This window comes from Populus euphratica, unplaced genomic scaffold (assembly GCF_000495115.2).
Source record: "Populus euphratica unplaced genomic scaffold, PopEup_1.0 scaffold1.1, whole genome shotgun sequence".
In the NCBI taxonomy this organism is placed as follows: Eukaryota; Viridiplantae; Streptophyta; class Magnoliopsida; order Malpighiales; family Salicaceae; genus Populus; species Populus euphratica.
This window is the reverse complement of record NW_011499845.1, coordinates 1928940-1992688: the sequence shown is the minus strand read 5'-3', so window position 1 is coordinate 1992688 and position 63749 is coordinate 1928940. Positions and strand designations below refer to the sequence as shown.

The window sequence follows — 63749 nt, the reverse complement described above, 5'->3', positions numbered from 1 at the left end:
GTGTTCCTGTTGTGGTAATTTCAGTTCTGTTAGGATTTCAAACTTTGGTCGGTGAGCCTATTTTGACGAGATTAGGGCTCTCCTTCGCAAGCATTGACGGGTTGTTGCTGGGCATACTTTGCCTTAAGGAAATCTGCTAGCAAATTTTGCATGATCATCTGCTGGGACACATGCACATGGTCTTGCTCCTTCGTTATATGCAGATGTAGATCAGCTAGGTTGGTTTACCCTGCATGAAACACCTCTCTTTGGGGAATTTAGCCTTGTTTCTTGTAAAAAAACGAAAGCATATATCATTTATATCTGCACACAACGTTTTCATTTACAGACGCAATTAAACAACAATTAACATAACATCCACAACTTCATATCATCTAATCTAAAGGTATTTTTCTTCACAAAAAAAAAAATGAAATAATTAGCTTTGGAGATCACCAAAATGGGCTCTCAATGGAGCAGCTCCCCTCGAACATTACGAACCCACACAAGGTCAGACGACAAAGGAACAAGAAAAAGTCGCCCAGCGCATCATTCATCAGAGCATCGAGTCAGACACTTTCTTCTCTCTCACCCTCTTGACGGGCCTCTTTACACTTTAATACCTTCGCCTCTGTGAGTTACGAGGCATTCGCTAGCCAGTGGCCACCACATGCTACGCATATCTTCTTCCAACAGTTCTAGTGTAGAGGTTAACCCCCTCTTACCCGCCAACGCCTCGTCTTTACATGCAAAATTAACCATAAACTCTCTCACCTTGCTTTGCCATGGAGTTATGTTGAATCTGTATTAAATATTTCGTGACAATATTTTAGTACGTTGTTGTGAGGACCAGGTAAAGTAGTCTTCTGAAACCAAAAACAGAGTCTTTCCTTTGCTAATTAGCTGTTTAGTCGATGGCTCTTAACCCATTAATTAAAATTAATCACACCACCTTGTCATTTTGTAGCATAAACCATCATAATATTGTGGGTTTAAGTTTGTCATATGCTAGAATATGCCGTGACAACATATCGTCCTGGATCTGTAACTGAAGCCTGTGATTGTTGGAATCGCCTGTGATCTTGCTGGAATTGTGGGCTGTGTAGTTATGATATTGGAGCTAGGATTCCTTGAATTATTGCTTGTAATCTGATTGTAAATGTCGAAACTTAGTTGTAACTGCAGGCTGTGATATGGGGCTGTTAAGTAATTTTCTTTTTTTTTGGATAAGCATGTGAATACAGGCAAAACACCTAGGCGGAGCACAGGAGAAGCAAAAGAACTTACAGACGTCAAAGAACTAAGGAAGATTGCAAAGAAGTAATTAAACAGAGCTTGAAAACCAGTGGACAGAGAGCCAAGAGACACAAGAAGAGAACAAGATCGATGAACAAAACACCATATCAGTCAAGTGATCTACCATGGACATTAAAAAGAAGACGTCAGCTTTGCACCCAATTTACATCATACATCACTAAAAGACAGTAACATCTATTTTTGCTTCTTCTTGATTAATCATTATTATCATATGTTTATAACTATAAAATTAAAATCCAATTATAATTTATAGTTGATTTTCTTATACGGGTTGAAATATAATACTGGAATAAGAATTATTCATAAAAAGTCAAACATTTTTTTTATTTACTGAACAAAGTTGAGTTAATAAATAAAGCTTCAATAATTGGGTTTGTTTTATAAGGTATATATATGTAATAATTACATTATATATATATAGCGAGAATATCTTGTTAATTATAGTTCGTGTGATGGCTCAAGTGAATTGTTTACCCTTCCTCGTATCTGAATTGAGGGAAATCAAGCTGGATTTTTATCCAACCTCCTTTGACCCAAGTCGAATCTGATAAAAAGCCACGGATTGGATGATGTAGAGTCTCCTGATAATCTGGTAAATTTGCCATCCCATCGTCACGAATCTTATTTTTCTTGAATACAGAGAGCTGGATGATTGCAGCATCTGAAGAATATAATATGCAATGTGATGAGATCAGAAGATGCTATGGAACTTTATGCACGCCTAAGTGCAAGCATCTGGTCAGGTGGCAAGAGTCTTGCACTGGCAGTTAATAAATCGGTCCAATGTTAATCCTGGATTCCAGTATATTGTAATTTAACAGCAGTAAAAACCTAGACACAGGATAATTAGGTCGTCGATCACCAACAAGCAGGACCCTGCTTCAATTTCCTCCTGATTTATTTTTAAACCCGAACCCACCGCTTTCAAGAGAGAATTTTCAATGCTCGCTGTGCTTTTATATATCATTGGATCTCTGATCATGCAGATTTAATCTCACGATGAAGCAAGTTCCTCAAGAAGTAAACATGAAGCAGCGACGACAGAGAGGGAAGAAGAATAAGCATCAACAGGGTTTCAGCCAAGAAGGAAGATCTTCATCGATTCAAGAGGTGCAATTATTGGATCAAATATTGTTAACCCGTTAAACTGTCTCCAGATTTTTTGTAATAATTAACTAGTTTAGCAGTGGTCCCTTCTCGCTTTTAAATGCCGATCGAGGTGCTGACGAGCTGCAGCTAAATACGATATACATGCGTGGAGTTGCTTGTTCTGCGGTTTTGTAGAGTATATAAAATATGCATGAAAAATTGCACCATGAAATCGATGTCGAGATCATCCACAGTCGTGTGGATCTTTTTCCCCCACAGGAACGAGAGCTGCATATATTTTTGTTCGATTAGAAGTAAAATTATAGAGTGCTTAGAGCATTAGTTTGGCTTAAAATGACAATTTACCTTGTATAGATAATTGTTAAATTGCATTTGTAATCAGTAACGGATGCTTTGCATATCTGGCTAAACATAATTCAAGTAACTAAGTTTTCAATCCATAGATCAATCCTTCAAATTAATAATAAAAATGTATTCAAGGCCACTTCTTGCGAATTCTGGATCTTAAGTTCTCATAAGCTAAGTTTATGCAATTATATATTAGCTAGTTATCAAGTAATTTATAATAAATTTAGATGTGAATGATTTGTCGGAAACCTTTTCCTAGTCACTAAGGTTGAGGATCTATATGGTGACTATTGAAATGTCAAATATAAATCTTTTCTTCTTCATGTCATTTTCGCGTCAAGCTAGATTTCATTGAAGAGACATCTGCTATTTATTTGTTAGGTGTTCCTTCACGGGTTAAATATTATTTTTTTATAAAAAAATTATATATATATATATATATATATTTGTTTTTTCATGTAGTTTAAAAAATTAGAAGTGTGAATCAAATAAACTTAAGAATTAAATATAAATCAAGATATTTAATAATGTAAGATGGAAAATTTACCTATTTTGTTTGCTAAATTTTGTTTATTTAAATATATTTTTTATTTAATCAAATTATAACATAAATAAACACACACATTACATTGATTAAATAAAATAAAAAGAAAAAATAATTATGCAATGTTGTGCATATCATAAATATTATAAAAAAATATTATTTAAAAATTTTAGTTATTGTGTACAAAAGATAAAAAGAAAATTACAGATGAAATAAACAAATCTATTGAAAAATTTAATACACACAGAATATTTGCACAAAAATCTCTACCCAAAAAACTAAATAAAAAATTAAAAAATGATAGATGAGCGACACTACCAATTGAAACATAAAATAAAAAGTTATTTTACAAAAAAGACATTAAAAAAGTATCAATAAAAAAAAATAAACAAGGTATTATAGCTTAACTTGTTAAAACTGTGATTCGAATCATGAACTCAACTAGATAAAATAATATTTTTATCTTAAATTTATACCTACTGTGTATATATATATATATATATATATATATATATATATAAAGACAAAACAATAGCCTACCATTGGGCCATAGGCCCGCATGCATGGGTGGACCTGGTCCACACACCTCTAATTGTTTTTATTTTATTTTATTTTAAAGGGGTGGACGATAGGTTTTTCTAGAAAAAATTTAACAAATGACATGTTACATGCAAGCCTAAATTCTGGCCACCATAGTGGCAATCGGGAAATCAAAGTAATATTTAAAAAAAAAAACTAAAATTTAAGTTCTTTCAACCCAATAAATACCTCACTAACACATTTAAAATACCCACAAATTGATTCGTCAATTCAACATACCCAAGAAAAAGTCTAAAAACATGAAATCAAACTGAATTAGAATTATCTTCTTTGACTTAGATATATTTTTTAAATAATATTATGGATTTAAACAACTACCATTAAATCCCTCTCCTCTCATGTAATGTTGACACCAAGAAAATTTATTTTGATGCTTTGGAAAAGCTCAAACAATAACTTTTTTTCTCATCATCTTTTTTTTTTCTTTTTTCTTTCTAGTTAAGGATTAAAAAATAGTACAAATAAAAATAACTTTTTTTCTCATCATCTTTTTTTTTCTTTTTTCTTTCTTGAAAAATAGTACAAATAAACTTTTCCACCAAAACTATTTTTTAAATTTTTCTAAGGGATCTAAATTGTATAATTTATATTATTTTTAAACTAAGTATATTTTTCACATATTCTTTGGCACATCATCCATGTTTGACACCTTTGTAATTTTGGTATTTATTCTTCCAAATCAACCCTCATCTAAGACATTCAAATCAATTGATTTTCAATTAGAATTAAATAATTCAAAATCAAATATTTTAAGAATTAAAATAAATTATAAAAAAATACGCATTGTCATCTATTATTTTGTATGTGAGTGAAGAATGTTGACTCTACAGTATTTAACCCACACGATATATATATATATATATATATATATATATATATTTCACTTATTCATGTATATGCGTGATTAATGTTTACTAGATAAAAAAACTAAAATGCGTATTTCACTTATTCATGCATATGCGTGATTAATGTTTATTAGATAAAAAAACTAAAATGCATGAAAGTACTGATTAAACAATGGGATAAATTAACCACAAAAGAAAAAAAAAATCTAGTGGTGAATTCATCACGTGAGTTTATAACAAAAATATTACTTTCTAAACCCAAAGATTTCTCAATGAAATATTGGTTTTTGATATGAAAGTACCGATCAAACAATGGGATGAATTAATCCTATCAAAAACCAATATTTCATTGAGAAATCTTTGGGTTTAGAAAGTAATATTTTTGTTATTATCTCACTTGATGAATTCACCGCTAGACTTTTTTTTTTCTTTTCTGGTTAATTTTTCCCATTGTTTGATCGGTCCTTTCATATATATATATATATATATATATGATCGATGATAGAAAAATAGAATAAGGAAAGGAAAGGAAAAAAATATACAAAGAACCCAGAGCTCACATCTAAAAGATGCATCTAGAGTGAATTCACCGATAACTATTTTAATTAGAGATAAATCATTCGTAGAAATTATTATAAATCATCCACAACTAAGACTTCTTTTAGTTTATTTCAAGGGATTGAGGGTCAAGAATCAAAACCCACATTCAGAATTAGTTAGTTGCTCGAAGAAAAAACCCACATTCACACTAAGATCATCTGGGAGCATTCCTTAGGCAGAATCTGAGCTTAGCTCAGTAATTTTAATTTCCAAAAAAAACTCAAAAGTTTCAAAAAAAAATCCACAAAAGAAGAATTAAAATCACAATATATAAAATGCTAACAAATGCTTCCAATTCCGCATTGGTGTGCCTGAGTAGTAATTAGCGACTCTCTGTCTCTCTCCGAATACAAAAATATAAATAGCATGCAGTTATGGCAGAGACCACCGCCCTCATCCACCATTCACATACATGACATTCAAATCATCACACAGGCGAAGGCTCCTCTATACTTCGACAGGTCAATAGCCAAAGAACGAGGCCCTCTCAGTCTTAATAAAGTCTTAAAAGCCATTCACTTTCTAATGGACAATTCATCTCACCCTCCCCAAGAACCCACCGCCACCACCGCCACCACAATATCATCCAATGAAAAAAACATTGATAACAACACCACCGCAACCACCCCCACTACCACCACAACAAGTGACACAAACAGTAACAACAGCAGCAGTGGCAGTAGCAGGAAGTGCAAAGGCAAAGGAGGACCAGACAACGGCAAATTTAGATACAGAGGAGTTAGGCAAAGAAGCTGGGGCAAATGGGTAGCAGAGATCCGTGAGCCAAGAAAACGAACCCGTAAATGGCTTGGTACTTTTGCCACAGCAGAGGACGCAGCACGAGCCTATGATCGAGCTGCCATCATCCTTTATGGTTCTAGGGCTCAACTCAATCTCCAACCCTCAGGTTCCTCTTCTTCTGCTCAATCCAGACCGGCTTCTCTCAACTCTGCCTCTTCCTCGAGCCAGACACTTCGCCCTTTGCTCCCACGTCCCCCTGGGTTTGTTTTCACTTTCTCTCTCTCAAATTCAATGGCTTCTCCTTCTGTCACGGCCGCTTCGTCAGGGTTTACGCCTCCCGGGGTTACTTATCATTCGAATAATGTTGCTGGGTCGGCCTTACCATGTCTTAGTACTAATAACACTCTAATTCAAAATCACCAGCAAGTTATCTTACAACGCTATCTTAATCAATATGGGGCTAATACAAGCAACCCAAATAATATATTTGATAGTTCTAGTGTAGCCACACCAACTACACCCTCGTATCAAAATCATATTCACTGTCTGCCACAGCATCGTGCGTGCAATGATGTTAGTTCGTTGGTGGGCTCCGTCGGTTCGAGTTTCTCTTTTTCTGGTAGGAATACTCAACCTATTGTTGCACCGGTGGGTCATCTTCAGGATCCGGTAATGCATGTTGGAGCTGGATCTCCATCTGTGTGGAATGATGATGAGTACCCGCCGCCTAGTATTTGGGACGATGAGGATCCTTTCTTCTTTGATTTTTGAGAGCTGGTGGGAATTTTCATGACGATTTCTTTTGGTGCACCGAAGATTTCAAGGGAGGCCTAATCCATCAAAGGCTGGTACGGAGTGCAAGTTTTTGCTCTTGGGTATAAGTTACTCTAGTTCTCTGTCCATTGTTTCCGATGGTTAATTATATTTACTGGATTCGGGTGCTATTAATGGGGGTTAAACTGGTTATTAGAGATGGAATTCTTAAGATGCAAGAAATTTGAAAGAGACGTTTCTTCTGAAAGTAAGGTTATAATCGATACATCTAGGGTTTGTTGGCAAGAGATGTTGTTAGACTTATTTTTACATGTTGGCTTCATAATTAAGTCCGCGAGAGATCTCAGGTAAAGGCTGCTTATCCAGGTAATTCAGATTCACAATGAAAGATTTTATTGATTCGCTATGAAAAAAACGAATTAAACAGAGAAAAATTTCTATTTCTTCAGTTAGTTATGAAAAAATTGATTACATTTCATGAGAATGTCCCTTGCTTTAAGCATTAGCAGTTGTAAGTTATTATGTTAGGTAAGTTTCTGTAAATTTGTTTACACCGAAACACCTTGAAGTGTAGGATCAGCTGTTATTCCAATTTCTTTTTGCAGTCACCATTTTCAATCCTCAAGACTCTCATACAATTAGTGCTGATTAATTTGGCATAGATCACACATAAGTAGGAAGTTTGAAAAACTTTTTTTTTTTTTTTTTATCAGGATCACTACTCGAGCTATATGGTTGAATCTCGCGTGAGGCTTTAAAAATTATCAAATGGATTCGTTGGAATTGATTATAGATCCAGAATTACTATATCAAATTAATATGACACCGCAAGAATATATTTATTTAGAAAATAAATTTGTGAATTATACACAATGACGTGGTTAAATTACGTTGCGGTGTGGGTTCAAATTTAGAACATCCAAATAGTGTTCATACTTCAATGAGTTTTCCCTTTGGGCAATAGCATCCGGTTCGACATTCCTGTTATGGTCTTCTCAGGTGTGCTATTTCCACTCTTTCCGCCTTTTTATTTGAAGAAAACCATAAATTTTATTAGGGTTTTGATGAGTTGCAATCGCTGGGAGTACTTTTGACAAGGGTTTGGGGACAGATAGTGCATGCTTTGTGGATATATTGCTGGACTGTTTATGATCCTTGTTTTTCCTGAGGTTTTGTCCTTCTTTGTAGCTTCTACAAACATCATTTTCCTAATCAAGAACAATAGGCGGTGCCTAGTCTAATCTAGATCTAATGGATTTATTTATGTCTTGGTTCGTGTTTTGTTTTAGTTTCCAAATTCATCTTCTTGATTATCGTGATGATCAAGGGAGCTGTTCTGGTTTTATCTGCAATAAAGATAGTCCTCAAAATATATATTGGAAGAATAGCTTAAATTTTTGGGTTAATGGAGATGTTTATTTCCTCACATTTATGCAATTAATTAAGTCTTCGTGGTGCACAGGTCTACCGTCTGTATACTCATCACATGAAATATGGGCGACCTTTGGAAGCAACAAATGTTGGGAAGTATTAATATTAATTATTGATGGAAAAAACACGGGCATTAATTAGTGATGTAGAAGAGGAGAGCGTTTAGATTCCCATTGAGGATTCGATGTGGATGTTGCCAAAGGAAAGTTTGAAGAGTTGGTGTCGTGCTAATAACGAACCATCTTAAGAATGATGAGATTCTATATAGGGGATTGTGGACTCGTAAGGATCATAGAGTTATTTTATACATTGAATTTCTGTATATACTAATAAAAGAAAGATGGACATTGAATAAATTAACTAGGGAATCAACATATACATATATTGGAACATTAAAGTAGTAATTAATTCACGATGCTGTCGTGGAAAAAAGTTGACGCTTCATGGACTGTATGGTGATGCTTTATCCGGCTCCTCCTGTGTTTAGAACTTTTTATCCTGTTATTGGGTGTTGGTGGTACGTGTTGATTGTTGACCCTTAATTTGTTCGGCAAACATAATTCAGAAACAAATCATGAGAAATTACATCAACAACTTTAAATTTCAAAGAAATACTTAGATTCATTAAGCAGGCTTGTTTCCATAGGACCTGAAGGGTTTCTGTATTTATATAAAATAGGACCTGCGGTTGTCGCCACGACAGATGAGTGCAATTGTTTTTTTAAATAATAGTTGAGATTTTATTACCTTTTGGCTAATAAGGAGATAGCCAAAGAAGTAGAAAAAAAGGGCATCAACAGGGAGAAGAAAAAAGAAGCCATAAAGGCACGGCTGCTGCGACGAAAAAAAGAGAACAAAGACCAGGAAAAAAAAAATAGTAAGAGTCAGCTGTGAGTTACTCAGTTATTCTAGAATTTGATCCTATCAGAGCTAACCTCAATGCGTGAGAATTATTAATTCTATCAGATTTACTTGATTTTGTGTGAAAAGTAATCTCTCCTCAAAACTTGCATGTGGGTATGCATGCAAAAAGATTATTAAGAGAGATCGGCCATTTCTGGATGTCCCCAGCAATTCCGAATGCAATGCTTGAGTTGCTATGCATGCACTATTGCAAAGCTCTTAGGCTATAATATCCTTGCATAGAATTATTGGTGACCATTTCCATGTAAATCCAACAGTTTTTTTTGCCTTTCACGTTTAAAAAAATATAAAATTCGAAATTCCAGTCTTTCAGAAATTGATTTCAGCACACAAGATTGATTCTTCGTGTCTGGTTCGGTAACTAGGCACTTAAGATTTACCATCTCTCTTAGCACTTGAGTTAAACAAGAGTTTAACAAAAAAGGTATACTCTCTCGTGTAAGAATATGAACACTCGTATTTTCCTAGAACATGTTTGTTTCCATATAATTTTTCTAATGCTCTCAGTTAACACGAAATGTTTACCGACAAGGTTTTGGATACTTCTTAGGATCGGGCCTTTCAAATATCGGAGGCCTGTTTGAGGAAGGTCTGGTGAGGCATTTTCCCTTTCTCAATGGGCCGATTCCCCTTCCACTGCGATTTCATCAAAGCTAAAAGGGAATTTTTCATGGTAGGTGCCCTAACTTCTCACTTCTCTCAATCAAGTATATGTGTTTTCAATTTTGTACGTTTGATCCGTTAACTTTTCCCTGGTCTTCAACTAGAAAATTAGCGTGAGAGGCGTATAATTGTCAATTAATTTCATGCGTAATTGGCAATCTTGCGTGCAAAAGTTTGGTGGTTGGAAAATAAGAATTTGATGAAAGGACTAGGGAAATTATGACATTTATCGAGGTTTAAGGTAACACCATTAAAGATGTAGAGGCTAACTAGGATTTCATATAAGTTCGAATGGAGAAAGTTCGGTAATAATTCACCTCAGTTGAGTTCGAATGGAAAAGAAAGCCACTTATTTTTGTTTTTATTTGTCTACAAAAGCCACACATCACTCGAAATTTTGAGTTTATACAAAAAACATGTATGAAATTTTGTATGAATTACCCTACATGTATAAATAAAAAGAATTGACTAACTAATAAATTAAACCTCCATTTATTATTCTCATTTCAGCATGCATCAAACTCTAAATACACATATTCCCCTATCGTTTTTATATAATTGCCCTTCCTAGGCTTTAGCTTCATGTCGAGATATAGGATGAATTCATATTCTTATTAATTATATAATGATTTTATATAGAATGATGAAAAATATTTTATTTGCTAGAAAAAAGCTCTTAGATATTATAATAAATATTTATGGATCTAGTTTTTACTATGTTTATATTTTATTCATTGTTGGATGAATAAAAAAATTAAATATTTATATACTATTAAACTTGTTTTGGATATTTATAAATGTATTTATTATCTAAATGTTGTTTGTTATTTAACTTAAAATAGAGAGAGAAAATTTTAACAATATTTATATTTTTTTAATTACTCATCCAATAAAATAGCTATTAAAAAATCACTTAATTAAAAAATAATCGGTTGAGATCAATATTCAATAAAATTACAATCGCTGCTCTTTGCTACTTGGAAATCAATCTTCTCACTTATTACAAGGTCTTCACTTAAAGCCAGTGTACTGCCTGCCACGCGCTACCATTTGAAGTCCACAACAGTTGAAAGTGGTTTGGAACTACACTTTAAAGGCCGAACCCAGCTCTTTTCCCTTGGCCAAATTCCCAATACCCTGCTGCCACCACTACCTCCACGGGCATCAATACCCTCATCACCATTACCAGTTCACTTGCAAGTTAGATGGCATCACAAGACTCCCAACCATTCCACTGGCACTACGAAGAACTCGACGAAAATGACTTCCAAGTCCGTGGCCGCACTCTCTTTTATGTACTGATCGTCGGCTCCATGATCATCCTTATCGCCCTACTCTCCATCTACGCTCGCTGGGTCTGCCTTGAAAACACGCGGCATAACCTTCCCTCTAGGCTTCCTTTGCACCACGCGCCTCGCCTTCCTCCAAGAGGCCTCGAATCCGCGATCATCAAGGCTTTGCCGATAACTTTGCACAAATCAAATTTGGGTACCAGTAATAACGGCACTGCAGTCGAAAGCGAGTGCTGTATATGCCTTGGTGTGTTTGAAGATGGTGATAGGCTGAAAGTTTTGCCGCAGTGTCAGCATTGTTTTCATTGTGACTGCGTCGATAAGTGGCTTGGCACTCAGTCAAGTTGCCCACTCTGTAGAGGTTCTATCCGAGCTGAATCGGCTGTTTTATCGATCATAACAGGGTAAACAACACAGCCCAGATTTCTATTGCTGCAGATTATGTCTTTAAATGAACTAGATTGTTGTATTAAATCACGAATGTTTTTGAGAAAATTCATCGAACAGATGGCAATCATTACATATTGCAAGATATCTTGTAATTCTTGCACTGATAAAATTGAAAAATTCGCAGCTCGGTTGCGAACAGAGTGATCACATAAGCCTCTCTTTTTTCCCATCAATTATATGTAAATTCTCGTTCCATATCTGCAAAAAAGTTCTAGCTCTTGTAAATATATTCATAACCCAGACAAAGTTGTGACAACACCTTCTTAAAATTTTTAAACAAACCGAAGCCCAAAGTGACGAAAATTTCTAAATCATTTTCAGTTAAAAAGAACAGAAAAAAAAACAATTTCTATATCTTTTTCAGCATTTATAGCCAACATTAACTTCTTAGCAGAAATTCTACTGCTAACTGGTGTTTTACTGAACGTACCGCTTGCTAGAAATGAAATGCCTACCTAGCAGAGTGGGCTTCAGTTACTAGATTCACGTGGTTGATCTGCAAGGCAATTTTCAACTTTTTTTCTTGCTCTTGATCTACCAATCCTATAAATGCGGCCACCTAAACTTTCCCAAAAAACAAATTGGAAATTGAAATAACTTTAGTCCTCCATTAATATTTTCTAATTATTGACTCCTGGTCCTAGATTTGGGCTCACGATCGTAAGATGGCATTTCTTACCTCCTGTTTTTCATGTACACTTTTGTAACGGTATTAGATGTGGGTTTATCAGGCTTTCCGAAGTTGATTAGATTACATTCACAAGTGGGCCTAACTGGATTCGGGGTATAGTCCTCTAGCTAGTTGAGCCCATCTCGGCAACATGGCCCAATAAAATTAGGGTTTCATATCATTAGTATTTAACTACCGGCGGAGCCCCTAAACGTAGTACCTCTCTCTATCATTGTCCGCAGCCTCTCTGATTTTGAATCAAAAGAAAGAAGGAACACAGGGCTTGGATACTTTGTCACCATGAGAGCCAAGGTAATCGTTTCTTCTTCTATCAGGAAATTAACGAATTCATTAGCGTCTTATATATTCTTGTTTAGTTAGTACAAAATTGATCGATTGTTTATTTTTGTGTTTATTTAAACAAACAGTGGAAGAAGAAGCGTATGAGGAGGTTGAAGAGGAAGCGCCGAAAGATGAGGCAGAGATCCAAGTAGTTTTCTATTTTATCAATAATAGTGAAACTTGTCGTTCGTTTTAGTATTTCTTGTTTTTGTTATCAGTACTTCTTTCAACTGAGTAGATTATTTCCGTTTTAAATTTCATGATTTTGTTAGACTTTCAAACTCGATGGGAATGGGATTTTGGTTTCGCTTATTGGGCTTCAATGCTGTGTTATTACGATGATCTCTTGCTGTTCTTTTTCTTGTTTGAATTTGTGTCGACGGATTGGCACCAGTTCTGTCTGCTAGACCCCTAAACTAGGGTATGTTGATGATTGTTGTTGATTCATTGGGGTGTAGTTAAATGTCAGTTTAGGTGGTTGCTGAATCTATGTATGGATTGCTAGGGAAGAAGTTATCAGAAATAATTTTTCGCAAGTGCTCTTTGCCAATCTTGGGAATAATTAACGAGGATGCTTGAATCTGTGATTAACTTGGTGCTGCAATGATTCAGTATGGGGATGATGAGAGGATACCCTGATTTTAATGGTTATTGTGGTTTACATGAGTGGCTAAGTGTTAATAGCCTGTTTGTCATTGCGAGTGGACATGCATTTCGTTGTGTTTCAATTGAAAATGTGTTTGATATTTTTTTTTAATATTTTCTAATGATTTTAATGTTCAAACAAAAAAATCTAAAACAAATAAAAACAAAATATTTTGATGTGTTTTAAAATAAATATCATGCATCTCAATATTAAACACAATTAATGTTTGGCTCCCATTATGCCTGTTACGTATGCTCAAATTATTTGGATTTGATAATGAGTTGTGTTGATTGATTGTAAACTCATATTAAATATTTTGCCATTATGCCTGTTACGTATGCTCAAATTACTTGGATTTGATAATGAGTTGTGTTGATTGTAAACTCATATTAAATATTTTTAAAAACTGAATGAATTGATTTAGAAATGATTTTTTTGTTTGAACTGAATGAATTGATTTAGAAATGATTTTAAAAAAAAACACAAATATTAGAGGTAAAATAGAAACAGTAATGAATAGAATTATTGAATGATTTAATTCAGATTAGTACTTAGTTCATTCTAAAATATCAATGATTATTAACCATGTAATTAAATTTTAGTTGGTGATTATCTATAAAATAAAATTTATCAAAGTTAGTTAATTTTAAAATATTTTAGATTATTTTAAATACAAAAAGCAATTCTATAAAAAAATCATTTTTCACTCTTAAAATATTCAAAATCTGAATTATTATTTTTATGTATTTTGTTTTAAGACGAGCTGTAAAATCTTGAAAAACAATGCTCCGCTCCTTTTCCTATCACCTTCTGTTTTCAGTCTGTCTTGTGCTTATCACAATGTTAACAGGATAGCCTGTGATTCGGCACTTGCAAAACAAGGCTGTCATTTTTGTAACGTGTGAACTGTTACATATTGAGAGCAACCTCGCATCTTCTCTTCCGTCTTAACTCAATTCGAATGCTGTTTCCGAATCGAAATGGATGTCTTGTTCTCGCTGTGGCTATGCGTGAGTGTTGGGCCGAGGTGGGTAGTAAAAGGGCAGTGTCTTAATAATTGCAAAACCTTAAACCGTACGCGAGTACTCTTGATCAGAAAGGAATCAATCGGCCTATTTGAGAACCAATGACTGTAGCTTAATTGGTGTTTATCCCTCATTTCCCACTTGGGAGTGAGTATGAGCATGCATTCGGTAATATTTTTATAGTGGAAAAGGGGTTGTTTTTCTGTGATTTTGAACGATTTTGATTCATCAACGTTAAAATAATTGAGAAGCACCTTCTTCTATTTTTAGTTCAAACTACATCTTGACTCTTTTGTCAGAATAAAATGTTATTGCATTGAGTTTTCTAATGGGGAGCAAATTTTAACGTGTTCCGATCTCTCTCGAGTTGAGCCTTGCGTGGTATTGACTGATTGTGATGGCATATCTCATTGACGTTCTCCAAAGACAGTAGGTTTTCCGTTTTCGAGCATAGCAAGAATTAGGGCAACACCTGTACAGAACGCACGAATTAGGGTAGACTGCCCAGCAGAATCCGAGATCAAAACTGTGATCTCCAGTAATACTGTAACATGAAGAACAAGCCAGGCTGGCGACAACTTAGGACTGCCCGGTTGATTAATTAGGCATCAAATAAAAATAGGAACGACTAGTCTTATCTGCATTGTAAAACAAATAAATAAACTAAAAGCAGCAAGGATCGATGCAGTTCTCATATATCCTTTAGAGATCCAATTGTAACTCCATTTCGAGTCTTTAATCTATCAAAATAAATCCTAACTTCTTCTTGTATTATTTTCTGTATGAAAGCCCTCACGCAAGCCTCGTCCATCTCCTCTATACATCTCTTCTCAGCATCTTTCATGAATGACTCACCAAGATCCTTTTCTCTGCCATTTACGGCCACACCCTCCTTCAATTTCTCCGCCACAGCCATCGAAACAAAACCATCTCCCGGCGGAGATAATGTCAAGGACGTCTCAGGCCCATCCACTCCCACGTCTACATTAACACTATTATGCCCCGGCGAAGCATGCAAGCACTGTCTCTTGGACCCCGAGTCAGACTCAGACTCAGACACAACCGACACCTCCAAAGTCGAGCGTTTGAAAACTGGACTCGACTCGGATGACGCAGATGACACGCTCCCACGTTTTCTACGTAAAGTAGAGTTCCAATGATTCTTTATAGCATTATCAGTCCGGCCAGGCAAGAGTCTGGCAATCGTAGCCCACTTATTGCCGTGTATGGCGTGTGCCTGGACAATCTTGGCATCCTCCGCTGGCGTAAATGGGCGATGCTGCACCTCGGGTGAAAGCTGATTGCACCACCTTAGCCTGCAAGATTTCCCTGACCGGCCTGGTATACCAGTGCTTATCATAGACCAGTTTCTTGGTCCATGTTGCTCTACAAGCTTGATCAGAGTGGCATCTTCTTGTGGGCTCCAAGAACCTTTGATCCTGTCACCACCATTGACAGAACCCATGAAGAAGATGTGAGAGGTCGAATAAAATAAGTTGTTAATTTAGATGTTTATGTTTAATTTGTTTTGAGTACGTTCGTTCGTGGGAGGTTTATTTATGGAGGAGGAAAGTTAGAACTAATGTGGAGAGAGTGAGAGAGAGAGATAATAACGTTTATAAGAAGAGGAGAGGGTTGTTGTGTGTGAGCCGTAAAACCGCACGTTGCCATGACTATTTTGCTAGTTACACGCCCCTTTCTTTTTTAAAAAAAATAAAATAAAATTATTTGATAATTAATGTTTGCTTAATTTGGTTTTATAAGTTGTTGATCATGGAAGAGTACTTTCTGTTTCGAAGATGGCGTGGGTGAGATGGATGTTCTTAAAGAGAAAGAAATTAGTATTTGTTAACTGAACGGTTAGGTTAATACTTGCATTCAATGGCTGAAATTAGGGCTCCGAAACTGTGGCGGTTAGGTTTTCTTTTTGTGTTTATCTTGGAAATTAAATATAATAACGACCGACGGTTAGAGAGAGTACTTGAGGAGGGAGACCAAAGAATTGTCAAAGAACTGCACACGGTTATCAAGGGAGTTAGCTGAACTGAATTGCGCAAGAGAAAGAGAGAGTTGCAACGGAATTCATACGTTGCCGTTATTATAATATTAGCTATGCCTTCTTCTTCTTCTTCTTTTAACCATTGCATTATTTTAGAGTTCTGAAAAGAGTAAATATCAATAATTAATATTCTATAGATGCAAGAAAAAAAATTAAAAATTAAAAATATATTGGATCGATCCTACCAAAAAAACTATTCTATAGATGTTCATTACGAGATTTAATTAATTTCTTATTTTTTTATACTTGTTTGTTGAATATTCTATGCAATAATAATCGGAAAAAAAAGTATTTATATATAATGGTGCTCTATAGCATACCATGATATCTTCTATAAATAAATTTTATTTTTTTATACTTGTTTGTTGAATATTTTATGCAATAATAATCGGAAAAAAAAGGTATTTATATATAACGGTGCTCTATAACATACCATGATATCTTCTATAAATAAATCAATGGAATATTAGGTTTAACAAATGTTATGGTATATTGTGCATTAAATTAATAACATGCTTTAAATTTGACTAATTATATATAAATAAATATAGGGATAATTATTAAAAAAAAAAAAACCATGTAGTTTACTCTCTCTTTTTTTCCTTACTTTATCTCTATTTTTTTAAAAATTATACTTTACCTCCTGGATTTTATATATTAAAAATTTTCATCGACATATACTTTACCTCCTGGATTTTATATATTCTTAAAAATTTGCGTCGAGAAGCTGACGTGTCAAAAAAATAAAGATAAAATATCAATTGTGATTATATTTATTTACTAATTAAAGAATATTAATATTACAATTTTGTAAAGAACTATAAAGACATCAGCCAGCCACTGTAGATGACTTATTTTTCTTCCCTTTTCGTTTTCAATCTTTAGCAAGTCTACGAGAAATAATTAAAGCCATTATTTCTTGACATTGCTAGATTCGATTTTCTAGAAGATATTCGCACACAATAATCTATCCATGCTCGTGTAAATTCTCCAGTAATTACGAAAGCCCTTTATATATATATTAAAATAAGAAAAATCGTCATAATTAAATCTTGATCCTCAGATCTGGAACTGTTTACAATTCTACGCTGAAAAGGGCACAAGGCTTCGTATTCGTTTGGTTCATCATTGCAGCAAAGGACCCGGCTTTTCCAACCATCCAGCTTTAGAAAGCAAGCGGGAGGGACTTTATGGCTCCGTCGGCTAATCTTTCATATGATATCCTGATATTTGATAAGGAACCGCATGTGCGAGCTGGCCCACATATTGACTCCATTTTCGACCTCTACAGTGTTCGCATGGCATGAATCACAGTAAACAGAAAATTATAAATTTTAATTCTTATTCAAATCAATACTAAAAAATAAAAAGAAAGAACTACTTAAAAAAAATTAAATCAACTAGTTTAACCCGTCAAATCAAATTAACCCATTAAATTCAAGATCTATGTCATGAGAGTGTAATGAATAAATAGAAAAAAATTAATATTAATAAACTAAATTAAACAAAAAAAGATTAATTAAAAAAAAATCTATAACTAATAATATTTTTTAAAATTTATTAATTATTATATTAAAAATATTCATTATAATAAAAATAATAATATTTTTAATATAAATAATAATATCAAACTTGCATTGTCTAAGTTTAAGTGAATCTAGTTGCAACATCAAGTTTAAAAGCCTTAGATATAGTTGCAACACCAAACCCAAAAACCTTACATGTGGATCTGGTTACATGATCGTGTCATAAAATTATGATAACTAAATAAAACAATTAATATTAAAAAATAAAATTAAATAAAAAAATTAATTAAAAAAGAAAAAAAGCAAAGCACTATTTCAATGAATAATGCTTTTGCGATGAGAGGTAAAATAAAATTTTCTAATGAGATTGCAATAATTTAATAAAAAAATAAATCAAGAAATTTAATTCTCAATTAAATTGGTATTAAAAAAATAACATTAGAAGAAAAAAAGCAAATTAAAAAAAAGAAAAAAATATGAATTAACTGAGTTAACCTATTAAACCCGTCAAACTTGAAAAAAAAAATATTATTAATTAAAAATAAGAAGAAAAAAACCTTACAAGAAGAAAAAACTAATGAAGAAAAGGAACAAAAAATCTTAATTAACCGGGTTAACTTATTAAATTAAGTTAACTCGTCAAACATCCATGTCATGAAAGTTTGATGATTATATAAAAAAAAAATTAATACTAACAAACTAAATTTTGAAAAATAATTAAAAGAGCAAAAGGCAAAAAAAAAAATACTGAACAAAAAAAAGATTAATTGAAAAAAAAGAAAAAAAACCCTATAGGAAAAAAAACTAATGAAGAATTTTTTTTTTTTAATTAACTAGGTTAATTCGTCAAATCAGGTTAACCTATCAAACCTGAGACTCGTGTTATGAAAAATTGATAATTAAATAAAAAAAATTTAAAATTAACAAACTAAATTAAATAAAAAATAAAAAAAATCCGAATTAACCAATTAAATCTAGAATTCGTGTCATGAAATTTTAATAACTAAATAGAAAAAAAAATTAACATTAACAAATTAAATTAAAAAAATATTTATTAAAAAATAAAAAAACAATGAAATTTTTAACTGTATATAATACACAATAAAAAAACTGAACCGTTTTAGTTAGAGGTAATATTTAAAAATTCATCATCCTACCTCTCTTGGCAGCTGCATCTCATGTACATTATCCAATCAATTTATTTTATCCTTTTTAATTTTAAATTAATTTATAATTCACAATTTACATTTGAATTAATTTATGGGATTTTATGTGATATATCATAAGAAATAGGGACCGGCCTAGTTTCTTGGACCCATCCTAAAAACCCTATTTTTCAGGAACTAATTGATAATTCTCTGCTCAATAATTTTACCAAAGTTGGTGTCCCTCTCAATAAGGGGTGGGATCAAATTCGATTTCTATTAGCAGTAGTGATAGTACTTATGTTATAATATTACTATTTTTTATTAAAAAAATATCATAATATCAGTCCTATTGCATCAAGGAACTAAATTAGGTGGGGGATTTAGGTTTTACTTTAGAGCTAGGGGACATTTCCCAGAATTAGGGATTTTTCTTGGAGTTTCCGTGACTTTGGGGCACAAGGCCACCAGGCCCTTGAATTTATCCCTGGTTTAATTAATAAGAAAATTATAGAGTCCAAAGGATCTAGAATTCTTAATAATAATAAAAAAAACACTTACGAAGAAAAGAAAGTATTCCGAACTTCCAGTATAAATCAAGGTTCATTTTTCTTATTTGACAAATACATCACACCAAATTAATCGATGGATTTCTCAACACAATCATGACTAGCATTGAGTCGAAAGATTCTGCTCTGAAAAAAAAAAAAGAGTTAACCGGGGATTGATATGGCTGGTGCGGCTTCTCTCACATCTTAGAAGTGAGCGAAATTCTTTCAAAAAAAATATCCAATAATTTCAACAAACGGGGTACCAACCTACACTTGATTTTTTTGGGGACGTAAAGTTGCTTTATGGGAAGCAAAAAGGATCCCTTCTATGGAAATTGAACCCCACTTTTTCTCTGTAAATAAAGTGAGAACCCACAAAATAATTGGCGTTCTATGCCTGCGCCACCGCCACCAAGGTTTCTTGGAATGGTGGCATGGGAGAGAAAGCATCGGGTTAGAAAGGAAAGAGGCGTACCATTAGAAAGGAAAGAAATTTCAATATATCTGATTATGTATATTGCTGTGACAGATGAGAAGGCAAAAAGAACCTCTGCCTCTTGCTTCTAATACGGTAATTTGATGGCACTGATGATGAAGCAATTCGACTCAGAACAAGATTAAGTGACTGTTTAATAGTGCTGATTGAAACACCTCCCTCTTTACTGCACTTATTGCAAAGTACTAGTATGCCTTTAACCCTTCCACCTACACTGGCAATATCGGCTCTAACAATGGTTAGTCTAAGGCCCTTGAGCACTCGAATAAGCTCCGAAAACAGTTCTGGCCGATCATCGCAGCAAACAGAAGCCCTGATGAACGTGTTGTCCTTGTCTTTGTTGGTGCTGGAAGGGTTTGTAGCTTGAGGAACATCACAATCAACCGTTACTTCATCAACTTCAGTTGGGATTGTGAAAGTTCTGCTGATTTCCATTGCTTTTTGCTTGAGATCCTTCACATAATCAATCGCGCTTCCTAGAAGAGCTGCCTTGTCCATCTGTGCAAGGAAAGATTGATTCATCTCAAGTTCTGTTGTCAGTGAAGATCTAATACAGAATCAGTAATCTATACACTTTTACCATATTTTGTCAAAGGAGCTAAATAATTTAGATGCATGATCTCTCTTATACCATTAATAAAGATTGATGGGATTGAAACCAAAAACCGTTTCTAGTGAGGGTATGTGTTGGGCAATATGTAAAATTCGCTCCCTTATTTGATGCTTCAACAGGACATCCTTGAGTAATTGACAGAAATATCTAGCCATGCCGTTAAGGTTATGTTGATTAGCGCATGTTTATGTAAGGAGGGGTTTGTGTACCTTTTCTGATTTGGGAATGAGTTTCCTAAGAATTCCCAGCTGTGCATTAATCCTGTCCCGGCGCCGCTTCTCAGCTTGGCTATGACTCTTGGAATTAGAAGCAGCTTTATTCTCCGAAGTCTCCTGAGTCGGTAGAGACCACGAAGGGAATCCATTAACTTGAAAGTTGGCAGAAGCAGAGGCATGAGATGGGCATGGCACTAAAAAGGACTCATCATATACTGCAGCACTTGGTTGAACCCAGTTTGCCTCTGCAGGAGCAGCAGGCCAGCAAGGAGAATAGTGATCTTCCATGTCTAAGCAAAAAAGCAAGCTTTCTTTGTAAAATCTAAGCTATTACTCTTCCTTCTTTTTATCCTGAATTCATTGTACAGCTACTGTATCTGCACTAATAATGTGTGATCTTCATATCGTGATGGTGATTGGCGTGATGTCTAGTTAACTTTAATGGTCAGATGAAAATCATGTTTGGCCATATTAGGCTGTCACCTCAACATGAATTTACTTGGATAACTTCATGCCAAACAAAGTAACTCCGTGTGGCTAAAACATCGTACTGAAAAGGAACAGTTGCGTGAAATCAAATTCAGATGAAGCATAAATAACTGCTTTGGTGGTGGGAAATCATAGATTGACCTTACTGTGGTAGTTGATCTACCTATCTACTATCTAGAGCATCGCTCCGTTTCTGTTTTGTGATTATCCGTGCATCATTCTGTCACTACAGACTTGCGACGCTTAAATTCTCAGATTCTGCGCACTTGAGTCAATTAGTTGTTTTATTTCCGACTACTTATCCATGAGTTGTTTTCTATTTCCTTGTCCTTGTGTAAGTTTCTTAAAGAATGAAGTACCATTGAGCCCACAACCACTTGCTCTACTGATTGAAACTGGCATCATGTTTATGTGTCCTGTCATGCATCGTATCCTTGATCTCATGTCTTTTACATCTACAATTTTGTTCAACTGCTGCAAATTGCAATGGAGGGATAGGGTTTAGCAACGAAACAAACTAAAGGATAGCTCTTGTGATTTCAAATATCTATCATTCACTTCTGTTTTGCTTTCAGCTCTCTTACCATCTCAGCTGGATAATCTAGAAAATCTATGGACCTTTCATTTTGGTGGCTTGTTTTGTCCACCTTCAACTGTTCAGTGTTAAAGACTGTCCTTGTGTCCTGCACAAGCAAACAAGAGCCCTACGATTACCATCACCAATGGCCCCAATAGCACACAAACTCTGCAACTCACCATAAAGAGGGTTAAAGATTGATACGACCTTCGATCAACCACTCACGTTCAAAATTTTCTCTCTCAGGATTGTGTGGTGTCCATAATCCTGCGTTATTCTGTTTAAAGCTTACCCGTGCAGTGTTTTCCTCGTTTTCTCCTTTCCTCCCTAAAAGATTGCTTCAACAAACTAACCAAACTTAAGAGCCAAAAACACGAACAAAATGTGCCCAAATCCAGGTGCTTATCAGGAAATGAATATAACCAGATACGTTTTTGTCAAGCACGATAATGTATCAAGTTGGACGCCTATCTACTTGGATTTTGGTCAGAAATAACGGCAATTTATTAAAAGAACACGAAAAGAGAGGGGGAGAGGGAGAAATCTCGGTTAAGGACACAAATAACGACACAACTGAATGCTACGTTACAATATAGCACTCACAAAAGAACAAAACTTGTGTGCCACTGGCAAAGAGATGCTCCTTCTACACTATAAAAACCTCACATATGGGATCAGCCCGCTTATGTACATATAACATACAGAATGACGGTATAATATGGGTTAAGCTTAAGATCATTATCATCAAATAAATAATAAAATAAAATTTGAAAACTATGTCATTCATGTAAGATTAAGAAAACCAAAAGGGCATCCTGATACATTTTCCTTCGATACATAAATGCCAGCCAAGCAATTCTTTGTACATTCATGCATGTATCTTGTCTAAATGACATGAAATTACTAACAAATATAAGAAACTTGTGCAAATACCTGAATCCAAATAGTTTGTGATCTTTCTGTGGATGTATCTGAAGAGGCAGCTCACCTAAATAGCGGAATCCCACCAAATTCCACCTTAATACTCATCAAAATGGATTGCACCAACTTTCCAGACAATGTAAGTCGTTGCAAACATTATTGTGCTGATTAAAACAAATGAAACGACAATGAAAAAGAGTTCTGAACCCCCTGGAAATTGAAAAGTCCACCCCTCCTTTGGCAACCCTCGCTTGCTGTCATCAAACATGTTTTCAGGGGCTTCTGGAAGGCCAGATCTTTTCTTGCCCTCGTCACTTTCTCTCAGGGCATCCAATACTTTCCTGCCCATCTCTGATTTTGATGTCTTTGATTCTGTGTAACGGCTGATAAATCTCGCAGCCTGTAGTCTCTCTCTTGCTGTTAGAGGCGACCTTTTTGGCCTAGACTTTATATCCACCAAAATTGTTGAGCCATTGGAAGCTCCAGAGGTTTGAGGTCCTGACTCCTCACCAACATTGTTTCCTACTGCAGAATCCTCAATTGGGGAATTCACTGCTGACAGCTGATTGTCATAAATTGAGCTCTCAGCACCTCCATGACCCTTCACGCCGGTGTCTGTGACAAGACAATCATTATCTACAGCTGAAACAAATAACCCTCTTCTTCTTCCATTTATTTGTATCCTTGAAGCAAGCATATCCAAGGAGGCGGCCTTTGGTGTAGACACATGATGGTATTTGGTTTGCAGCTTTTAACGGAGAAAAACTTTGTTAAATAATCTCGAGAAATAACAGTCACCAAAAATGTCTAAACCGCATCAATTGAAATAATCCAGTGCATAGATATTAAGGATGCTGGATGGCAAATATGCAAAAGAAATAAGAAAATAAAAGAAATTATAAATTTGTTTTATTTGAGTAAAAGTTAACTTGAAACATTAGAACCATGTCTTTTTTCCCCTTATAACTGATAAAAATAAAGGTCCTTGAACTATCAAAGATCAACATGAAACAGAAGAAAAGCACCAAGCATCACTGATGCAGAAAAATGTACTCGCAATTGCATATCTTGCAGGATCAGGATAATTATATCCCAGGCTCATTTAACTAGAACGTTTTTACGGGGAGGGGGGGGGGGGGGGGTTGACAGAAAAAATGTGCACAAATGGAGCAACTACCTTTTACCTTTTTTTACGAATAGCTTCAATGAACTTTCACGAGCAAAATCACCTTATTTCAAGTGCTAGGAGAAACATTGCAGAAGATTAATTGAAGGAAAAGATTACCAACAACATTAATTTCAGATAGGTCATGTTTCCATGCAGAAAGGGGAAAAAAAAGAGAAGAAGAGTTTTTCATTAAGCATTGACTATACACTTTTTTCCAACACTATTATTCTCCATAAATTAAACGGTTGCTGAAATACTAATAGGAAGTAGACCAAGAAGGGATGGAGAATTAGAGATGAATGTCACAAGAGACTTCATAGTGCGACCAAAAAATTAACTTTGATATCATAAAATTGTGATCTTCATAGAATCTTTAGCCAGACAACTGGAAAATCGTGTTTCATTTTGCAAGAGAATGATGAAAAAGGGTATTGAATTAACTGAATAAACCAATGAGTTGCTACATCAATTCTAATTTGAGGCCAAGATTCCCGTTCAATCGTTATTAGGATAGCCCAATTAGCAATATCATTCTTCAACTATTAATAAATCAATAAATTAATTATTTCTAGAACTCTAATCTGAGTGTTAATTTTTTCAAGTGCCTCAAAGAAGCCTAGGCAATTAGCAAGAAGTACTGTCACAGCAAAAACATGAGGAGAAAAGATAAAAGCAGCAGTACAGTTTTAGTACAAGAACTTAATGAAGAAAACCCAAAAGAGATAACAGTAAATAAGACGGCAAGTTTTGAGGAGCCAAATAGCAGAAAGGAGATTACCGTAGAGTTGAAGCCAACAGCAGAATTTAGAGAAATTGACATCGTCTCCTCCTTTTTACGTCCCGACCTTGTAACATTCAGTAATAGACACAGAGAGTCTTGTGATTTCAGTGAGTCCAGCAGCTGTGCTTGTGCGAAGAAGAGTGGATGCCCTTGTAACCAACCCAAGGAGATTAGCTGATTTGCTACCACCACTTTCTTTTACAAAGCGTGTAATCCACCGTCCAATTCCCGCTTATTAAAATATGTAAACTCCACGCAGGAAGTGTGGCAAACTGCACCTCTATTATGCTGACACGACACTGTCATCGTTGTTACAAGAATTGCCCGGTTCGGAAGGTTAACTTGGCGGCTCATTGATTAATGCAGCCAGTGCAAATTGCATGATATATTTTTAGATGTTTTTAATGATTTTGATATTATAATATAAAAAATATAAGAAATATTTTTTTAATATATTTTTAATTAAAAAATATTTTTATATCATGATATTCAATACATAGGAAGAAACCTATAACTTTTTTAAAAAAATAAGTTGTTTTATGTTTTTATTTTCTAAAAACAATTACCTGTATTTCTTGTGACCATATATCTTGGCTGAATTATGATTTCCAGTGTCTCGATTTCATCCCAATCACCCCCCACACCTTCAATGTAATTTAAATTTCCGGCCTCTGTTCATCTCCGCCCATTCTGCCAGTAATTAAAGAGAATTGCGTGTGAATTTCAATCTCATTTCTGAGATTCATGAAAAACTCAATATTACCTCGGTAATGTAATTTCATTTAAAGCATTCTCATGGAAGCAGAAAGAAAAGTATCAACAGGTCATTTGAAACCCACCAATTGGTACGGCGCCTGCAACCATGTAACACTCTACACTGATGCCCAGGTGTTCATTTTTCACGGCCAGCATTGCGGTGATGGAACCTCCCAAAACTCTCGCCAAAGTCCAGTAAAGTGTGTTTTGATCGGAAGGGGGTTTTCTGGATGTAAAATATACTCCATGTAAAGGCTACTGTTTTGAAGAGAGCAGAGAAGAGCAATTTGCAAGAATTGTGTCGAACATTTTTTGCTCGAGATCAGAATATTTTCCTGTACTTCTCTTTGTTTTTGTACCGAAACTGGCAATGATAGTATTGTTGTTTGAAACAAATACATCCAACATTGTCACTTTCTCGAAACTGGAAAAGAAATCAACAGTTGTCATTACCTCAGTTTTGACTAAAACCAGTCAAAATAAAAATGTATTGTAACCCTGAGGGTGTAACAGATTTTATATTTGATTTTTAGTAATTACAATTTTGACTTTTTTAATTTTAAAATTTATAAAATTAATGAAGACATGCACAAACTAATTTAAATATTCATATTAATAAAAAAAAAATATTATTATTTATTCTTTAATCAACTATTTGATTAGTTAACAAATGTGTACTTGAAAGATATTCCCCTACATCACTTTTTTCTTTTTAATGTTCTCTATTTCATTCAAATACACTTATGAGGATGTTCTCGTATACTTCATGCTTGCCTTCACTCCTTTTCTTTTTCCTTGATAAATAAGTCATTTAGTAAGAAGGAAATGAATATATATATATATATATGTGCGTGTGTGTGTGTGTGTTCTCGACAAAAGTGGGGTTTAAACTTAAAACTTGTGTATTAAATTTAAAACAAATCATTTTACCTCTTCATTACAATCTTATCTTTGAAAGAGTTGAAATTTTTTATCTATTTATTATTTTAGGTTTTTAGTAATCAGATAATTTTCATATCTTAAAACTATATTTTTTTTTATACATATTTTAAATACATCATTCATATCCAAACACCTTTATTCACTAAGAAAAGCTATTAGACCAATAATATGCTCAACACAACAAAAGGAATCACACAACTTGTTTATCAATTATCATAGTAGAAAACACCCTATGATCTATCGATATCCCTGCCAATGATTAACAATACCTGCAAGCACCATCTCTCTTCTTCTCCTTCCTTTCTATAAAAATAAAAAATGACAAATTGCATTCACAATAGCCACACGCATCCACAGGTTGTGTATCCCGTGCGCGTGTACAGCCGAAGCTCGAGTTATTCAGAGCAACAGTCCTTAAAAATGCCACCACCTGATCTCTGGTACGACTTGAGAAAGTCATTGAGCGAGAAAACAACTAGTACCATATGATGTTACAAAAAACACCGGCCAGCAGGAAGAGCCCCAAGTGGGTCTGGTCTAACTGAAGCTCACGCCAACGTTTTAACGGTTGGTTCAGACATTTGCAATCGTAGCGAAACAAATAAGAATTACTAACAATTGTCGGATTACAGTCATGGAATGCAGGAGAAGATGGGGCAGGCCTACGTCCATAATAACATGTGGACATGATTAATGCAGCCAGTGCAAATTGCATGATATATTTTTAGATGTTTTTAATGATTTTGATATTATAATATAAAAAATATAAGAAATATTTTTTTAATATATTTTTAATTAAAAAATATTTTTATATCATGATATTCAATACATAGGAAGAAACCTATAACTTTTTTAAAAAAATAAGTTGTTTTATGTTTTTATTTTCTAAAAACAATTACCTGTATTTCTTGTGACCATATATCTTGGCTGAATTATGATTTCCAGTGTCTCGATTTCATCCCAATCACCCCCCACACCTTCAATGTAATTTAAATTTCCGGCCTCTGTTCATCTCCGCCCATTCTGCCAGTAATTAAAGAGAATTGCGTGTGAATTTCAATCTCATTTCTGAGATTCATGAAAAACTCAATATTACCTCGGTAATGTAATTTCATTTAAAGCATTCTCATGGAAGCAGAAAGAAAAGTATCAACAGGTCATTTGAAACCCACCAATTGGTACGGCGCCTGCAACCATGTAACACTCTACACTGATGCCCAGGTGTTCATTTTTCACGGCCAGCATTGCGGTGATGGAACCTCCCAAAACTCTCGCCAAAGTCCAGTAAAGTGTGTTTTGATCGGAAGGGGGTTTTCTGGATGTAAAATATACTCCATGTAAAGGCTACTGTTTTGAAGAGAGCAGAGAAGAGCAATTTGCAAGAATTGTGTCGAACATTTTTTGCTCGAGATCAGAATATTTTCCTGTACTTCTCTTTGTTTTTGTACCGAAACTGGCAATGATAGTATTGTTGTTTGAAACAAATACATCCAACATTGTCACTTTCTCGAAACTGGAAAAGAAATCAACAGTTGTCATTACCTCAGTTTTGACTAAAACCAGTCAAAATAAAAATGTATTGTAACCCTGAGGGTGTAACAGATTTTATATTTGATTTTTAGTAATTACAATTTTGACTTTTTTAATTTTAAAATTTATAAAATTAATGAAGACATGCACAAACTAATTTAAATATTCATATTAATAAAAAAAAAATATTATTATTTATTCTTTAATCAACTATTTGATTAGTTAACAAATGTGTACTTGAAAGATATTCCCCTACATCACTTTTTTCTTTTTAATGTTCTCTATTTCATTCAAATACACTTATGAGGATGTTCTCGTATACTTCATGCTTGCCTTCACTCCTTTCCTTTTTCCTTGATGAATAAGTCATTTAGTAAGAAAGGAAATGAAAAATAAATAAATAAATATACACACACTACAAAAGTAGGGTTTAAACTTAAAACTCGTGTATTCAATTTTAAAAAAATAATTTTACCTCTTCATTACAATCTTATCTTTGAAAGAGTTGAAATTTTTTATCTATTTATTATTTTAGGTTTTTAGTAATCAGATAATTTTCATATCTTAAAACTATATTTTTTTTTATACATATTTTAAATACATCATTCATATCCAAACACCTTTATTCACTAAGAAAAGCTATTAGACCAATAATATGCTCAACACAACAAAAGGAATCACACAACTTGTTTATCAATTATCATAGTAGAAAACACCCTATGATCTATCGATATCCCTGCCAATGATTAACAATACCTGCAAGCACCATCTCTCTTCTTCTCCTTCCTTTCTATAAAAATAAAAAATGACAAATTGCATTCACAATAGCCACACGCATCCACAGGTAGTGTATCCCGTGCGCGTGTACAGCCGAAGCTCAAGTTATTCAGAACAACAGTACTTAAAAATACCACCACCTGATCTCTGGTACGACTTGAGAAAGTCATTGAGCGAGAAAACAACTAGTACCATATGATGTTACAAAAAACACCGGCCAGCAGGAAGAGCCCCAAGTGGGTCTGGTCTAACTGAAGCTCACGCCAACGTTTTAACGGTTGGTTCAGAAATTTGCAATCGTAGCGAAACAAAAAAGAATTACTAACAATTGTCGGAATACAGTCATGGAATGAAGGAGAAGATGGGACAGGCCGGCGTCCATAATAACATGTGGACGCGCCCAGATCGTTAATCTGGAATTCAATATGCAAACGGATAAACATTTACAAACATGTGATGTAAGCAATACCTGGTCGAAAAAAACACAAGCAGCTAAATTTAAAAGAAAATAGTTGACCTACAAGAAGAAAGATGGAGTTAAACTAAAAACCATTACAGACTAAGTAGGTGCTTTTATGATTTGTATGAAACAATTCGCACCATACTCGGGCTAGCTTCTAGACCGCAAGGGAAAAAATAATATAGATACAGGAAATCCTCAGCTTGCTCTCTACCAGCAGCCAAAATATGACTCCAACCAAAAGAATATTACAACACTTACCCACACACCTAAGACCAAGGAAAATTGGCAAGTTCATGATTTCAAGTACACCTCCATCCCGTCAAAACAAACGCCAAGGAATGAATGAAGGCACCAAAGTCCACAAAAAACCATCATATCAAATGCCCGAACAACTAGTATACTTCTTTTCTTGAAGCAACTGGAAATTTGCAGCTAATTCTACAAAAAAATGGTGGGTTTCGTATCAATAGCTGCCCATTGGTGGCATGCCAAAAGGTGGCATTGGAGGCATCCCCATTCCACCCATGGGTGGTGGTGGAGCAAAACCTCCCCCCATTGTTGGTCCACCCATACCGGGCAATGGCGGCGCAGGCAAAGCAAGAGGAAGTAACTGAGCATACATATTCTGCAACAAATCACATGAATCGATCAATGTAATACCTAACAATAAAAAACCATGAGAAAACCCATCCATGTAGGATGTAAAACCCAACGTTTTAAGGAAGACCAACTCTTCCAGATAAACCCAATTCAAAGATGTTTTTTGTAACACTAAATGTGCCACCTCTGAGACCATATCCCTTTGACAGCAATAGGATGCAAAATAATTACCTGCTGAGCAATGACATCCTTCTCTTCCTGCTCTTTGGTCTTGACTTCATTCTGTGCATTAATTCTGTCCTTCACGAGTTCATCAACTTTGCCCGAGTATTCACGAACAAACTGCAAGAAAAGAAATAAAGACAAGTGAATCATCATGCATAAACTTCAAACTGCCAGGTATGATGGCCAAGTAGCTGAAAAAGGTTGGCTTGCTCATAGGATGCAAACAAACACATGCTAGAGATTAGAGACCCAGCAGCTAAAGAAATCACCTGCAAAAGGTATGGGAAGGCAAAGTCGATCATCTTATTCATCCAGGCAAGCTCAAGGGCAATGTCTGGCCGAATTAAATCATAACAAACAAAGAGGCATGATGCAAAGCATTCCTTCTTGCCCTACACAATCACAAATAAAAGCAGTCAATGAGTCAGAAAAAAATATTTAACAGTGCCCAAATGACATGGCAAATATAGGGGTGTAAGAACAGGAGACAACATAAAAATAACTGATTTTTGAAATCCTAAGAAGTCTTGTCCTTCCCATAAATCAGAACCGTCAAACTCGGATGTTCAAGAGGTGGGAATCATTTAGAGTGAAGTGTTGCACCAAGAAAAGGTAACACAACACCCCTCAGTGCAACCAAGCAAACTCACCCTAATTTTTGTGGAAGGAAAAAATGGACGACTTCCTAAAAATGGTCAGTCAGCCACATCTACAAAAGATGTCATATCATTTATGCATTGCGAAAAAGGTATAGTCTAACACTGCAGTTGATACCTTTTCAATGAAATAAACCAGCAACTCCTCTGCAAGTTCACGATCACCAGACTGTGATGCTGTCTCCATGGCATCTTTATAAAGGTTATCTTTCTTTGACAATGCAATGGATAGCTTCCATCGTCCAGCCTTCTTGTAAATGTATGCAGCCACACGTCTCATTTCAAGAAGCTCATGTTTCTCAACCTGGGCAAATTCGTACCACCATGGATTACAAAGACAGTTTAAACCAATGATGAAAAACAAAAATATCAATACACCTCACCTTCTGTGCAAGGCCTATCTGATCAAAGTTATCATGTAAATCAACGGATTCACGCAATCTTTCATAGTCTTCCTCCTCTATGTAAATTTGATTCAAAGCCTCATTCACGGCAGACACGTTGTTGCTCTGAACTGCAATCATATATGGCTTCACAAGAAGCAAATGACCTGCCTAAAAACCATAAAAAAAAAAATGTCACTTATCAATAGTGTTAGAGCCATCAGAAGAGATTCATGATTTGCTGCTTCTTAAGATAACATGTCATAGCACAGGTAAAAACCTTTCGCATTATGTCAACAACACGAGTATGGTCCACACGGAGTGCCAGCACATTGAGAAGATCATTGATAAGATCAGGATGTTCTTGCAAGTAGAAATGCACGGCCTTATAATATAGCTCTACATTAGCAACTTTGACAGCAACATCTTTGAATTGCATGTGATCCCATGCCTCCGGAGAATGGTTCATAATGGTAGTTGCAGCATTATCAAATTCATCATATTGAATGTACAAATAGGTAAGTTCCTTCCAGTGTTGCTGTTCATCACAGGCTCGGATAAGCTTGGGAATGTTGAGACGGGTTGAGAACAATTTAATGTGCTCCATGAGTTTCTCAGGACGATATCTAGCATACAGCACTCCCAACTCCGTGAAAATCCCCATGTGTGCACGTTCTAAACCTAAACCACTCTCCATGAGAGAGATCAATTCATTGAAGTATCCTCTGTTCTGGTAATATTCGCTGACCTCCTCCAAATCATCCACCTACAAATTCCAAACCCACAACAAAATTGAGAAATGAATGGAACAAATAGGACGAATCAACTTGTTAATTTGAGATAAACAAGATGGGCACGTATCAGTACAAATGCAAAATTTGAAAGAAAGAAAATGCTAAATTCTTTATAAGAGAAAAGTACTGGACATCATGCATTTTCACGCCAAAGAGAACTTATTATTAAAAAGTATAAATGTAAGGACAACTAGGATCTTGATGCGGGTTTAAAATTTAATTTGAAAAGTTTATCAGCAATTCTTTTATCTCAAAGTTTGACTTTAATAGATCCCCACAACTAGAAATAGACTCAGATATTATTTCATTCGCAACAGAATGTTGATAAAAAAAATACCTGTATAATGATGTTAAGACCACATATCTGAGCCAAACGGAACTCCTCTGCATCAACACAAGCAAAGCAAACTTCCTTCCATGTCTTCACACTGTTGGCTTTCCTAGCTGCATCAACAGCACTTTGGAACTGTTTCAACTTCACTAATGTGATTGCCAATTTGGCCCAGTTTGCTATAAATTGGAATATTATTCTTGCAGCCTCGTATAGAGTTTCGTTATATAAGCGATCACCAACATTTTGGAGATTAGCGACATTAGGCATGAGAATGAACTCCTCAATGTCACTCAACTTATCAGTCTTCGCATATGCAAAAATAAGCTCACTGTCCCCCTTCGGCTCTTTTGCCTTCTGCCTAACCATGAGAAGGTACTTCACCAAGTCATGATATACATCTGCATCCTCAGCAGCACGAATGACTTCCAGGAATTGAGTAGCATCATCTGCACGTATAAATGACTCGATTGCATCACTCAAGAGCCCCTCTTTGAGTTGGGCCTTGGCCACCTGGCTCCAAACAGCATCTTCTTCAACACGGAATGCAAACTCCACGGCACGGTCAATGCTTTGGATGTTATCCAGTAAAACATTAACAGCCTGAACATTCAAGTTGAACTTCTTGAAAATTGCGAATGCTTCCTCGTAAAGCTGAGCTTCAACTGCCACTTCCCCAACAGCAGGTCCATCAAAGTTATCTAATCTATTAATATAATCCATAACCCTTGAAGGATCTGCCTTAATTGCTGTCAAGATAAGTAAGTTTTGAAGATTGAAATTTCCACTGAAAGCAGAGTTTTGGAGAACAATCTTTTCAAGAAGCTCGATCAATTCATGGGGCAGGTCAGCTGTCATGAAAGCTTTAACAGCAGCAGAAACTTGTTCTGGGCTCTTGCTTTCTGGCAAAGCAGTGGATACAACTTGATCAATAAGCTGTCTGCGGTATTCATTTTCAGGATTAAGAACCTTCTCCCAAAGATCACCATCCATCCTTTCAACCACATATCTGAAACCATAGTACAAGTATATGAGCATGAGCATGAGATGTTCCAATTAAAAAAACACACCAAAAAAGAAAAAAAGCTGAACCCAACCAACCTTGCTTGCAACTTGAACAAAGAGTTCTTATTTGTGACATTGATGAGTTCTTCATCACATTGTCCTCTCCGGTAAGCCACAACAGCAAGGGTGGGATCACGTTTCTCACAATACTTGCCCACAACCCGGGAATCATAGTAAGGATTGGTGGTCAGGAAGTGTTCTGGGTTGTTATTGCTATCAATGATGATTTTACCAAGTGCGTTGTGAACATGTACATCTTGGCTTCCCTCACTCACAAGATGTTCCAAGAACTGAGTAAGCAAACGAAGTCGATTTCTGGAAACCACAAGCAAAGAATTAGAACAATAAATAAAAAGGAACGATGACCAAGTGTCAGGGGTAGACAGGGAGCTACCTCTTCTCACATTCCTCCACAAGGGGCTCAACTGGAAGCAAAGAACGGACAGAAAGAATAAGACCCTTGATAAAGTCTTCAGGGCATTCATCATCTAACAGCTGCCCCACAACTAGAGGTGCATTCCCTGGGTTCACCTGTCAAGAGAAAACATGCAAATTTCCGAACACCTAAAATTGAGCAAATTCAGAAGACAGACAATGATTTTGAACAGTCAACATGGCAGGCAAAATACAGCATACCTTTTGAACATAACCTTCTATATAGCGAAGCATGTTGTTTGAGTAGAGGTAGTGAGTGAGATCAGCAACAAAGCCAAACCGGTCACAAACATTAATCAAGGGCCTTGCATCTGGAAGCTTGGCTTCCATTAGAAAGTTCTTTGTCTTTTCAGGATCATAAAAATTTGATTCCCTAGTAACACGCTCAACCTCCTTTATCTGTCCTGTTCTAGCAGCAGCCTCGATGTATTTAAAATGTATATCTGGATTCTCACTGCCCCATAATTCACAGGAAAAACGAAGATCAAAAATTTAAACAACCAGGTTAACATTGGGGGGTAGGAGGGGGGTTCTGAATAACTAGACATAACACCTGGAACTCAGATATGACCCCAAGAAAAAGTACAGCCCTTCATATGACTTGAATTGCTCAAAAAGTTTAACGCAGGCATCAACACCCAACTGCTCACAATACTCCTTGGCAGTCTGCACAGATGCACATAGTTGGCATCATAATATGTGAAAGCTCTTGACAAGCAACTCAAAAGAAACATGATGTACCTGAACAATTATCTGAAGATTTCCTCTTAGATTGACCAGTAAAAGATCCTTCATGCATTCCAAAGCCCATTCTCGTGAAAGAGTTCCAAAAAACTCAACAAGAGCCTGCAAAGAACAGCACATTTTCATAAGAAGCTTGCCATTTCCAATCCTGGAATAACATGTAAGAACTTGACAGAACACACCTGTGGCTCTATTGCATGTGTATTCACAATCACACGTTTAATATCAGGCAACTCCGTATAATGCTGCAGAGGAGGTAAAAATTTTACTCAAGGGAACAGCAATAGTTATGCATGGAATATGGAAAAAAGAGAAGCCATTACTTGCAGGGCTCGGATGTAGAGACCAGCTTTTTCACAGAGTTGTGCAATTCGAGGACGATCGTAGTGGCTAAACATTCCATTGGCTAGAATAGCATCGGCTACATTAGGAAATGTTACCAGATTTATCTCCAGAACCTGATCACAAAACAAAAAAGGTTTCAAAGCCAAACATGGGTGAACATATAGAAATATAAATCAACTCACTCTTGTAAAACCAAATCAATCAATAACCTTTGTTTGGAGGTAACCGTGTTCTGGTAAATTTGGCTTCAAAACATCCAACAGAAAGGCTGTTGCCTCGCGGATCAAGTTCCTCTAAGAAAAGCAAGAACAAATCCATTAGAGTTACAAGGAATCTAATGAATTTATTCACACAGAATGCCAGTATGATAAACTTTGAGGCAATCAAAAAGGACTTTCAATGATCTTCATTTTCTAAAAATCAGAACATCAACCAAAGTGAACATCAAGAACAAACCTGAAGAAACAGATCAGTAATTGTGTTGTAGTCAACTGGACAGCCACCTTCCATTTGGGACATCATCAAAGCAAAGTTAACTGCTCCCTACAGTCCACAATCAAGATGAAACTTTAGTTTATTTAAAACTATCCTGTAAAAAAATTATAAAAACTTTAGTTTATTTAAAACAATCCCGTAAAAAAATTATAAGGCAACGAATAAATTGAAGGGCCAGCACATACAGAAAAAATTTATGTCTGGAACCAAACAAATACAAATCAAACTCACTGGGACACGATACCTGTGGATCTGAACGGAGCATTGCTTGCAGAAGGAACAAATAGTCAGGAGAATACCCAACCTAAAGCAACAAAAGAGAACACAAAAAGCATCAGACCCCGTAACTGATCAAAACCAGTACAATAAGAACAGAAAGAAAGGAGGCGTTCTGAAAAAGAAGTAAAAATGGAAACAATAGGAAACTTCTTATCAATATAACATATAATTATGCTATGCAATGGGAAAAAAAGATGTCCTTTACCTGCTTTGAGTAAATCAAGATTTTGTCAAACTCCCTTCTCTCAGCAAAAGCAGCAACAACTTTAGGAGTTGCCCTGGCTTTAATATATATTTTCAGCGCAAGATCATTATCCACAGTCTACAAAGGCAACATGATCGATAACAAGAGATCATCAAAAACAAGTGAGAACTTTCTGAATAAAAACTGAGGCATCCTATCAGAAGTTCACCAATTAAGGATCCAAAAATCTATTGCAAACCAAACCTTCACAAGGTCTCCCAATTCCTCGGTGCACTCCAGTTTGTCCTCTGCCAGCCAATTCTCCAAAAGGTTCTTTTTGTTCTGATTGACCACAAGGCGGGACAATTCCAACGACTCAAATGCGTTGAGCTTTCCTCTTGTTAAAAGGGTCCCAAAATATTGTAATAAGGGAGGAGTTTGCCCAGGTTGCATTGGTACACTCTGCACATTTAGAATGGATGGAAACAACTTGCTATTGTTAATTTCATCTAAGTCTTTGAATGGAGAGTAAAATTCATGAAGAAAAAACATTGGCATTAAATTAAAACAAGGGGAAAACCTGAAATTTGGCAACTGTGTCAGGAGTTCGGAGAATTCCTTGTGGAGACTCAGCGGCAAGCTCAGCAGCTTCTTTATACTTTGTTTGAGCAAAAAATTCCTTGTGGAGACTCAGCGGCAAGCTCGGCAGCTTCTTTATACTTTGTTTGAGCAAACAGTTCTTGGAAACGCTGGACAACCTAAGATCCCCAAGATAACAAGCAACAGAGTTCTCATCAAATGAGAAGCAAAAAGATAATTTTAGCAAAAACAAAAAAGCATGACTAGAACTTATGACTTGCCAGATTCTCAGCACCAGGAAGGTTTCCTCTTTTGGCGAGATTGACAGCAAGCTCCAGATTGTTCAACTATAACAAAGACAATCAAGTTAACCCAAACCCAAAGAACGTTTTGTTGAGTATCACAAAGAATGAGAAGAAGCATATGAGCAAACCTGGCCACTAACAAATGGCACAATCATAGCCTCGTTTACAGTAGCAAGTAACACCTGGCCTCGCCTATTAATTGCATAAAAACCCCCCACCACTGAAGCCTCGGCTGTCAAAAATATTGGATCTGGACTAATTCTGTTTCTGTACACAGCAGTAGCTGTCTCCAAATCGTAAACAAATAGTAGCCCAAGCTTTGTGATCACATAAATCAAACTGTATTTGTGGGATACCTGACATTTAACAGATTATGACATATCAAGGAACTGCTAATCAATAAAAGGAATTTTGAAAAAAGAGGTATAGCAAATACCTGCATTGCCACAGGAAAGTCATCGACAAAATCAGGAGGAAAGAACAGATCTGCCTGTTTCTTTGTAAATGATGGCTTCCCTGTAACAGGTTTGCAAATGTTAAAACCAGGAATCAATGATTCAGAACTCAGAGATACAAGGTAAAGTAATGGGGGGTCATTTGAAGATAACTGATCATGAAAACAAAGACAAGTCATGCAGATTCTAAACATGTTGCTCAAAAACTACACAAAGATGAACAAAAGAAAGATAGATAAAAGAAAATAGAGAAACCACAGGCATGTCAGTAGTGAACCAGAGAAGGAAACCAACCTGGCTGGGCACCAAGCTCAATAACATGCAACTTCGATGTAACCTGTCCAGCATTGAATGACTTTGTGGCAAAAGAAATGAGAGTGGAAGGGTTCTCATTTCCTGGAACCTGCTCAATACCATACATAGAAGAAAGGACTGTTATGAAAAGGCAATAAATGCAACACGGAAAAAAAAAATTGAGGATTATGTTCAGAGACACCCGTACCTTAAATCGCGCAAATGATGCAGCATGTGCTTCAAGAGCTTGGCTACGTTGTTGATCCACAGAGAAAAGTTGCATGTTCCCTTTAACCAATTGTTGCCTCTGTAAATATTTTTGCAATCGAAACCATTAGAACCATCAAGTTGATAAAAACATTCATAAAGAAATAAACCTCACACACTAAAACCATATAAAGGCTGTCCCTAACAGACTAGGAGTTAAGACTGTTGAAAAAGATAAACAAGCAACAGAACCACTGTGAGGCAAAATGGCAGAGGGAAATAAGCACTTGAAATGATGAAACGAGACAACTAAAAAACAGTCAGAAAGAGTTCTTCCCTAGTTCACACCAGCTCAGTGAAGCAGCCTGGATACCAAGACCACAAACACCCCAGCCAGAGAACTGGTCCCTATGTTGGCTAGCCCAACCCCACCTAGTTCGATATTAAATGAGCTCCACATCAGAAGCCCCTGCTGTCCTGAAGATCCAAAATAGAAGTACTACAGCCACCTTTGTTTAACATAAAAAAAGTTTTTCCTAATCATGGAAGCTCTAAACTTCTCCCTAAGAAAATGGAAAGAGATATCTTCTTTAAGAAAAGGACATCATGATTTAACCGATGTCAAAAAAAAATTAAAAATTAAAATAGACAGCATCATACCTCAGGTGAACCAGGAGCAATTCCAATCAAAACCAACCATTTCTCAGAAGGGTCACATTTATAGTTTATAATCTGATTGCTTTGCAAATTAGCTGTTCTTTCAAACATCTTCACTGGTTCAGAATCACCTAAATAGAACAAAGCAATTGCATATATTTAAGAGAACAATTTGAAAATAATATTGGCCAGAATAACAACATGAATTAGAAAGCATGCGGGGAAGTAAGACTAAAGACACCATCGAAGAAGAAGTGCAAGATATGCCACAAGGTTAGCGCTGCAAAAGGATCCTGACCTTCAATTGACCAATGATAAACGGAGGTCTGTGTGACCAGGCCCAGCATCTTTGGGGTTATCCACTTCCAAAAGACAATCTAGGCATACAGCAAAGAGACAGTTCAAATAACCAAAATCACTACAGCATCAGTGGAAAACAATACCAACCATCAAATAGCAAGTCACGGGATGTTCCGAGGAAGACTAGAAAAGCTAATACCTGCTCAGGCATCTGGTATGACTTCATTTTTGCTTTCATCTCTATGTTAAATATTTGCAAGTGATCCTGAGTAGTTCCTGGAAGTTGGGCTTTAAAAGAATCCCACAATTCATCAGCAAAAGGAACAAATCTAGATAAAAGCCCATGCAACCATGTTCAAATTGTAGCACAAGGGCGGGGAGGGGAGGGATACAAACAATTAAAAGATAAAGATATGATTTAAAAGCAATCAAAACTTCTCCGTGTTGCTTAATAAACAATTCCTAGACAGACAGGAACCAGAGAAATCTGCATATGACATCCAGGTCTGATTGATCAAATCAGATTAAAAATTCACCATCAACACATTATCATTGTAGCTAGGATAGCAATCAAAACAATGAATGAACTCCACGTCATAGAAACCTGTTTTCATTAAAATACCATGTGCTTGGTTGCAGAATAAAGTTGGATAAAAAAATGAACTGTTAAAAGATACATACATATCCTGTTTGCTTTTAATCTTTGACAGGATGATGTTTGATGTCAAGCATCAATTTCATTAGTTCCTATTGTGGCAATGATTTTTAGCCAGTCACAGAGTTTAGTACCAGAAAAGATGAAGAAAACAATTTCACAATTGATATAGAAGATTTCGTATAATCAAGAACTATGTAAATGCAATATAGTATCAACCTGATGTTAATGGATGACAAACACATTTTCTGGGATGATTAAAGAAGAATCAACGTGAAAAGAAATGGTAAGCAGTATAAGAGTGAAGACACATGATAAGTAATGCGCACTCCAGCAGCTGCTGCCTCGTGTTTGGAGGGTAAAAAAGTGGTAAATGAGTTGGCAGTCAGTCTGGCACATCTAGAGAACGGAGAACAAAATTTAAAAGACAGTATAGACCTCTTGGTTGAGTTCTTTATGGTAGATAACATGCATTTCCAAGGAATAAAAACAAACTTTGTAAAGGAGAAGGACTTAGACCATCTGCTCTCATGCACTGCTATAAAGCGATTATCCACAAACTTCCAGAAAAGAAATGTTATGTATACCAATATTCAATCACAGTAACAGATAAGTGCATGATTCATTATCGACAAATAGAAGAGCCAGATGATTCACTACCTTTCAAAGCAAGGATTCTAGAATTCGGATTCATGAGTGCAGAATCTGCAGTGATAGGCCGCCTCAGCGGTTGCATTGGCATGTGCATGTCAATAATTACAACACTATTTTGCGGAGCTGTTTCACGTACACATATATACTTGTCCGATTCCATCGTTACATTCGTAAACGTAATAAACTGAGGGCTGATACCGATAGACGGTAACTGCAAAAAAAAACAGATCACAAAAAATTCACCAGCTCAGCTCCTCCATAGGGCTGATACCGATAGACGGTAACTGCAAGAAAAACAGATCACACAAAATTCAAATAATTACAGCAACTAAGCACTAACAAGCTCCATAATAATATAATCAATAGATCTAAACATGGAAATAAAGTATCAGATCCTTAGAAACACCGGCTTACTTTTTAAATGTCAAGTCAAGCTAAATTACAAATCAGCACATTTTAGATCCAAAATGGAGCAACAGATGATTGATCACTCTGTTCCTTTAATCACAAGCATGCATACTTCAGTTTGATGCACAATTACTTATCTAAACTGAGCTTAAATTCAGAAAGAAATGAAAAATGAGCGGATAGACAGAAGCAGGTGAAAGAGTAGTTACAGTTAAGACTTCTTTCATCGTGATCGGGGCGTTAGCTGCCGCCATGGTTGCTGATTAGATCGACAGCTCAAAATCAGCTAATCAGGTCTGTGATTGAACTTGAACCGTCGACTTGAGAGTCAGCAAAGTTGGGGATTCAAATCGCTGCAAGGTCTAGAGCAGCGATTAAACCCTGGAATATTCTTTCAGAATCAAAAGAAAAGAAAGAGAGATCTAGAGGAGAGGAAGGGAGGGGCGTCACTGCGAGCTAGATGGACTAGTAAGAATGAAAAGAAATGGAATGTGCATACTTAGACAAGAAGCAGGAGATCTCTCCTGTTCAAGAAACGAGAAAAGGACAGATTAAAAAAAAACAATCCTGCTTAACGACGACAAGACGTGTTATGATGTGCGTTTTGGTTAAAAAAGAGTTAAAATTCTTTCTAGGACTTTTTTTATTGGCATCAGATTCGGACCTAACCCGTGAGTCCATGACCCGACCCCTCTTGTTTTCGCTTTTGGCTTGTAGGCGCATGTGGGCATGATGATAGGTGAATATTAAGTAATATAGATTATGTCCTAAGATTTTTCTATTAAGCTTCTTAAATCTTAATGGCGATTGAGTTCATGGGCGGGAAAAGGAAAGGACGGTTGGGTTCATTTGAACTGGCATGGATTCTCAGGGAGAAAAAAACAGAAGAAGAAGATCTGCCCAGAATTCGTACAGAGTATGCTATGTCTTTCGTGTATATTGCATTTACAGCTACGTTTTTATTTGATACTAGATTGATAAACTGGAGGTTTGAATGGTTGGATAGACTCTTTTCTTTTCTTTTCCTGATGGGGTTTTTGCTTGAATTGCTTCAAGCTGCTGAAGAGATGTTAAGTTCTACTCCAGCAATATACGGAGTGCCGTATAATTGAGAATAAATGTTTAGCTACGTCGTGTGCATTAAGTACTTGTCCCACATCGTATGTCTATTAACGACTAGTATCGATTGGTTTCTTTTTATGCCCCACGATAACAGAGTTTTAGATCATGCCGCTCGCCGCTCGTCAGATATAGTAAAATATGACAGTGCCAGGAAGAATTAAAACGGAGACCTCGCTGCACTTCCGGCGACCACCTTTGGACTTGACATAAAGCCATACCAAGTTGATTGCATGAGAGCATCATGCGTGGATGACGTGTCGGAACTCATTTTCCTCCTCTGCCATCCTCTTTTTCCTTCAAGTAAATTTCGTTCGATTCATGTTGGAACCCACCCCCGTGCAAAGCGCTTTACTTCCATGGTTAAAGAAAGTTTTGCAAAAATATGAGAAGCAAGTTTCTACAAACAAGGGAAATTTTGAACTACTAGAACCACTGGGGATTAGAATTATTATTTTGACAAGTTAAAGGAAAAATTGTGCTCCTCCTCCTTGAGATTCCAGCCTTGTCCGCTGCCATCATCGGTATTTAGTATTGCACAAAAGGAGGTAAAGAATTTTCTTTTTTTTTTAAGTGATGGTGGTTTGGGTTCTCGGTGTCCGTCTTGATCGAAATTTACTCTTAGAAAGAATATCTAAAACTCGAAAGAATATATTTTTATTGTTATTATGGCTGGTGTTTTTAATTTAAAAATATGTTAAAATAATTTTTATTTCTTTTTTATTTTTAACATTAATACATTAATTTATTAAAAAACATAAAAAAAATGTTAAAATTTTCAAGAAAAAAATATGCTCTTGAAAATTTATATAAAAACAGAAGCTACGCGCTCGGGTTCTTAACTGTTAGGGGACACATCTCTCGTTTGCGACGTTTCTGCGTTTTGTGTGGAGTCCATACTTGGACCGTGGGCTTGACTCTATTCTCGTACTGAAAGCGTGTTTATCAACTGTGTATTTTCCGATGGACTTCGCCGATGCCTTGGGCTTCTTAATCCTGGGCATAACAGGTGCAATGCTAATTTCTCTTTTTTTCCATGGCCCCTGCAAAGATGCCACGGAAACTGCGCGGAGGATAGGGCGGAGTTCTTCTGATTTCACAGCATCACACTCGCCAGACGCAAAAGATTGAAAATAAAATAACTTCTTTCACTTCACTTCAAAGCTTGCCCGTGATGCACTTTTCTTCACTTCAAATCCTGGCGTCAGTTCAGCAAGAGCAGCTATGGCTTGTTATTGTTAACTCAGCCCACTCAGGGGTATGAAGGAAATGTAGCAAGGGAATGAGAATGAGTGATGGTACGGTCCCATTCTGCCCACCGGCGTCCAGAGTACGTCCTGAGATAGAGAAGGCATCTTAATTTTACCTTCTACACTGGAATCATTGATGCTTGACAAAAACCTTAGGAGCGTTAATGAGGTGCACGGAATGTCATCAAGCGAGGCACATGTGTCCTCAAGAAGTTCATTAACAATAACTCACCAAAAGAACAAAAAAATTTCCTGTACAACTACAAAATCAAAACTCAAACAGCTCTTGAGCATACTGGAATGGTTACCAAACCATCCTTGCCTTAATTCATTCTTATTTAAATTTAAGGTTATCTAACTTTTTTTAATTTCAATTTGAATTTGCTTTTCTCTTCTATTTAGGTATGGTTTCAGGCTATATAAAAAGCAACTGAAAAACTTTTAGGGATTTTTTAATAAGTTATATGAGAATGAGACAATTTCGAATATGTTTTTATGGAGGCCGAGCAACCTCGAATGCGCTTGAAAACTATTATTTGTCTTTTTTTCAATTAGTTATTTGTAATTATTTTTTTTTTATTTCTATAAAATTACTATTGATATCAACATGAATTATTATATTTGTTAGAATTGATATCAAAGCCAGGGGAGCCATGGATCTTGAAACCCGAATGTCACAGCTAAAAAAATAGCTTAACAATTACAAAACATGTCAACCCATATATCATCTTATTTATTTATTTTTGTTTGATTTACGTGGGGTGGCCGGGTCAGCTTACGCGCACCACGACTAATCCCCACGGCCCACTGAATACCCTGCAAACCCAGCAGGCAGGTAAGGCAGCGCGGGGCTGACAGGCATGCAACTTCAAGGCTCGAACCCGTGACAGCAGAAGGCGCAAAGCGCCATTCCACCGCTGGGCCGTTGCCTTGGGTGCAATATATCATCTTATTAAATTAAAAGGAAGGGGGTATTTCAAATATATTCATAAATTATCTTTTATTTATTTTTTCAATTAGATATTTGTAATTAATTTCTTTTAATTTAATAAAAATACTATTGTCATCGACCTGAATTACCAGGATTATTACAGGTTATTTGTCGTTGTAGCATGATACATGACTTCAACTGAGATGTTCATTTTTCAGGTGATGAAAGGGAAAGGCTAAACTTCTTACAAACCTGCTGCTCTGTGACTTAGAAACTGGTATTCAATTGATATTCAAGCCAAACAAATAAGGCTGTGATTGGTTTCAGCCTGCGGGGCAGGAGCTGTTGCAAAACTTGAATGCCAGCATCCTGCTTCCGAGACACATACGAAGATCATCTGCGATTCTGTTACTGTGCCATGATGACAGTATGATAGTACTCGAACCAGGAGAAAAGAAAATTGTAAATTGCAGTAGCCTAACAAATTTTAATGGTCTACGAACCGAAATCATTGTGATAGCAAGCCCCCTCCACGTGCTTAGTTTTAAGCGAAAAAAAACACTTCAGTGATCAATTTTTAGTGTAGATTAAAATCCACAGGACTAAACCAGCTCAAGTTAGAGTCTATATCCAATTGATAACCTGGAGCCCCGTTGCGGTCATAATCCCTCGGCAATGAAGTAGATAATTGCCCGAGCAAGGACAGGAGAAAGGAGGGTTCATGATGTCTCAAAAATCTATGTAGTATAGGAATAGATTTCCAGGTTAGATAACAACCTTTGGATTCTTAGCTAAAATAGTTAGTAACTTGATAATTATAGGTAAGGATGGATTGTAATTAGTATTCGGAAAAAATAACTTGTGTTAAAAAATAGATGGTCAAATTCTGGTAAACATTCAAAAAAAATATAATTATTTTTTAAATTTATTAAAAAAATTATTATTTTTCTAAATATGTTCACGAGTTGACACATTATCAAATATAAATATAATAACGGTCAAGTTTAGCTATCACTTGACCTAATATTTTAGAGCTTAGCATTTTATCAAACCCAGCATGTTAAACATGGCTAGACTGTATCAAATATATTGTGTTTATTTTTTAAAAAATTTATATTCATAATTTTTTTTGTTTAGTATTTTTTGGTAAAAATATAATGGTAAAAGCTTAGTTAATCATGGATCAACTCTGAAACTATTGTTATATGACTATGAAAGATTTCATAACTTTACTCGTAGAATTAATTAAGGAAACAAGGAGCTCGGTTTGTGCCTAAGGGCCGAACCAAGCGATGCTAATTATAAGTAGTCCCTGCTGACATTCCACATTCAAGCATAGAATTATTGAAGAGCAGCAAAAGTCTTCCATGGCTTGCTAGTTTAATAGTACAAAATCAATCAATTGCTAGATATCAAATTAGTTACCTTTCCAATACTATTATTAACATGTACACTTATTATTATTAATACGAAGATTCAGACCAATTTATATATAATTAATAACCATGTGAAATTTTTGTAACTTTAAAGAAATTCAAAGTTGTGATTATTAGATTAGAAAACACATTTAAAACCTAACCAGTTAAATTATTTTTTATATTTAAATTAATTATTTATTATTTATTATTATGAGTGTCTCAATTAACTGTCATGTATTTTAACTAATTTTATAAATTTTAAAATATTATACAAGTTTTTAATAACTCTAAAAATTATTATAAAACTCAAATTATTGATAAACTCTAACCAATTAAATTACCCCTAAAATTAGTTCTCTCATTTAACCAAATATGATTGACATATCTCTCATTTAACCAAATATGTTATGCAACACACTTTTATTATATTAAAAATGAGTACTTTCAAACTCAAAATATACAGAAAAAATATTATATTTTTATTATAATTGTTTGGCAATGTATTTAAAAGTATTTATAAAAAAATTAAAATTTTTTATTTTAAATTAATATATTTTTTATATTTTCAAATCATGTTAATATACTAATTTTAAAATTAATTTTTTTTAAATAAAAAATATTTTAAAAAATAACCACAAACTCCAAATATGCATATATAATTAGATCAAACAATACTGGCTGCTCCAACGCCACCAAATCAAGGAGAACTGAAACGGGATTTGACTACTAGTTCAGAACTGAGAGCATCGGCACACCACAAATCAACAAAAATATCTAGAAACCACACCCCAGTCAAAATGGCATCCAGCCTAAAAGAAACGCTTGGAAGACGAACACAGTGAGCGGGCGGCTGCCAGACAAAGACTGACCTTGTCCAATAACAAAACAAAAGCACAGGCTCCAGTGGTTGACTTGCACCGCAAGATGTAAAACGAACTTTTCAAAACTTTATAAATGGCAATTTGAAGGGTCAACAGTGAGTATCACTGTAGCAGCAACTGTACCCACATGCCTCACGCTATTATTTCATCCCAAAACTAAAGCAGCCGATGTTAAGATATCTACGTTATAATCAGGACTTGTATTAATCTAACATGAATGCATGCATACTTGAGCACTCGAGTACGAGGCTCGACTTCAGTTTTACTTCAATGGAAAACTGATTCAGTTGAACTAGCTTTTCATATAATACAATTTACAGGAACATGACCCTCATATTTCTCTTCCACAACTCCTCTTGAATGCGATCATCTGCTAAACTTACCGCCTTCTTCAACGAACACCCAACTTGATAGTGAACATAGAATTTTAAAGAGTTGGCCTTCCAGCTTCTGAGACTGCAACTTTCTTATAAAAACACCTTGTAGGATCAGCAGAATTCACCAGTTTTCTCACAAGTTCCTTTCCCAGAGGCAAGTTATGGAACAAAGCGATCTAACTGAATTATCATCACACTAGTATCATCAACCGAGCCCCTGCTTAATGACAACTCGACTAGCTTTTTACAGGCAGATAAAGGATCTAGCTTGTCAACACCCACGCATGAGGGGTGAGCTACATCTACTGCCTCCTGATTAGTAACCTGGAAAAGAAAAAAAAATCAAAATTTAATCCATATACGTAATTAATGGCCAGGATCATCCTAGATGAATCTGGAATTGCAAGAATTTACCTTGTCCCAGAGACCATCCGACGCTAAGATCAAGAACTCGCATTCGGGCTTAATCTTTAAAACTTTGGTCTCTGGTTCTGCTATCACCCATCGTTTTAGATGTCCATCTCCAATCCCTCTTGTTACAGCAAGTGACCCCTGTATTCTCCACACACCATGGCAACAATCTACATAACCACCCTATAAAAAAATGACAGCAAAAGAAATGATTTAGCTACGATATACATTAGCAAGTGTTCACTTTCACTTTCTTGAATGGCATGATCACCATTAATCAAAGTAGCTACTTACTAAGGCTTCGATTCTGTCTTTCTCATCTTTGCGCGAAGGTTGGTGATCAGACGTGAGAGCCTCTGCAACCCCTCCTCGACTCATAACTGCACGGCAATCACCAGTATTTGAAACCACAAGGTTGCCTTGGTGTATCAATGCAGTCACACAACAAGCACCACCGTTAACATTTTGTTTTAAAAACTCTTCGTCCGTGGTCAAGTAGCCATTTCTAATTGCTGTTTCAGTTCCCTCTTGACATCTGCTCGAAACTTCATCCATGATGTTTTTATTCAAATTCTCGGCTGCAAATTCAGCTGCTTTTGGCCCTCCATGCCCATCAAAAACACCAAACAAAGCCTGCAACCAAGGAATTATACATTTAATCCGTTTTTTCGTTTCAACAAAAATCCATCATTACAAAAATAAAATATAAGGGTAGGATACCTGTTTAGAATATCCATTAACATCAACAAAAACAGAGTACCGGTCCTCCAAGATCCCACCTCTCCGTCCTCTCTTGCTACAGACAAAATAACCATCTCCTTCAACTTCTACAACCTCCACTTTCTCCTTCTTTCCTTTTGGGGTCTCTAAACCAAAACCCAAAACTCCCGCCACTGGTATATCTAATATTCCCGGCCTCTTCCTCTTCAACAGCTTGTCAGTCTTTGATTCTAATTTTGTCTTGTTAACTCTAAGAGATAAAGGTGACTTTGGTGAGGACAGCCCCGGTGAAAACGATGATAAAGAAGACGGTGGCAACGATAAAGACGATGATGGTGCCGGGGATTGTGGACCATGGATGATGCTAGAGGATGGAGATGGCTTGCAAAATATTGAAGGAAGTCTCGTTGATTGAAATGCTGGTGAGTTTGGAATCGCCAATGCTACAGTGCAGGACATGTCTTTTTGTTTTTCTTTAAAGCTTCAAAAGTTTCCGATTTCTCTTTGCCTTTCTTTTGTTTATGTCTCTCCCTGGTTTCTCTCTTTTGGCGAGGATAGGATGTGATGAACAGAGCCTGTGCCGGTACTGCTGAGATACCTGTGGAGATGTTGAAATGGCATGTGACGGCGTCGTGTTCAGAAACTGACCTGGGGTTGACAGTCGTTGACAGGGGCTCATTTTTCTCCTTGTTTTTAATGCGACGATAACTCACGTGGTCACGCTCTTTTTGAGAGAGCGTGCAGGGATTTAGTGTCTGGCTAGAGTTTGGACGGGTTGATTAGCTGAATTTGCGAAAAAAGAGAATGATGTGTTCTGCACACTCCATGGATGAGGGTGTTTATACTTGAAAATGAAAGGGAAGGTTTTCTTAAGAGGGTGGGTTTCATTATCATTAGGTAAATTTATTAATCTTGACGACTAAGTCATTCAATACACAAAGTGTCCACCACGTTAATCTCTCTGGCTCTTGGTCGGAGACTGGTTCTTTTCGCTTTATTTTTCCCCCAGAGAAAAATAAAAAATAGAAATAGTGCTTTGTTTTCTTCCGTTTTCTTTTCTTTTCTTTTCCTTTTCTTTTCCAAGGAACACGTTGCTGGTTCTGGTTGGACAATATTTGGACATCGATGGTAAAAAATAAAAAAAAATTAACATTAAATGAAAGTAGTAAAGTGATCTATGCTCCCCATGGAGTTAATAATAATTTTTTAAATATAAAAATATAAAAACTATTTTAAATATTTTAAATTCTAATAATTTTTTTATTTTTTTATTTTTTTAGTTTTGCTGGACGAGTCATACCACATAACCTTGAATTTTAAGGCAATTCCAGATTCAAAATCACAAATTCAATGTCCAAGTCAAACTTAATAACTTTTGGTACGAGGATGGTGGCCAAGCTATGTTCGATAACTTTGGATTTAGTAGTTATGTTTAATTATATTTTTATAAAAAAATATTTCAATTGCCCTTTAAATATTACAAACCGGAATATAATTAATTTTTTATTAAAAAATATTTAAATTACCCTTAAAGTGTTCTAAATATAAATTTTAATTAATTTTTTTATAAATATTTTCTTTTTTTTCTGAAAAACATATTTAACTATTATAAAAGTATCATAAACAGAAATTTTAATTATTATTTTGTTAATTTTTCCTATTTTTTTATAAAAAAAATATTTAAACTACCCTTAACGTGTAAAAGATATAAATTCTAATTAATTTTTTTATAAATTATTTTTATTTTTATAAAAAATATTTAAATTATCCTTAAAGTAATCTAAATAGAAACCTAATTTATCTTCTGTATAAGTTGTTTTTATTTTTATAATTTTTTAATGTTTATAAAAAATATTTTTAAATTGTCATTGAAGCACCTAAGTAGAAATTCTAATTTATTTTTTTATAAAATTATTTTATTTTTACAAAAAAAAAACATTGTGCGCGATAACGTGACAAATTGCATTAACAAATCAAATCAATTGAATTATCCAGACCTATTGCATTCTTCATAATTTGTTTCCAAAGACAAGTCAAATAAATTTTGCTGGGACTTCCAGTACAGCTTGAAAATGAATTTCACTTTCATTTTCCTCGCGTGACAAAGTATTTACTATTTACATTATGAATTTCCTTAAAAGATGATGGAGGAGAAAATTCTTGAACTACCATGGTTTATTTAATTCACAAATTTAACCAATATATTAATAATAACAACACTGAAGTAGAGTTGTAGAAATAATAATATCAGGATTAGTGAATTATTTTATATTAAATAAAAGGTCTGGATCAACACAGCTATTCATTTATGCACGAAAAATGGATGAATATTTGATGCACAAAATATTTTGAAGTGATCCGCAAAAGTCGTTTAGATATTTAACAAGTAGATGTGAATAGGTTGTTTTTTAGAAAGTAACATTTCATTTTCCTTTTTAGGAATTTGGATGCATGTGCAAGCTTATTGTTATATATAATTTAAAAAAATTTTAATTTGAAAAATATTAAATTAATATTTTTTATTATTTTAATCCTTAAATTGGTAATCAAACCAGACCAATAACTTCGAGTTTAGTATTGATTATTTTGTTTATAATATTTTTTATTTTCTATAAAAATACTTTTAAATCATTTTTAAAGTATCATAAACATAAATTCAAATTATTTTTTTATTGCAAAAATATTCAAATTACTCTTGAAAAATCCAGATACAGATCATAACTACTTTTTTATTTTAGAAAAATCATAAATAAAAATCTTAATCATTTTGTTAATTCTATTTTTTATAAAATAATATATAAACTACTCTTGAAGTATCATAAACATAAACATTGATTAATTTGTTTATAAATATTTTTTTATTTTTTATAAAAAATATTTAAATTAATGTAAAAGTATCTCTAACAGAAATCTTAATTATTTTATATATAAAAAATAAATAAATTATTCTTCAAGTAACATAAATAGAAAACCTAATTTATTTTTTTTGTTTTGTATAAAAAATATTTAAACCAGCCCTGAAGTATCATAAATAAAAAAATTAAATTAATATTTTTTTATATCTTTATATAAAAAAATTATCATTTCACTGACCTAAACATAAATCTTATTTTTTATAAATTAATTTATTTCTTATAAAAGAATTGAACTAGCCTTGAAAAAAACCTAAACATAAATTATAATGTATATCCACACACACACCGCGCGCGATAACATGACAAATTAAATGAACTGGATTATACAGACCTTTTTTATTCTCCATGATTTGTTTCCAAGGACAGATCAAACAAATTTTGCTGATACTTCTAATACGACTTAAAAAAGAATTCCACTTTCATTTTTCTCACATGACAAAGTATTTACTATTTAGGTTGTGAATTTGATTAGAAAGAAGGCAAGGGACCGGTAATAATAATAGTAGTAGGGTTAATAAATTGTTTTATATGAAATAAAAAGTTTAGATCAATATAACCATTCATTTATGCACAAAAAATGAATGAATGTTTGGTGCACGGGATATTTTAGAGTGACTTGCAAAAGTCGTTTAAATATTTAATAAGTAGACGTGAATGAATAATTTTAGAAAGTAAGATTTCATTGTTTCTTTCCAAGAATCTGGATGCATCCACAAGTTTGCCGTGAAATATGTTTTAAAATATTTTTAATTTTAAAAAATATTAAATTAATTTGTTTTAAAATATTTTTTATTATTTTAATCTTGAAATACAGCAACTTGCCAAGCACTAAAATTATGGGTTGGATGACCATGCTACACCCGTGGTGGTGGTCAAGTTAGATTTAATAGTTATATGTCTGGTGGTTATTCTTGATTCAACGCAGTTGACCCTGACCAAAAAACTTTTAACATAAAAAACTGTAAAAATAATACCCCGCAAAATTACAATGTCATTTACAATGCAAAAACTTCATGTTTATAGTATGGCAAATAGTACAATAAATCAATGTTATAGTATATTTATAATATTTTTCCCACACATTTTAAAATACAATATAATTTGAGATGGTCGGTGGGAGTAAGGTTATTAAACTTGATTTTATGAACTAACATAGTTAATTTATATTTGAAATTTGAGTTGGTAAGTTTTTAATTTGAATCAATTTTAGTAATTACCTATCTAAATTTAGATTCAAGTAATAAAATTGTCCATGTTTCGACAAAAAATCCGTGAGTTCTTCAATGCCTAAAAACTCAAACCTGTTGGTGATGTTAAGTAAATGTTAGAATGAGTCTCGTGGTTTGATAACTTATAGATGCAGAATCATCTCAATAGATTTTCCAATTTTGATAACCTAAAAAAAAAAACCTCAAATTATTTATTTAGAAGGTGTTTAAGAATTTTCATTTGTTTTATTAAATAATTTTTACTTAAAAATATATTAAAATAATCTAAATTTTTTTTAAAAATACATTTTTTTTTTTTTAAGTTGAATCGCCCTGCGAAACTTACCCTTGATAAGATTTTTTTTCGCGATCCACTGCGACGACCAATCAATTAAAATTTACTGGAACACTTTCCCAACATTCTAGAATTACAATATTTAATCTAGCATTTAGCCCCCTTCATCTAGGAGGATGGAAAGTTAAGGGAAGCAGCAAAAACTTCGTGGGATGATTTTTGCTGTTCGTGCTTTTATTTTTTAATTTTAAAAACTTATTTTGTTTGAAATTGTAGTAGTTATTATAGTTTAAAGTACTTTTTATTTAAAAATATATTCAAATAATATTTTTTTATTTTTTAAAAATTATTTTGATATCAATACATTAAAAAGATATAAAAAATAAATTTTAACAATTTCTTTTAAAGAATTTAAAGGAATACAATTTCAACGGCATTTCTAAATAATATTTTATATTTAAGCAAATGAACGACACTATCCCATATTATTTTTATTATATTTATTTGATTGTTGATTTAGGAATTATTCGATCTTACAAATATTTTTCTCACCTCTCACTCTCCCCTGTCAAATATCATCAATACTCTATCTTTTAATAGTTTTCTTGCTTCTCTGTATGATATACAGTATTTTTTTAAAATAATATTTTATTTAAAAATATTTAAAAATATTTTTTATAAAAACATTAAAAATAATCAATTTAATATTTTTTCAAGTGAAAAACTTCGGTGCATCACCGAAAAGAATGAGCAAAAGTTGTGTTAAATATCCTCTTATCGGATGGTATTATGGTGTAAAATATTTTTTAAAATTATTTTTTATTTAAAAATATATTTAAAAAATATATTTTTATTTTTTTGACATAAATATATCAAAATCATTGAAAAATATTTAAAAATATCAATTTAATATTATTTAAATAAATATATATTTAAAATATATCTAAATATAGTTGAAAACACACTATCAAATATGCCATTAGCCTCTCATAGCTCATTTAATCTTGTAGCAACAATCATTTTTTAAAGTTTTTTTGCTTTGAAATACATAAAAATTATATATATATATATGTATTTTTTAAAAATTATTTTTAATATTAGTAGATTAAAATAATTTAAAAATAAAAAATTTATTTTTTTTAAACATAAAACAAACGTACTATTAATATTTTCATTTTTTTTAACATAAAACAAACGTACTATTAATATTTAACGTCAATTTTTTACTCCCAACAAACACGAAACATACGGGACCGGGTCATGCGAGTTCGGCTCGTCATTTTGGGGTCGGGTTATCATAATCTAGTTCGCTAGGGTTTAAGGCTTTAAAAGAACAACCGCACCATTTACTAAAAACACGAAAAAGAGCGGGAGTGAGAAACTAAACGTTTAATGATCCAAAATTTCCATCACTCGCTCAACCAACTCAGTCACAACTCGATTTTGTAAATGGCCGTCAGGGTTTGTGAACTCACAGTTCTTGGAGAGTTCAAGCCATTTGGCCTGATTGCTGAAGCTCTGGACGGTAAACCTCCAGACACCGACCCTGATGACTACGACTATTTCCTCTTCGATCCCGAAATCGCCCGAGACCGCAACGAAATCGACGAAACCGATACATGCGGCTCCGCGCTCAGAGATCGCAGCGACCACGAGCTCTTCATTAGAGGAAACAAGTACATCATACTGATACTGTCTTTTTTCTCTCTAAAAATTTCTTTTTTGGAATGAGATTACCGTTAATTTTAGGTCAATTTGTTTAATTACACGACTCCTATTTTCTTGAGTTATAAGTATTTGCATATCTGATCGAAGTTTGATGTCTAATTCTGTTCATCCTACTTAGCCAGTAATTGATTCCATTTACAGTAATGTTGTAACTAACTGAATTAAATTTAATAGCTTTTTTTCCCCGAATATCATCCACTGCTTTTATTACTATCATTTTTATAGAATTCCCATTTATCTCCTCTCTCTCCGGTGGCTTAATAGGATTATATGGTCTACTGGTGCAAGAGTTTTCAAGAGATTCACGTTGCCCTCCCCAGTTATCATGGTACAAAGTGATCCTACATTTGGCTCGTTATCAGATTATGTTTGTTATAATACCCTTTTACAGTATATGATTTCTACTACGACTTCTTTATCATGTTACAGGCGTGCTGGTGTCATCTGGGTGATCTTTCTGAAGCTCTGCTTTGCATATTGCTTACTGATTCCTTAACAATATATAACATATCAGGTAAGAAGACTGAGATGTTTTTTTTTTTGGTGATAATGCAATATGATATTTTCTTTCAATGAACATTTTATTTTTTCGTGAAATAGTCATTCCTGTTTAGCATGCTATTGCAAAACTTGGTGCATAGCATCTAATTCTCAGGCGTCCCAGGGCATCAACATAATCAACAGGCAATCACTCCAGTTGTTTCAATTACAAAAAAATAAAAAATGCAGCATTTTGTAAACAGAAGAAAATTAATGTTGTTAGGATATACATAATCATTGTCATTTTTGTATCGCCTTGTGCTGTTTGGTGGTGCACTTTTTTGTTTTTGTGTTGACACGGGCCCATGAATACAAAGTGTCGCATATCTACTAGAGAGGAGCATATTGTACTGCTCAGTTTATACATATCTGGTTGTACTTTATCCAGGAATTTTAATTTTTTTTTTAGCCTAGACATTTCGTTGCATCGGTTGAGCTGCTATTTGTTTTCTGAAATTAAGCTGATACTCTCATTCTCTTACTCTTTCTCTCTCTCACACACAGGTGAAGTAGTATCCATTCCCCTCCCTTGTACTATCACATCAATATGGCCTCTCCCATTCGGTTTGCTACTCCAGTCAGCCTCTGAGAATTCTCCAATGCAAAATCACTTCTCATCCCCAAGCCCTTTATTTGGCGTGTGTGATATGTCCCGTGCTAAACGAGAGATTGTGCACAGCCCACACCATAACTTTGGTGTTTTGGGGACATTTGATCATGTGATCAAAGGAGATTCAGTTATAATGTCCTCACATCTCATTTTGAAGGATCTGTTGGAAGAGCCACATGTATGTATAGTTGCTTTTGCTGAATGAAAAGAACAACTTGCTTGCCTTGTCATTTTTGAAGTTATGTAGTTAGGTTCCTTTTATTTTTGTATTCTGTGATGATCACAAACTATACTGCTTTGATCTTTCACAGTTGATGTATGTTGAAGAAAGAGGAAAATTGACCATAATGAAGGATTTTGATGAAAGAGCAATTTGGACTAGCAATCGAATTCCTCTAATGGCATCATACAATAAAGGTTTCTCGTATTGCCTTTGAGTGGATTATTCCATGTCTCTTTTACTTTTATCTCCTTTCTAATGTTATCATGTATAACGTTTTGCTTTATATGCAGGGAAGATGCAGCATTCACTGTGGGTTGCTGAAATCATGAATTCTAATTTTGAAGCTGAAAATGCCAGTCTAAGTGGTGCAGCTTTTGATGATGTATTAGATAAAAATTTCTCCTTCCGTAGAATATGGCAGGGGAAGGGTGCCCAGACAGCTGCTAGTAAGGTGCCTTTCATCAGTTCTTGGCACCTTATGGTTCCGGAACTTAGTCTGTACCTAAGTCTAATGAAATGAAAATAAAACCCTTACAAAAGCACAATTATTCTTTTCAACTCATTTTTTTAACCCCTTCTTTCTTCAAAAATCAAGTTTGGTTGAAGATATTTCGACTACCATGGTTGGAGTTGCTCTTCCAAATAGAGTTTGCCTCCAATTTTTTGCCATTATTCTGAACTGGTGTATCTGACCCGTGTTTCATTCAATTGAGTTTGATGTCTATCATACTATTTTCCTTCTGGTAATTTATGATATACGGTGCTTACACAATTTGTTTCCTTTTCATGTTAAAGGTTTTTCTCGCGACTGACGATGATGCTGCTCCTGTTATTTGTTTTCTTCTTCAAGAACAGAAGAAGTTGTTGTCTGTAAAGCTTCAAAGTCTTGAAATTAATAATGAGATTATTTTTGATATCAAACCTGATGTGAGCTGGAGTGTTGCTGCAGTTGCAGCTGCACCTGTGAGTGTTACACACCCAAGGTAGAGTTGGCCTTTCTTTTCTGTCTTTATATGCTTCAACCTGACCAGGTCATCATCTTTTCTTATGAAATCACGCTTTTCCACTTTTGGCTTCTCTTTCTTTTGCAGAGTGAAAGTAGGACTCCTGCCTTATACAGACACTGTTGTTTTGGCTCCCGACAACTCGCTTCTCCTTATTGTAAGCTGCATGCCCTGGTGGCCTGCATTAGTCTTGACATCATAATAATCTTTTTAGCTTTTATTTGTTTTTCTATACCCCTTCATGTAAAGAGCAACTTTTTGTCTGTTTGGATGCTTTCTCCCTGTAATTTTCTTGTGTCCAGCATAAGTTGATAACTTTTCCTCTGTATTTCTGGGATTTCTTGCTAACATTTATACAGATATTCAATCAATACTGCCATCTACAATTATTCATTTCAATTATTATTATTATTATTATTTCTTGTTATGCCAAAAAGTCAATAAATTTTTACAGGCAGTTTTTAGTTTAAAAATGGGTAGTAGCGTTCCCAACCAGAAGTTTGACTCACTTTCCCTTGATAATTATATAGCTTCAGAGTTTGTTTATGAAGATTGTTAACCAATTTCAACTGGCTGGGTTTGAATCTTTTCTTTATACTAGCAGCTCTATTTGTTACATGTCCAACTTGTGTGTGTGTTTTTCAGTACTTAAAATTTTATAGGAGAAATAGTTCCTCTGCACTAACCAAGATTCCTTGTGTACGATAAATGTTATTTAGTAATCTCATCATTCTTAGTAACAGAAAGCAAATTTAGTTTTCTTCTCTGAGACATTCTTTTGATAATATTTTTAGCTATGAACTGCACATTGCTTGCTCTATGAACTGCACTATGTTTTGTCTATCAGTCTATTGATAATATTTTTTGTCAGAGCAGTGATGAGTGATTTGCAAAATCAATTCATGTTCTTTTCTCCATATGATTTGGCTATATGGGTAATATTAACTCACATGTTATGTTGCAGTCAGGGAAGCAATTATTGTGTAAGTATTTGTTGCCGTCTTTTTTTGGAAAAGGCCATCTTTCACATAATTTGGAATTCTCAGAGACTGCATCTGTTCCGCTTGACTCAAAGATTTTAGGATTGACTGATGCAGTGGAGGGGCGTGTTAATCTAATATTAAATAGTGGCCAGGTTTGTTAATATGTACACAGAAAGTTCTTTTTTGAGCCAAATCTGGTACATTTATCACCAATTACCATTGTTATTGTCACCACTTTTTTTTTTTGCATGCTCGTCTGCTTTAATGTTTCTTGTTTAGCTGTGCTCCTCTGCAACTTTTTTTGTTTTCTTTACTTTTCTCCTACCTATATGCTGTGCATTTTGTTCTGGATTATTTCATAATTTACAGTACAGTTTCATACAGTCCCATGCTGGTAGAATGGAGTAAAAAGATTAAAGTTCACCTCACATTAGTTTGGGATTAGTTTAATTGAGTTGGTTGTAGCTTCATATTGCTAATAGCATGTTCATGCTTTTAATAACTTGCAATAGTGATTGTTTTTGTTAATGAAGTTTTGCAATGAGATCTATCTATACAGTAACAGTATTTAATTATGCAGATTAGCTAATTGGCCGACCCTTTTAATTTGTTCTTACTATCCACCAGAATTTTTAACCTTCTACAATTCTGTCAATCACACTTACTCTGTTAATAATATTATACCCTCAATTTTTTGTTTTCAGATGATTCGATGCACATTACGAAGAAGCCCTTCATCTTCATTAGTTAATGATTGCATCACAGCAATGGCTGAGGGGCTCAGTTCTGGCTTCTATAACCATTTCCTTGCTCTTCTCTGGGGAGATAGTAACTCTGACTATTTGTCTAGGGCCAATTCTAGTGTTGATTCTGAATGGAACTCATTTTGTAATATCATACTTCAAATGTGTAGGAAGCCTAGTGCCACTTCTCAGAAGCATTCAGACTTAGAGCAGCATTCATCCTGGGAGTTTCTTGTTAACAGCAAATTTCACAAGAACTACCATAAACTTAATTTTATTTCTAGGGTTTCTTCATCAGAATTGTCCTTTGATCCGGAGAAAATGGATTCCTTTGGATCAAATATGGAAGGTAATCGAAGTTCAGAAAAGTCATTTTACTTTGAGCTATTACAGGAGAGCTTGGATTGTCTACATGCATTATATGAAAGTCTGAAACTGGATAAACTTCGCAAACGGTAAGTCTAGTTCATTATTTAGACTATTGTTGCAAACATTTTGAGTCTATTTAAATATTTTTTTGAACAAAGACATTCTGGTATAGTTTTCTAAGCTAAATGACTCACTAAAGTTTAAATTGCATAAGTAATCTAAGGCTCAACCTTTTCGTTTTATTTGTTTGATGTATATAACTCAAAAGTTTCGTTAACATCTTATGCCTAGAATGTTTGCTTGTAGGGACTTGGAGCTTGTGGCAGTTCTTTTATGCAATATTGCCAAGTTTCTTGGTGAGGGAAATTATTTGGATCATTATATTCGTGATTTTCCTGGTCTGATTTTGAAAATTGGGACATGTGAGATGCCTTTCTCCCAGAAAACTCCTCCTAGTTTATTCAGATGGCTTGAAAACTGCTTGCAACATGGTTGTAGTTCTGCTAATACGGATGATCTTCCGCCTTTAATTTGTAAAGATGGAAACTCTGTTGTGAGCTGGGCAAGAAAGATAGTTTCCTTCTACAGTTTATTATGTGGTGGTAAACAAATAGGCAAGAAGCTGTCATCTGGTGTTTACTGTAATATTGCTATGGGTTCATGTTGCACTAGTGAGGAGCTCACGGTTTTGGCAATGGTTGGGGAAAGATTTGGTCTGCAGCAGCTTGACTCACTACCATCTGGTGTATCCCTTCCTCTGCGACATGTAAGTTGATTATAGTACTTTGCTGGGTATGGGAAGCTATGCGAGCAAATAGATCCATAGAACTTCGTAAATTCCTGTATTATCTTTTGAAATGGTAAAGTTCATATTGTTGTGTAGTGACCTAGCAAGTCAAGTGAAGGTAGTGAAAAGTTGGGATATTATGTCTAGCGGCAGGTTTATCTATGGAATAATTGTTCAGAAAAGGTGATGGTCCGGCTTTTATCTACACTAATGATTTTCTTCACCTTTAGGCCCTAGACAAGTGCCGGGAATCCCCTCCAACTGATTGGTCTGCAGCTGCATATGTTCTTCTTGGTAGAGAGGATCTGGCTTTGTCTTGTTCAGCTCTGCCATGCAAATCTGGGGAACTTGAAACTCAACCCAATGTGAATCTGATCTCCATGTCGACACCTTACATGCTACATTTGCATCCGGTGACAATTCCTTCTACAGTTTCTGATACTACTGGACTGGAAAGTGCCAAGTTTGAAGATTCAGATTCTGCTGATGGGTCTATGATGGATGGTATGGAACATATCTTCAACTCCAGCACTCAATTGCAGTATGGTCGAGATCAGCGGTTGAATGAGGTTTGCTCTTGCCCATAGGATCAACCATCAATATCGAACTGTTCAAATTATAAGTGCAGGGAAATGATTTAAGATTTACCTAAGGTTTGAAATGCTTCCTGATGCAATTTTTGTATGATAAAGTCTTATAAAAGAAGTTTTCTTAAATTTGACATCAGTTCATGGATGCTATTCAATCATTTTGAATCTGGCAGAGTCTATTAGTTTGTTGCACTAGGTTTTGAATCAGTTTTCTTAAATTGCACTCATGTAATTGTTGCATTATGAAAAGTTCTGTACTCTTCTGTGTTTTCTTACTACCTATTTTCACTTCAACCAGGTTAGACGACTCTTGTGCTCCACAAGACCTGTGGCTATCCAAACATCTGTTAACCCCAGCGCCTCTGACCAGGACATACAGCAGGTATACCTCACTTGCTGTCTATTTGAAAGCTGTAAAATATTTATTTCTAAGTGTTCTAGTAGTTATTAACTTCCTTGTATAGATTGAAATGCTAAATGCTACTACAAGATAACAATGTGTTTGGACGATTAACAAGTTGTGCTGCACATGGGAATTTTTCAAAGTAATGTTCACTACAATACACATGGAGAATTTCAGTACTGAGGATGAGAGACCTTAAAAGTTCCGCAGTCTTTTATTATTACATTGTTCCTGTTTTACTTATGGTTCAGATCCTTATCTTATTGTGTCCTCTTCTCTCCCTTTTGCTTGTGAAGGCTCAACTGTGGCACCTGGCACAAAGGACCACTGCTCTTCCTCTTGGCCGTGGGGCATTTACTCTAGCAACCATATCTACCCTTCTAACAGAGGTATTCTTTCTGTTTTACTTTTTAATTTCTTGGGCTTTTGTAACTAAATTGATTTTTGATGATGCAATCCTGTTTCATATTTAATCTCTTTCTGCAGGCCTTCACGGTGCCAAAGCTTGTTTTAGCAGGTCGGTTGCTGGCTCAACAAAATGCAACTGTATGTTGTTGTTTTATTAAGTAATAAACTTGTAAACTTCTGTTGTCTATGTGTTTCTGTTCTCTTGGTTACATGTTACCTGCTATGTTCTCGTAACTAGCATTTTGTAATGGTTGGGTAGTTCCATTTCTTTTGATGAATCTTGATGAACGAACTTTAACATGCTAAATAATAAAAAATAAATTATTCTGTTTTCCTTGAGTTTGCAGTCGGAGCTTTGTCTCTTTATCATTTTTCTTCTGAACATCTTCTCCTTCTTTCTTATTTTTCTGTCTTGCATGTTCTTTCTTTTGATAGGTAAATCTAGACCCAAATATAAGGAATATACAAGAACTTAAATCTTGGTCAGAGTTTCACAATGCTGTTGCTGCTGGACTAAGGCTGGCTCCCCTTCAGGTTTATTTTTGTATCCTTTTGAGATCATGTTTTTCTCCCCCTAGTTCAAGTTCATCAATTACTCTACCTATTTTTCACCAAGTTTTTCTGCATTATGAAATTCTTAGTTCACTTTTTAATGACGTTAAAATGTTGCTAATCATTTTGCTTAATGTGACTTGCACTTGCTTTAGAAAAAACAGGAATATATTTATTACTCTTTGTTATTGATGTGACATTAAAATGCAGTTTATCATTTTGCTTAATGTGACATGCACTTGCTCTAGTAAAGATGGGCATATATTTATTACTCTTTATTATTGATTTGACTGTTCCAATTTTCTGGTTTCCTTTATTTCTCAGCTGTTTTTCATATTACTTATGTTATATACTATTTTACCTTGAAAAGCATTTTTAGAAAACTTGTTTTGAAGTATTTTTCCCTTTCACATGCAGGGAAAAGTGTCAAGGACATGGATTATATACAACAAACCTGAGGAACCAAATGCGATCCATGCTGGACTCCTCCTTGCATTAGGATTACATGGATATCTGCGTGTTTTAGTGATTAGCGACATATACACTTATTTCACACAGGTTTGACCACCTTTTGCTCTCTTTTTTTGCCTTCTAATTTGCTGTGTTCATAATTTGTAATTAGTGTGCTGACAGCAAATCAAATAATTGTACCAGTTCGAACTTTGGTGTTGAGAGGGGAGTGAGATAGTTCGTATGTTTAAAATCATATTCCCTACACCACTTTCTTCAAGAAAAGAACCTGGTCATATCATTCTTCAAAGCTACCCAAGGATCTAGATATTAGTTACATATTCTATAGCTTTAGCATCATCTATAATCATTTTATTCATATATTTACTGTTTATTTTGTCCTTTTTTTGTCTGGTTTTGCTTCTTACTGCTTCATATCAACAGGAGCATGAAAGTACAACGGTAGGATTAATGCTTGGTCTGGCAGCTTCTTACAGGAAAACAATGCACCCAGCAATATCAAAGGTAAAAACCATATGTAAACCTCTTCATTTCTTTTTCTTTCATGATGAAAAACCATATTTAAACCTAGATATTCTGTTAAGGTTCAATCTTCTCTTCTTCATCTATTGAAGTTTTGCTTGCTAAAGTCTTCCTAGCCTTTTGTGTTTTGGATGGAAGGATGCCTTCTTCCCCAAGACAGAATTTCTTTTGATTGTTGATTTTTTTGTTGAATTGGTATACAATTCTGTAAGCATGAGAATCAATAAACTAGCGTGCAATGGTTTCCTGCAGTGGATGCCAATTGGCATCTTAACATTCAATCTGCATCTTTTGTGTCCTATATTTTAGTGACCTTTTCAGATACTAACTAGGGGCTCCAACCACTTAAACACTTTTTAGTAGATGTGACTTTTTCGTGTGGAGAATAGAACATTACATTAAGCATTGCTTTAATATTCTTCTTCTCTATATTCCTAAGTCACTTACTAGTCTAATTCACAAAACTGACTCAATTGCTCTGTGTGGCAGTCACTGTATTTTCATATACCTTCTCGGCATTCTTCTTCATTTCCGGATTTGGAGTTACCAACCCTTGTGCAGGTATTTATCACTGTCTCACTTGAATTACATCATAAAATAATTTGTGTTTTTTTTTTTTTTACATTTGGAAATGAATATTTGTTTCTTCTACAAGGAAGGCAAAGTTTAATTGTTTGCAAAAACTTAAAAGGCGTGCATTGATGCATCCAAAGATGTGTTCATTAGCATACAAAAAAAATTCTTCAGAACACTATTTTCTTGAGAAGCACTTTCCAGACTCTGTTCTAAATTGGTATAAGCTTATTTTGTGGACTTCCTTGCTGTAGTTGGTGAATTCCAGTTTTCTTCCTCATATTGCAGTTGACTCTCTACTTGGTTACAGTTGTTGCTAAAATTGAGTCTTGAATGATTGATCAATTTGCAAAGGTGTAAAAAATAGTCATGAGATTTATTTGGCAGTAGTTGGAATATTGATTTGACCTCACATTCTATTCTGTTGCCTTCCAGTCAGCAGCACTAGTTTCAGCTGGGCTTCTCTATGAGGGATCAGTTCACCCGCCGACAATGCAGATTCTTCTGGTAACTTTTTACTTAATGCTATGGTAGTAGATTCATTTTTTTACTATTAGTTTCATGTATTTCCTTTTCTGCTTAATATGGTCAACCACTAAATTATTTTTCATGACATTGGAAATTGTGAGTGAAGTTTGTATGACATGTGTAATTGGACAGCAGAAAATCATCTATTCTTCATTGTACTCTCTCAAGTCTAGTGAGGCTATTATAACTAGATCCTTTCTGTTTGCCTGTGCTTTCTAAACATATCATCACACATTAGCCTTATTGGCTCAGTACTCTTACTAGGAGTGTTCACAAGTAGGATAAATTGGTTTTGATCTTATATATTTTACCTTCTGAAACTTGTGGTAATGAATATTCGAGAAATGATCCAAACGTTCTAAATTGGTAGGGCCAGGTTAAACAGGATCTGATTTGCTGTTGGCAGTTTGGATGAGTATCTGCATGATTGTTCCTGGCATTGCTAAACTGCATCCTGCAAATTTCTCTCTCCTATTTCACAATCCCAAACAAACCCACTTTGCATATCTTGTAATGTGGAAATCACTAGTTTTTCACCCAGGTTCCATCATCAAATGCTACTTATGTGAATCACATACAACCCCAATTCTAATCCAAAGTCAACTGCCTGTCACAAATGGATAACCATTAGCACTAATAGAATGAAGAAACAACCACCTCCAGTTTCATATTTCTCTTACCCTACTGCATTACTGAGAAAATGTTCAACCAGTATAAAACTAGCATCACCAAAACCAGCCACTGATTTCCACTCCCCAGTTCAGCTCATTTCTCCAATACAAACCACATTCATATTACAAAGAAAACAAATGTATGTTAGGGGCAGATTA

General features: G+C 34.8%; 8 protein-coding genes and 2 long non-coding RNA genes across 14 annotated transcripts in view; 4 read left to right on the top strand and 6 right to left on the bottom strand.

Annotated features, from left to right (window-relative positions):
- Nucleotides 1-5709: 5709 nt before the first annotated feature.
- On the top strand, nucleotides 5710-6855 carry LOC105108103 (ethylene-responsive transcription factor ABI4-like). Its single transcript, XM_011002312.1, has one exon. It carries the CDS (start codon nucleotides 5710-5712, stop codon nucleotides 6853-6855), a length of 1146 nt encoding a protein of 381 aa, XP_011000614.1.
- A 3960-nt stretch (nucleotides 6856-10815) lies between these two features.
- On the top strand, nucleotides 10816-11700 carry LOC105108034 (RING/U-box superfamily protein). Its single transcript, XM_011002211.1, has one exon. It carries the CDS (start codon nucleotides 11082-11084, stop codon nucleotides 11574-11576), a length of 495 nt encoding a protein of 164 aa, XP_011000513.1. The 5' UTR covers nucleotides 10816-11081; the 3' UTR covers nucleotides 11577-11700.
- A 635-nt stretch (nucleotides 11701-12335) lies between these two features.
- Nucleotides 12336-12942, top strand: LOC105107925 (uncharacterized). Its single transcript, XR_838961.1, has 2 exons — nucleotides 12336-12600; nucleotides 12717-12942. It is a non-coding gene; the product is annotated as an uncharacterized LOC105107925 (long non-coding RNA).
- Nucleotides 12859-13422, bottom strand: LOC105107973 (uncharacterized). The gene is made up of 2 exons (XR_838978.1): nucleotides 13316-13422; nucleotides 12859-13265 (listed from the first exon to the last, which is right to left on the bottom strand). It is a non-coding gene; the product is annotated as an uncharacterized LOC105107973 (long non-coding RNA).
- A 1230-nt stretch (nucleotides 13423-14652) lies between these two features.
- Nucleotides 14653-15939, bottom strand: LOC105107843 (transcription factor MYB44-like). Its single transcript, XM_011001945.1, has one exon. It carries the CDS (start codon nucleotides 15764-15766, stop codon nucleotides 14993-14995), a length of 774 nt encoding a protein of 257 aa, XP_011000247.1. The 5' UTR covers nucleotides 15767-15939; the 3' UTR covers nucleotides 14653-14992.
- Nucleotides 15940-20059: 4120 nt separating this feature from the next.
- Nucleotides 20060-24962, bottom strand: LOC105107644 (transcription factor bHLH51-like). Of its 3 annotated transcripts, none has more exons than XM_011001830.1 (4): nucleotides 24840-24962; nucleotides 21980-23641; nucleotides 20901-21869; nucleotides 20060-20576 (listed from the first exon to the last, which is right to left on the bottom strand). In XM_011001830.1, exons 3-4 carry the CDS (start codon nucleotides 21192-21194, stop codon nucleotides 20091-20093), a joined length of 780 nt encoding a protein of 259 aa, XP_011000132.1. In that variant the 5' UTR covers nucleotides 21195-21869; nucleotides 21980-23641; nucleotides 24840-24962; the 3' UTR covers nucleotides 20060-20090. The 3 variants fall into 3 exon arrangements, with proteins under 3 accessions (XP_011000132.1, XP_011000062.1, XP_010999985.1); XM_011001760.1 differs by having other exon boundaries at nucleotides 20901-22078; nucleotides 22198-23641; XM_011001683.1 differs by having other exon boundaries at nucleotides 20901-23641.
- On the bottom strand, nucleotides 22991-23590 carry LOC105127950 (uncharacterized). The gene has a single exon (XM_011029434.1). It carries the CDS (start codon nucleotides 23588-23590, stop codon nucleotides 22991-22993), a length of 600 nt encoding a protein of 199 aa, XP_011027736.1.
- Nucleotides 24963-29326: 4364 nt separating the features above from the next.
- On the bottom strand, nucleotides 29327-41074 carry LOC105142788 (clathrin heavy chain 1). Of its 3 annotated transcripts, none has more exons than XM_011001095.1 (31): nucleotides 40570-41074; nucleotides 39959-40163; nucleotides 38843-38931; nucleotides 38642-38720; nucleotides 38347-38474; nucleotides 37688-37786; nucleotides 37480-37588; nucleotides 37167-37246; nucleotides 36859-37086; nucleotides 36707-36772; nucleotides 36582-36604; nucleotides 36427-36535; nucleotides 36111-36308; nucleotides 35868-35984; nucleotides 35628-35687; nucleotides 35345-35431; nucleotides 35098-35181; nucleotides 34867-35001; nucleotides 34726-34788; nucleotides 34541-34645; nucleotides 34353-34465; nucleotides 34001-34253; nucleotides 33759-33895; nucleotides 33401-33679; nucleotides 32306-33308; nucleotides 31455-31940; nucleotides 31175-31345; nucleotides 30910-31095; nucleotides 30405-30527; nucleotides 30142-30252; nucleotides 29327-29935 (listed from the first exon to the last, which is right to left on the bottom strand). In XM_011001095.1, exons 1-31 carry the CDS (start codon nucleotides 40612-40614, stop codon nucleotides 29774-29776), a joined length of 5133 nt encoding a protein of 1710 aa, XP_010999397.1. In that variant the 5' UTR covers nucleotides 40615-41074; the 3' UTR covers nucleotides 29327-29773. The 3 variants fall into 3 exon arrangements, with proteins under 3 accessions (XP_010999397.1, XP_011048924.1, XP_010999322.1); XM_011050622.1 differs by having other exon boundaries at nucleotides 36427-36505; nucleotides 36567-36604; nucleotides 40570-41073; XM_011001020.1 differs by lacking the exon at nucleotides 40570-41074 and adding an exon at nucleotides 39325-39390 and having other exon boundaries at nucleotides 36427-36505; nucleotides 36567-36604; nucleotides 39959-40017.
- Nucleotides 41075-46005: 4931 nt separating this feature from the next.
- On the bottom strand, nucleotides 46006-48276 carry LOC105107293 (probable protein phosphatase 2C 2). Its single transcript, XM_011001207.1, has 4 exons — nucleotides 47468-48276; nucleotides 47042-47380; nucleotides 46751-46930; nucleotides 46006-46660 (listed from the first exon to the last, which is right to left on the bottom strand). Exons 1-4 carry the CDS (start codon nucleotides 47924-47926, stop codon nucleotides 46496-46498), a joined length of 1143 nt encoding a protein of 380 aa, XP_010999509.1. The 5' UTR covers nucleotides 47927-48276; the 3' UTR covers nucleotides 46006-46495.
- A 4954-nt stretch (nucleotides 48277-53230) lies between these two features.
- EMB2771 (E3 ubiquitin ligase) overlaps nucleotides 53231-63749 on the top strand; it is a 24434-nt gene continuing 13915 nt past the window's right edge. The window contains exons 1-20 of the mRNA XM_011001385.1: nucleotides 53231-53561; nucleotides 53878-53941; nucleotides 54043-54127; nucleotides 54658-54941; nucleotides 55075-55180; nucleotides 55277-55437; nucleotides 55782-55969; nucleotides 56078-56147; nucleotides 56955-57125; nucleotides 57678-58171; nucleotides 58392-58851; nucleotides 59103-59441; nucleotides 59761-59844; nucleotides 60162-60254; nucleotides 60352-60411; nucleotides 60709-60807; nucleotides 61243-61383; nucleotides 61720-61800; nucleotides 62308-62379; nucleotides 62827-62898. Coding sequence (XP_010999687.1) covers nucleotides 53335-53561; nucleotides 53878-53941; nucleotides 54043-54127; nucleotides 54658-54941; nucleotides 55075-55180; nucleotides 55277-55437; nucleotides 55782-55969; nucleotides 56078-56147; nucleotides 56955-57125; nucleotides 57678-58171; nucleotides 58392-58851; nucleotides 59103-59441; nucleotides 59761-59844; nucleotides 60162-60254; nucleotides 60352-60411; nucleotides 60709-60807; nucleotides 61243-61383; nucleotides 61720-61800; nucleotides 62308-62379; nucleotides 62827-62898 — 3351 coding nt within the window. The 5' untranslated portion in view covers nucleotides 53231-53334. The remainder of the gene's footprint in view (nucleotides 53562-53877; nucleotides 53942-54042; nucleotides 54128-54657; nucleotides 54942-55074; nucleotides 55181-55276; nucleotides 55438-55781; nucleotides 55970-56077; nucleotides 56148-56954; nucleotides 57126-57677; nucleotides 58172-58391; nucleotides 58852-59102; nucleotides 59442-59760; nucleotides 59845-60161; nucleotides 60255-60351; nucleotides 60412-60708; nucleotides 60808-61242; nucleotides 61384-61719; nucleotides 61801-62307; nucleotides 62380-62826; nucleotides 62899-63749) is intronic.

Excerpts from the sequence above, each read along its gene's own strand:
- LOC105107644 (XM_011001683.1), bottom strand. The coding sequence starts at position 21,194 with ATGGAAGATCACTATTCTCCTTGCTGGCCTGCTGCTCCTGCAGAGGCA. Across the intron at positions 20,577-20,900 it reads TCATTCCCAAATCAGAAAAG|ATGGACAAGGCAGCTCTTCT; the intron begins GTACACAAACCC and ends TTCCTTGCACAG.
- LOC105127950 (XM_011029434.1), bottom strand. The coding sequence starts at position 23,590 with ATGCTTGCTTCAAGGATACAAATAAATGGAAGAAGAAGAGGGTTATTT.
- LOC105107293 (XM_011001207.1), bottom strand. The coding sequence starts at position 47,926 with ATGTCCTGCACTGTAGCATTGGCGATTCCAAACTCACCAGCATTTCAA. Across the intron at positions 47,381-47,467 it reads TTAATGGATATTCTAAACAG|GCTTTGTTTGGTGTTTTTGA; the intron begins GTATCCTACCCT and ends CCTTGGTTGCAG. Across the intron at positions 46,931-47,041 it reads AAGACAGAATCGAAGCCTTA|GGTGGTTATGTAGATTGTTG; the intron begins GTAAGTAGCTAC and ends ATTTTTTTATAG.
- LOC105108103 (XM_011002312.1), top strand. The coding sequence starts at position 5,710 with ATGCAGTTATGGCAGAGACCACCGCCCTCATCCACCATTCACATACAT.
- LOC105142788 (XM_011001095.1), bottom strand. The coding sequence starts at position 40,614 with ATGGCGGCAGCTAACGCCCCGATCACGATGAAAGAAGTCTTAACT. Across the intron at positions 38,475-38,641 it reads TTATCATTGGTCAATTGAAG|GTGATTCTGAACCAGTGAAG; the intron begins GTCAGGATCCTT and ends TGTTCTATTTAG. Across the intron at positions 36,536-36,581 it reads GTCCAGCGTTTCCAAGAACT|TCTCCACAAGGAATTTTTTG; the intron begins GTTTGCTCAAAC and ends CTTGCCGCTGAG.
- LOC105107843 (XM_011001945.1), bottom strand. The coding sequence starts at position 15,766 with ATGGGTTCTGTCAATGGTGGTGACAGGATCAAAGGTTCTTGGAGCCCA.
- LOC105108034 (XM_011002211.1), top strand. The coding sequence starts at position 11,082 with ATGGCATCACAAGACTCCCAACCATTCCACTGGCACTACGAAGAACTC.